The 72,089-nt window shown below is 38.5% G+C and overlaps 3 protein-coding genes and 2 pseudogenes across 3 annotated transcripts; all 5 read right to left on the bottom strand.

Moving 5' to 3' along the window:
* Positions 1-18,999: 18,999 nt before the first annotated feature.
* On the bottom strand, positions 19,000-19,930 carry LOC129554140 (olfactory receptor 4A47-like; annotated as a pseudogene).
* A 12,852-nt stretch (positions 19,931-32,782) lies between these two features.
* LOC148775705 (olfactory receptor 4A47-like) lies at positions 32,783-33,712 on the bottom strand. The gene has a single exon (XM_088843543.1). The coding sequence runs from the start codon at positions 33,710-33,712 to the stop codon at positions 32,783-32,785; it is 930 nt and encodes a 309-aa protein (XP_088699669.1).
* Positions 33,713-39,657: 5,945 nt separating this feature from the next.
* LOC148775704 (olfactory receptor 4A47-like) lies at positions 39,658-41,225 on the bottom strand (annotated as a pseudogene).
* Positions 41,226-50,880: 9,655 nt separating this feature from the next.
* LOC129553719 (olfactory receptor 4A47-like) lies at positions 50,881-51,810 on the bottom strand. The gene has a single exon (XM_055422457.2). It carries the CDS (start codon positions 51,808-51,810, stop codon positions 50,881-50,883), a length of 930 nt encoding a protein of 309 aa, XP_055278432.2.
* A 14,496-nt stretch (positions 51,811-66,306) lies between these two features.
* On the bottom strand, positions 66,307-67,254 carry LOC148775703 (olfactory receptor 4A47-like). Its single transcript, XM_088843541.1, has one exon. It carries the CDS (start codon positions 67,252-67,254, stop codon positions 66,307-66,309), a length of 948 nt encoding a protein of 315 aa, XP_088699667.1.
* Between the last annotated feature and the right edge of the window lie 4,835 nt (positions 67,255-72,089).

Below are 72,089 nucleotides of genomic sequence, written 5' to 3'. Positions count from 1 at the left end.
TTGGCCACCTCATGCGACCAGTTGACTCACTGGAAAAGACTCTGATGCTGGGAAAGGTTGGGGGCGGGAGGAGAAGGGGACGACGGAGAATGAGATGGCTGGATGGCATCACCGACTCTGTGGACATGAGTTTGAGTGAACTCCGGGAGTTGCTGATGGACAGGGAGGCCTGGCGTGCTGTGATTCATGGGGTCGCAGAGAGTCAGACACGACTGAGCGACTGAACTGAACTGAACTGAACTCCTTGGAAGACAAGTTATGACCAACCTAGGCAGCATATTAAAAATCACAGACATTACTTTGCCAACAAATTCTGTCTAGTCAAAGCTATGGTTTTTCCAGTGGTCATGTATGGATGTGAGAGTTGGACTGTGAAGAAAGCTGAGCGCTGAAGAATTGATGCTTTTGAACTGTGGTGTTGGAGAAGACTCTTGAGAGTCCCTTGGACTGCAAGGATATCCAACCAGTCCATCCTAAAGGAGATCAGTCCTGAATATTCATTGGAAGGAATGATGTTAAAGCTGAAACTCCAATACTTTGGCCACCTGATGTGAAGAAATAACTCATTGGAAATGACCCTGATTCTAGGAAAGATTGAAGTCGGGAGGAGAAGGGGACGACAGAGGATGAGATGGTTGATGGCATTACCGAATCAATGGACATGAGTTTGAGTAAGCTCTGGGAGTTGGTGATGGTCAGGGAAATCTAGCATACTGTAGTGCATGGGATCATGACTGAGCAACTGAACTGGACTAAACTGATATTCCTTCTATTTCCAACTTGCTGAGAGTTGTTTATGAATAGCTGTTTAGTTTTTATATGATCATGATTAAACCAAGGAGAAATTAAGAAAATAATTTCACTTCACTTCAGTTCAGTTAAGTCGCTCAGTCCTGTCTAATAATTGCAACTGGAAGGGATGAAATATTCATTGATCGTTACCCCTAACAGCAAGAAGTGATAATCACTTAGCAATTGGCATTCATTTTTCTGAAAGTTTGAAACTATGACTTACAAAATTTCGTGGCAATATCTTTCAAAACTTTAGATTAACTAATCTGATCATGTTAACATGACAGAATGAGAATTGCTAAATAGCCAAATGATATTTTTCTTTTTCAAATTAGTAAAAAGAGCAGTGGCCACAGGACTGGAAAAGGTCAGTTTTCATTCTAATCCCAAAGAAAGGCAATGCCAAAGAATGCTCAAACTACCGCACAATTGCACTCATCTCAGTTCAGTTCAGATCAGTCGCTCAGTCGTGTCCAGCTCTTTGCGACCCCATGAATCACAGCACACCAGGCCTCCCTGTCCATCACCAACTCCCGGAGTTCACTCAAACTCACATCCATCGAGTCGGTGATGCCATCCAGCATCTCATCCTCTGTCGTCCCCTTCTCCTCCTGTCTCCAACCCCACCCAGCATCAGGGTCTTTTCCAATAGGTCAACTCTTCATAGCAGGTGGCCAAAGTATTGGAGTTTCATCTTGAGCATCAGTCCCTCCAATGAACACCCAGGACTGATCTCCTTTAGGATGCACTGGTTGGATCTCCTGGCAGTCCAAGGGACTCTCAAGAGTCGTCTCCAGCACCACAGTTCAAAAGCATCAATTCTTCGGTGCTCAGCTTTCTTCACAGTCCAACTCTCACATCCATACATGACCACGGGAAAAACCATAGCCTTGACTAGACTGACCTTTGTTGGCAAAGTAATATCTCTGCTTTTCAATATGCTGTCTAGGTTGGTCATAACTTTCCTTCCGAGGAGTAAGCGTCTTTTAATTTCATGGCTGCAATCACCATCTGCAGTGATTTTGGAGCCCAAAATATAAAGTCTGTCACCGTTTCCACTGTTTCCCCATCTATTTCCCGTGAAGTGATGGGACTTGATGCTTAAAGCTGGAGAATCCATGGATGGAGGAGCCTGGTGGGCTACAATCCATGGAGTCAGCAAAATGGGGGACACGACTGAGCAAATTCATTTTCACTTTCACTTTCACTTTAAGCCGACTTTTTCACTCTATTCTTTCACTTTCATCAAGAGGCTTTTGAGTTCCTCTTCACTTTCTGCCATAAGGGTGGTGTCATCTGCATATCTGAGGTTATTAATATTTCTCCCAGCAGTCTTGATTCCAGCATGTGCTTCTTCCAGCCCAGCATTCCTCATGATGTACTCTGCATAGAAGTTAAATAAGCAGGGTGACGATATACAACCTTGACGTACTCCTTTTCCTATTTGGAACCAGTATGTTATTCCATGTCCAGTTCTAACTGCTGCTTACTGACCAGCATAAAGGTTTCTCAAGAGGCAGGTCAGGTGGTCTGGTATTCCCATCTCTTTGAATTTTCCCCAGTTTATTGTGATCCACACGGTCAAAGGGTTTGGCATAGTCAATAAAGCAAAAATAGATGTTTTTCTGGAACTCTCTTGCTTTTTTGATGATCCAGCGGATGTTGGCAATTTGATCTCTGGTTCCTCTGCCTTACCTAAAAAGCTTGAACATCTGGAAGTTCATGGTTCACATATTGCTGAAGCCTGGCTTGGAGAATTTTGAGCATGACTTTAATAGCGTGTGAGATGAGTGGTGAAGCCTGGCTTGGAGAATTTGAGCATTCTTTAGATTTTATTTTTTTGGGCTCCAAAACCACTGCAGATGCTGATTGCAGACATGAAATTAAAAGACGCTTACTCCTTGGAAGGAAAGTTATGACCAACCTTGATAGTATATTAAAAAGCAGAGACATTACTTTGCCAACCAAGGTCCGTCTAGTCAAGGCTATGGTTTTTCCCATGGTCATGTATGGATGTGAAAGTTGGACTATGAAAAAGGCTGATCACTGAAGAATTGATGCTTTTGAACTGTGGTGCTGGAGAAGACTCTTGAGAGTCCCTCGGACTGCAAGGAGATCCAACCAGTCCATTCTAGAGGAGATCAATCCTGGGTGTTCATTGGAGGGACTGATGCTAAAGCTGAAACTCCAATAATTTGGCCATCTCATGCAAAGAGTTGATTCACTGGAAAAGACTCTGATGCTGGGAAAGGTTGGGGGCGGGAGGAGAAGGGGACGACAGAGAATGAGATGGCTGGATGGCATCACCGACTCGATGGACATGAGTTTGAGTGAACTCCGGGAGTTGGTGATGGACAGGGAGACCTGGCGTGCTGTGATTCATGGGGTCGCAAAGAGTTGGACACGACTGAGCGACTGAACTGAACTGAGATGAGTGCAATTGTGCGGTAGTTTGAGCATTCTATGGCATTGCCTTTCTTTGGGATTAGAATGAAAACTGACCTTTTCCAGTCCTGTGGCCACTGCTCTTTTTACTAATTTGAAAAAGAAAAATATCATTTGGCTATTTAGCAATTCTCATTCTGTCATGTTAACATGATCAGATTAGTTAATCTAAAGTTTTGAAAGATATTGCCACGAAATTTTGTAAGTCATAGTTTCAAACTTTCAGAAAAATGAATGCCAATTGCTAAGTGATTATCACTTCTTGCTGTTAGGGGTAACGATCAATGAATATTTCATCCTTTCCAGTTGCAATTATTATTGAGTCTTGGAACTGGAATGTGTCCAAGACTGATTCTTATTTAATTAATTCACTTGGATTTTCCCCAAAGTTTTTAAAGATCATATATATGTAGAGATATTAATAGGCCAAGTCACATAATTCATGTCAGAAATGTCCTACATGGGGAAAAAATGGTCCAACATTCTAAAAAACAATTTAGAATCATTATGAGACTAAAGTCCATCAGAATAATATATAAACCCAGTCATTTTGCTTCAGTGAACTTATTTGTCGTGTATTCCCCACCTGCTATAGAATGAATTTCTTAAATTTAGCATATAATTTAAACACCTTAAATTTTGGTTAGATATATGAAAGTTATATCAAAAAACAGAATTAAATGCCTTAAAATCTAATAATTAATAGCTAATTATATATCCAATTATTAATTTTTTAAAGGTTAAGGCACCTCTTTTATGCCAGAAATTGTGCTATAAGTAAGTATACAGCAATTAGCAAAACATGGGGGAAAATCATGTAAAAATCTTTTTGCACGGATCTTATTTTCTTATATTGGAGTCAGAATATAAAGAAGAATACATTTAATACAGTACATGTGTTCTTATTTATACCTTGTAATATAAGAACTAGAGTTCAGTTCAGTTCAGTTGCTCAGTCATGTCTGACTCTTTTTGACCCCATGAACTGCAGCACGCCAGGCCTCCCTGTCTATCACCAACTCCCGAAGTCCGCCCAAACCCATGTTCATTGAGTCTGTGATGCCATCCAACCATCTCATCCTCTGTCGTCCCCTTCTCCTCCTGCCCTCAGTCTTTTCCAACATCAGGGTCTTTTCAAATGAATCAGCTCTTCACATTAGGTGGCCAAAGTATTGGAGTCTCAGCTTCAGCATCAGTCCTTCCAATGAACACCCAGAACTTATCTCCTTTAGGATGGACTGGTTGAATCTCCTTGCAGTCCAAGGGACTCTCAAGAGTCTTCTCCAATACCACAGTTCAAAAGCGTCAATTCTTCAGCACTCAGCTTTCTTCACAGTCCAACTCTCACAACCATACATGACTACTGGAAAAACCATAGCTTTGACTAGATGGACATTCGTTGGCAAAGTAATGTCTCTGCTTTTTAATACGCTGTCTAGTTTGGTCATAATTTTCCTTCCAAAGAATAAGCGTCTTTTAATTTCATGGCTGCAGTCACCATCTGCAGTGATTCTGGAGCCCAGAAAAATTAAGTCAGCCACTGTTTCCACTGTTTCCCCACCTATTTGCCATGAAGTGATGGGACCAGATGCCACAATCTTAGTTTTCTGAATGTTGAACTTTAAGCCAACTTTTTCACTCCTCTCTTTCATTTTCATCAAGAGGCTCTTTAGTTCTTCTTCACTTTCTGCCATAAGGGTGGTGTCATCTGCATATCTGAAGTTATTGATATTTCTCCCAGCAATCTTGATTCCAGCTTGTCCTTCCTCCAGCCCAGCATTTTTCATGATGTACTCTTCATATAAGTTAAAATAACTATTTAACTCTGCATATAAGTTAAAAAGAATTAGAGTACTGTGACAAAAAATAAGAGCAAGAATTTGACTGATGGTGCAACTGAAACTCCAATACTCGGGCCACCTGCTGCGAACTTATTGGAAAAGACCCTGATACTCGGAAAGATTGAAGGTGGGAAGAGAAGGGGAAGACAGAGGGTGAGATTGTTGGATGGCATCACCAACGCAATGGACATAAGTTGGCGTAAGCTCTGGGAATTGGTGGTGGACGGGGAGGACTGTTGTGCTGCAGTCCATGGGGTCGCAAGGAGTTGGACATGACTGAGTGACAAATCAAACTGAAGTCCTTTCTTAGAAGATGATATTTAATCTGTGATTTAAAGGAGAGGAAGTTGCTGCCATTAGAAAAAGTGTTACAGAAGAGAAAGCTAAATAAAAATATCTCACTTCAAAGGTGACAGTAGCTTTACATAGAAAGCACTGAATTTTTCACAGGAATTTTTATGGCAGTACTATGTTAAAAAAAAGCCTTCTCTGCATGAGCTCTCTTGTCCTCTTTCCAGTATTAAGGGGAAGTTTTAATCTTTCAATGTTGAGTATGATGTTAGCTGTGGATCTGTCATACATGGATTTTATTATGTCAAGGTACATTCATTCTATTTCAAAGTTATTGAGAGTTTTTTTGTGAAATGTTGAAATTTCATATGATCACGAACAAATCAAGGAGAAATTAAGAAAATAATTCCACTTACAACAGCACCAGAAAGAATAAAATAATTAAGAATAAACATAACCATGGAACAATAGTCTTATAAACTGAAAACTGCAAAGCATTAGCCAGAGATATTACAGAACACGCACATATATGGGAAGATATTTATAAGCTATAACATTTAATAATATTAAGATGTTAATGCTACCTACAGTGATCTATAGGTTTATTACAAGAGCTATAAAATTCCAAGCCTATATTTCACTGAAACAGGATAATTCATGACAAAATTCAAAAGAATCTCAAGACTCCAAATTGTCAAAACAATTTTGAAAAATAAGAAACGTGGAGGTCTCATACTTCCAGATTGTAAAACATACTACAAAGCTGTAGTAATCACAGCACTAGTGTTAGAATAAATATGGACAACAGATTAATGGAATAAAACACAGAGTCTAGAAATAAACCTTTGCATATGTCTTTAGATATCAACAAGGGTGCCAAAAGCATTTTATTGGAAAAGGATATTATATGACATTAAGTGACAAAAGCAGTCACAAAAACCTAAATACTGTATGATACCACTTGACTGAGACACTTAGAAAGCCAAATCATAAACAGAAAGTAGAATGGTGTTTGCCTGGGGCTCAGTGACTGAAAATGGACAATTTTGTTTGGTGGTTACAGAATTTCAGTCTGAGAAGATGGAAAAGTTCTGGATACAGACGTGGTAGTGTTTGCATAACATTGTGAATTAACTTAATGCTGCTTTAATACAGTTAAAATTGTATACTTTATTATGTATATTTGACCATAATTTTAAAAATAAATTTAAGAACTAAGGTGAATTCATTAATAGATTTATGACATAAGCATAAACTATATAGCACTATAGTCCAAAATATATGCAAATATCATAGGATTAGGATTGTTCTTGTTCAGTCTCTAAGTCGAGTCCAACTCTTTGTGACCCCAAGGAGAGCAGCATGACAGTCTTCCCTGTCTTTCAGTATCTCCTGGAGTTTGCTCTAACTCATGTCTATTGAGTCAGTGATGCCATCCAATCATCTCATCCTCTACTGCCCTCTTCTACTCTTTCCCTCAATCTTTCTCAGCATCAAGGTCTTTTTCAATGAGTTGGCTCTTTGCATGAAGTGGCCAAAGTATTGAGCTTCAGCTTCAACATCCGTCTTTCCAATGAATATTCAGAGTTGATTTCCTTTAGGATTGGCTGGTTAGATCTCCTTGCAGTCCGAGGGGCACTCGGGAGTTTTCTCCAACACCACAATTCAAAAGCATCAATTCTTCAACACTCAGTCTTCTCACAACAGTCCAAGACTACTGGAGAATCCATAGTTTTCACTATACAGACCTTTGTCAGCAAAGCAATGTCTCTGCCTTTAAATAAATTGTCTAGGTTTGTCATTGTCTCTCTTTCAAGGAGTTCAGTTCAGTTCAGTCGCTCAGTCGTGTCTGACTCTTTACGACCCCATGAATCACAGCACGCCAGGCCTCCCTGTCCATCACCAACTCCCGGAGTTCACTCAAACTCATGTCCATCGAGTCAGTGATGCCATCCAGCCATCTCATTCTCTGTCGTCCCCTTCTCCTCCCACCCCCAATCCTTCCCAGCATCAGAGTCTTTTCCAGTGAGTCAGCTCTTCGCATGAGGTGGCCAAAGTATTGGAGTTTCAGATTTAACATCAGTCCCTCCAATGAACACCCAGGATCGATCTCCTTTAGAATGGACTGGTTGAATCTCCTTGCAGTCCAAGGAACTCTCAAGAGTCTTCTCCAGCACCACAGTTCAAAAGCATCAATTCTTCGGCAATCAGCTTTCTTCACAGTCCAACTCTCACATCCATACATGACCACTGGAAAAACCATAGCCTTGACTAGACGGACTTTGTTGACAAAGCAATGTCTCTGCTTTTTAATATACTATCTAGGCTGGTCATAACTTTCCTTCCAAGGAGTAGGAGTCTTTTAATTTTATGGATGCAGTCACAGTCCTCAGTAATTGTGAAGCCCAAGAAAATTAAGGAAAATCAGTGGTAAAGAACCCGCCTGCCAACACAGGAGACAGAATAAATGCAGTTTCAATCCCTGGGTTAGGAAGATCCCCTGGAGGAAGTCATGGCAATCTTGCCTGGAGAATCCTATGGACAGAGGAGTCTGGTAGGTTACAGTCCATGGGGTAACAAAGGGTCGTACACAAGTGAAGAAAATTAACATGCACGCAAGAAAATTAAATCTGCCACTGTTTTCACATTCCCCCCTAATTGCCAAGAAGTGATTGGATTTTGTTATCCTATTTTTCTGAATGTTGAGTTTTAAGCCAGCTTTTTCACTCTTATCTTTCACCCCCATCAAGAGGCTCTTTAATTCCTTTTTACTTTCTGCCATTAAGGTGGTGTCATCTGCATATCTGAGATTGTTATTTCTGCTGGCAATCTTGACTCCAGCTTGTGAGTCATCTAGCTCAGCATTTAGCATCATGTACTCTGCATAGTGAAGGAGGAGAGTGAAAGAGCCAGCTTAAGATTAAATATTAAGAGAAACTAAGATCTGGCCCCATTACTGCATGGCAAATGGGGAGAAGTTGGAAAGTAGTGACAGATTTCCTCTTCTTGGGCTCCAAACTCACTGCAGGTGGTGACTTCTGCCATGGTGACAGCAGATGATTGCTTCTTGGCAGGAAAGTGATGATAAACCTATTCAGTGTGTTGAAAAGCAGAGACATTACTCTGCCAACAAAGGTCTGGGTAGTCAAGTCTATGGTCTTCCCAGTGGTCACATATGGTTGTGAAAGCTGTACAGTAAAGAAGGCAGAACGCCAAAGAATTGATGCTTTCAAACTGTGGTGCTGGAGAAGACTTCTGAAAGTCTGTTGGACAGCAAGAAGATCACCAGTCAGTCTTAAGGGAGATCAACCTTGAATATTCACTGGAAGGACTAATGTTGAAGCTGAAGCTCCAGAATTTTGGTCATCTGATGCAAACAGATGACTCATTGCAAAAGTCTCTGATGCTGGGAAAGACAGAGGGCAGAAGAAGAAAAGGACATCAGAGGATGAGATGGCTGGATGGCATCACTGATGCAATACACATGAGCTTGGGCAAACTCCAAAAGAATGTGAGCAACAGGGAGGCTTAGTATGCTGCAGTCCACAAAGTCACAAAGACTCGGACATGACTGGGTGACTGAAAGCAGCAACATTGCATAGAAGTTAAAAAGCAGGGTGACAATATATAGTCTTGACACACTTCTTTCCCAATTTGGAGCCAGTCCACTGTTCCGTGTTCAATTCTAACTGCTGCTTCTTGACCTGCAAACAGATTTCTCAGAAGGCAAGTAAGGTGGTCTGGTATTCCCATCTCTTTAAGAATTTTCCACAGTTTGTTGTGATCTACACAGTCAAAGGCTATAGTGTAGTCAATGAAGCAGATGTTTTCCTGAATTTCTTGCCTTTTCTACGATGGAATGGATGGAGGCAATTTGATCACTAGTTCTTCAGCCTTTTCTAAATCCATGTTGTACTTCTGAAATTTCTTGTTTCACATACTGCTGAAGCCTAGCTTGAAGGATTTTGAGCATTATCTTGCTAGAATGTGAAGTGAGCACAATCGTAAAGTAGTTTGAGCATTCTTTGGCATTGTCCTTCTTTGGGACTGAAATGAAAACTGACCTTTTCTAGTTCTGAGGCCATTGCTGAGTTTTCCAAATTTGCTGGCTTATTGAATACAGCACTTTAATACCATCATTTTTTAGGATTTGAAGTAGCTCAACTGGAATTTTATCACCTCCCCCAGCTCTGTTTGTAATAATTCTTCCTAAGGGCCACTTGACTTCATACTCCCGATATCTGATTCTAGGTGAGTGACAAGACCATCATGGTTATCTGGGTCATGGAAATTTTTTTCTTTTTTTGGTATATTTTTGCCACCTCTTCTTATATCATCTGCTTCTATTAGGTCCATACCGTTTATGTCCTTTACTGTTCCTGTCTATGCATGCAATGTTCCCTTGGTATCTCGGATTTTCTAGAAGAAATATCTAGTCTCTTCTACTCCATTGTCTTCATCTATTTCTTTGCATTGTTCACTTAAGAAGGCTTTCTTACCTCTCTTCGCTGTTCTCTAGAACTCTGCATTCAGGTGGTACATCTTTCCCTTTCTCCTTTGCCTTTCACTTCTCTTCTTCTCTCAGCTATTTGTAAGGCCTCCTAAGACAACCATTTTGCTTGTTGCATTTCTTTTTGGGGGGCATGGTTTTGGTCACCACCTCATGGACAGTGTTACAAAACTCTGTCCATAATACTTCAGGCACTCTGTCTATCAGATCTGATCCCTTGAATCTTTTTGCCACCTCCACTGTATAATCATAAGTGATTTGACTTAGATCAAACCTGAACGCTCTAGTGGTATTCCCTACTTTCTTTAATTTATGTATGAACTTTACAATAAGGATCTCATGATCTGAGCCACAGTCAGATCCTGCTCCTGTTTTGCTGACTATATAGAGTGTTTCCATCGTTGCCTGAAAAGAATATAATCAATCTGATTTTGGTATTGACCATCTGGTGATGTCCATATTAGAGCCATCTCTTGTGCTGTTGAAGAGGGTGTTTGCTATTACCAGTTGGTTCTCTTGGAAAAACTCTGTTGGTCTTTGCCCTGCTCCATTTTTTACTCAAAGATCAAACTTTCCTATTACTCCAGGTGACTCTTGACTTCCTACTTTTGCATTCCAATCCCCTATAATGAAAAAAGAAATCTTTTTTTTTTTTTTTATTTTGGTGTTAATTCCAGAAGTTTTTGTAGGTCTTCTTAGAGCCATTCAACCTCAACTTCTTCAGCATTAGTTGCTGGGGCATAGGTTTGGATTACTGTGATGTTGAATGGTTTGCCTTGGAAACGAACTGAGATCATTCTGTCTTTTTTGAGATTGCACTCAAATAGTTCATTACAGACTCTTTTGATGACTATGAGAGCTACTCCGTTTCTTCTAAGGAATTTTTGCCAAAATTAGTAGATACAATCATCATATTAATTAAATTTGCCCATTCCCATCCATTTAGTCCACTGATTCCTAAAACGTCAGTGTTCACTCTTGTCATCTCCTGATTGACCATGCCCAATTTGCCTTGATTCATGGACCTAACACTCCAGGTGTTTAAGAATCAGATACATCTTGGTAGTTTGTTTAAGAGTAAATATGTCAATCCAATGACAGAACTAGTCAATTAAAACCTCTATTTTTTAATTTTTATTTTATATTGAAGTATAGTGATTAACAATGTGTTAGTTTCAACTGTTCAGCTGTACTGAATTGTACACAGTATAGGCATGTATCTATTCTTTTTCAAATTCTTTTCCCATTAATTTATTACACAATATTGAGTAGAGTTCCCTGTGCTATACCATAGGCCTTGTTGATTATTTTCAATATACTAGTGTTGTCAGTCTAAATATTTATGTAAACAGTTCAACAAATATTGAGTACCTACCATGGGCCAGGAATCGTTCTAAGTGCTCAGAATGCACGAAAAAACAAAGCAAATCAAAAGGAAAAAAAAAAGAAAGAAAGAAAAAAGGAGGGCAGGAGAAAGAAGGAAATAAAACCCTAACTCTTCATTTTGGAGTTTCAAAACTAGATTTTAAATGCACATTTACTAAACATCTTTGAACGACTTTGTTCTCTTCTGGACTACTCAGATTGCCTGGCTATGCAAGGGGACTAGAGGCTTTATAATGTGAAACTTTCCTCTCTGCAAAGCAGTGTCAATATATACCACACAGTTTATAGATCACAAATTGTACCTCACCTCCACCTTCCAAAAGAGTCACCAAAGTTACTGATGAACCCTAAGTGGGAAGAGCTTACTCTCAGAGTTACAGGGAATATCCATGTATGTGGAAATGTCACAACATAAATAAAAATTGTAATGAGTAACAATAAATACATTTGCATTTCAAAAATTAAAAACAAAATCTCTAGAACTATATAATAACCACTGCTCTCTTTTTGTTATTGTTGTTTTAATATTTGTTAACTAGGTTCTCTTTGCTTGTCTGTTTGGTTGTTGGTGTTTGTTTGTTTTGGATGTGCCATGTGGATTGTGGTAAGGTAATGTTCAAAATCCTTCAAGCTAGGCTTCAACAGTATGTGAACTGAGAACTTTCAGATGTAAAATCTGTGTTTAGAAAAGACTGAGAAACCAGAGATCAAACTGCCAACATCAGTTGGGTCATAGGAAAAGCAAGAGAATTTCAGAAAAACATCTTATTCTGCCTCATTGAGGATAATATTTGCTGTGGGTTTATCATATATGGCTTTTATTAAGTCGAGATATTTTCCTTCTATGCCGGCTTTCTGGAGACTTTTTGTAAAAGGTCTTCTCTGCAACTACTAAGATAATCATATGGGTTTTTTTTTAATTTATTTATTTTAATTGGAGGCTAATTACTTTACATTATTGTATTGGTTTTGCCATACATTGACATGAATCTGCCCTGGGTGTACATGTGTTCCCCATCTTGAACCCCCCTCCCACCTCCCTCCCCATCCCATCCCTCTGATTCATCCCAGTACACCAGCCCCGAGCATCCTGTATCATGCATTGAACCTGGACTGTTTTTTATCTTTCAATGTGTTAATGTGGTGTATCACATTGATTGTCTTGTGAATATTGAAGAATCCTTGCATCCCTAGGATAAAGCCCACTCAGTCATGATGTATGATCTTTTTAATATGTTGTTGGATTCTGTTTGCTAGAATTTTGTTGAGGATTTTATAAGTTTTAGCCACAGCAATCAGAGAAGCAAAAGAAATAAAAGGAATCCAGATTGGAAAAGAAGAAGTAAAACTCTCACTGTTTGCAGATGACATGGTCCTCTACATAGTAAACCCTAAAGACATCAGCAGAAAACTACTAGAGCTAATCAACGAATATAGTAAAGTCGCAGGATATAAAATTAAACCACAGAAATCCCTTGCATTCCTGTATGCTAACAATGAGAGCACAGAAAGAGAAATTAAGGAAACAATCCCACTTACCATTGTGACAAAAAGAATAAAATACTTAAGAAAACCAGTTTCTTTCTACCTAAAGAAATGAAAGACCTATATATAGAAAACTGTAAAACACTGATGAAAGAAATCAAAGATGAAGCAAATAGGTGGAGAAATATACCATGTCATGGATCAGAAGAATCAATATAGTGAAAATGAGCAAACTACCCAAAGCAATCTATAGATTCAATGCAATCCTTATCAAGCTACCAATGGTATTTTCACAGAACTAGAACCACTAATTTCACAATTTGTATGGAAATACAAAAAATAAATAAGAACTCAAATAGTCAAAGCAATCTTGATAAAGAAGAATGGAACTGGAGGAATCAACCTGTCTTACTTCAGAATATACTACAAAGCTAAGTCATCAAGACAGTATGGTACTGGCACAAAGACAGAAATATAGATCAATGGAACAAAATAGAAAGCCCGGAGACAAATACATGCACCTATGGATACCTTATCTTTGACAAAGGAGACAAAAATATACAATGGAGAAAAGACAATCTCCTTAACAAGTGGTCCTGGGGAAACTGGTCAACCACCTATAAAAGAATGAAACAAGAACACTCCCTAACACCATACACAAAAATAAACTTAAAATGGATTAAAGATCTAAATGTTAGACCAGAAACTATAAAACTCCTAGAGGAAAACATAGGTAAAACACTCTCTGACATAAATCACAGCAGGATCCTCTATGACTCACCTTCCAGAGTAATGGAAATAAAGGCAAAAATAAAACAAATGGGACCTAATTAAAATTAAAAGCTTCTCACAATGATGGAGACTATAAGCAGGTGAAAAGAGCCTTCAGAGTGGGAGAAAGTAATAGCAAATGAAGCTACGGACAAAGAATTAATCTCAAAAATATACAAACAGCTCATGCATCTCAATACCAGGTTAATAAACGACCTAACCAAAATTGAACCAAAGAACTAAACAGACATTTCTCCAAAGAAGACATACAGATGGCTAACAAACACATGAAAAGATTCTCAGAATTACTCATTATCAGAGAAAAGCAAATCAAAACCACAATGAGTTACAAGTTCATGCCGGTCAGAATGGCTGCTATCCAAAAGTCTACAAGCAATAAATGCTGGAGAGGGTGTGGAGAAAAGGGAACCCTCTTACACTGTTGGTGTGAATGCAAACTAGTACAGCCACTATGGTGAACAGTGTGGAGTTTCCTTAAAAATCTGGAAAAAGAACTGCCATACGACCCAGCAATCCCACTGCTGGGCATTCACACCAAGGAAACCAGAATTGAAAGAGACACGTGTACTCCAGTGTTCATTGCAGCACTGTTTACAATAGCTAGGTCATGGAAGCAACCTAGATGTCTATCTGCAGATGAATGGATAAGAAAGCTGTGGTACATATACACAATGGAGTATTACTCAGCTATTAAAGAAAAATGCATTTGAGTCAGTTCTAATGAGGTGCATGAAACTGGAGCCTATTATACAGAGTGAAGTAAGTCAGAAAGAAAAACACCAATACAGTATATTAGCGCATATATATGGAATTTAGAAAGATGGTAATGACAACCCTATATGTGAGACAGCAAAAGAGACACAGATATAAAGAACAGACTTTTGGACTCTGTGGGAGAAGGTGAAGTGGGATGATTTAAGAGAAGAGCACTGAAGCATGTATATTACCATATGTAAAACATAGGACCAGTCCAAGTTCCATGCATGAAACAGGGCACTAAAGCTGGAGAACTGGGACAACCCAGAGGGATGGGCTGGGGAGGGAGGTGGGAGGGGCGTTTGGGATGGGAGACACACGTACACCTGTGGCTGATTTATGTCAATGTATGGCAAAAAACACCACAATATATTCTAAAGTATTAGCCTCCAATTAAATAAATAAATTAAAAAAAAAAGATTCTTGTTCCTTGGAAGAAAAACAATGACCAACCTAGACAGCCTATTAAAAATAAGAGACATTATTTTGCCTACAAAGTCCATACAGACACAGCAGTGGTTTTTCCAGTAGTCTTGTACGGATGTGAGAGCTGGACAATAAAATAGACTGAGCACCAACAAGTTGATGCCTTCCAACTATGGTGCTGGAAAAGATTCTTTAGAGACCCTTCTACTGTGAGGAAACCAAACTAGTCAATCCTAAAGTAAATCAACCCGCAATATTCACTGGAAGGACTGCTCCTGAAGCTGAAGCTTCAATTCTTTGGCCAGCTGATGTGAAGAGCTGAAACGACCCAAATTGGAAAGGGTCCTTGGACAAGACCCTAATTCTGGGAGAGATTGAAGGAGGATGAAAAAGGATAACAGAGGATGAGATGGTTGGAGGGTATCACCGACTCAATGGACTTGGATTTGAGCAAACTCCGGGAGATGGTGAAGGACAGGGAAGCCTGTTGTGTGGCAGTGCATGGGATCACAAAGGATCAGACAAGACTGAGTGACTGAAAAACAGCAATGTGGACTGTGGAATCCCAGTTCCTTTACCAGGGACTGAACCCTGGCCCTTGGCAATGGAACCACAAATTCCCTACCACTGAACTGCCAGGGTATTCTCAAACCCTAATTCTGATAGCAAATTAAAGTTTAACTAACAACTGGCAATATATAAATATAAATACAGTTTTATAATGGTAAATAATTCTCTACCTGGAATTTGCCTCTGAGTGCCTAAATTTCAAAATAAACATACTATTAATAAGTAGTATTCAGTTGGCCCCAAACCATAAAATTATATTTTCTCTTCTACATTTAAAAGACAAAGTCATTTTATATTGTTATGTTTATTTTCCATACTCACTTTGTTTTTTCCAGAACTTCCTCATAGCATTTTTTTGCCTCTAAATTTCTGAGTGTGTAAGCTTGAGAGATTTAGCAGGGGGGTTTTTGAAGAATAAAATCTATCCATGGTTTGCTTACTGCAAATAAGCAAATAAACAGGGTACAAAGATTGAGAGGCCCACAGTGATGTGAGAGACATGGATGGAGAGGAATTGCCATCTCTCCTCCAACCTATAAATCTTTTGGGAGCACAAGATGACCACATAGGAGACCATTAAGGGAAAATATTTCACAGGCAAAAGAACCCACTGCTGGTAGCAACAGAGATCAAGGCTGTGACTGTGCATGCAAACAAGTTTCCACAAAGGGTTTATGTCACACACGAACGGTCTGTGACACTGGAGCCACGGATAGGCACCCACACTATGAAGAGAATCTCAGTGGCAGCAAGTACACCCCTCTAGCTCTTGTCACTTCAAAGAGGGAGCCTCATCACTGTCACTCATGATGGTTTCATCGTACAAGGTTTAGCAAATGGCCACATAGCGCTCACTGGCAACCAGTATGGGCAGAATGATCTCAGCACCAATAGATTCTCAGCAAACATTTGAGACCTGAACTTGCTGAAAGAGAAGATTTTTTTTTTTTTGACAGAAAATGTCAGCTAGCATTTTAGGTGTCAAGCTAAAGAACAACAGCTATCTACAAGGTATCAGAAATAGAGGCAGGAAACTCAAGCTCTGCCCAAGCTTACAACAGGTGATTTGTTGACTGAAGACACTTATAGTGACTGGATAATAGTATTTTAAACTCTTCCTAAAGTAGCCTTCTTAAAATGAATCTTATTGAAAATAATACCTGAATTGTTTTGTGACTAGCCTCTTTTAAATATATTTAACTTAATTTTCATTTTAAACTATATTATTTATCTGATTTATGTTCAAATTATTGTTTATTTTTTAATAGTTTTAAAATAGTAATAAATCTATCATGTTTCTGAAAAACAATGGGAATAAAGAATTATCAGTCTCCTCACAGATCAAAATGTGTTACATACCATAGCAATTATATGTCAACCTGTACATGAATAAAGAGATCATTGAAACAGAAGATTGTCTTGAATTGGATCCAAATACAATGGGATATAATACTTTTCAAATTAATGACAAAAAGATAACTATGAGACTATTTTTAAAAACCTAAAATTATAATGAAAACACTAAAATTTCAGTCCCTTTTCAACTCTTATACCAAAATAAATTCAAGATGAATCAAGCTTTTTAATATAAGATATAAAGAGGCTTTAAAAATTAAATACTGAAAAAGAATTGAGGAATATTTTGCACAAGTGGAATGGGGAAAAAAATTTCCAAGTAGGATAGAAAAAAACAAAACAAAAAAAAAAAGAATATAAAATGTAAAAAAACTATTGTGTGCAAGAAGCATTCTACATAGTTCAAAAAGTTAAAAACATATAACCATAAAATATTAACTACATACAGAGTGGTAAAAATTATCATTTCTTTAGTATATAAATATCTCATAAAAATCAGTATGAAAAAAAGAAAGAATTGAATGAATTGGGTAAAAGATATATTTTTTTCACAAAAAAATCAAATTAAATATGTGGAAAGATGGCCAAACTAAATTATATCAAAACAGTTGTTGCTAAAGTAACTTGAATCAGATGTCATATTTATCAGGTACTGGTCATTGAGATGTGGACAAAAGTATCTTCACAGATAGTGGATAAGACTGTAACTATTAGAAGAACCTCAAGAAAGGTAGTTTGGCTACAACTATCAATATCAACATTTTAAATGCACATACTACCTGACCATTGATTCAAATATTATAGCAATGATTCTATACCAATGAACTCATATTTACCCATTTTGATGCTGGGAAAGGTTGGGGGCGGGAGGAGAAGGGGACGACCGAGAATGAGATGGCTGGATGGCATCACCGACTCTGTGGACATGAGTTTGAGTGAACTCCGGGAGTTGGTGATGGACAGGGAGGCCTGGCGTGCTGTGATTCATGGGGTCGCGGAGTCGGACATGACTGAGCAACTGAACTGAACTGAACTGAAGACCATGTATTTTGGGATAATTTTTGTCATAAAAAGATTTAGCAAGCAACTGGAGATGAATGTGCACATTAATTCTAGTAAAAATGTATAAGGAATATTGCCCACGATAAGAAAAATTAAGATTATATATAAGGACTGGGCTTCCTAGGTGGCAGAGTGGTCAGGAATCTACCTGTGAATTCAGGAGATGTAAGAGAAGGGAGTTTGTCCCTGGGTCAGGAAAATACCCTGGAGGAGGAAATGGCAGCCCACTCCAGTAATCTTGCCTGTAAAACACACACAATATATGGGCTGGAATGGAAATATTTTCAAGATTTTGCATAGTAAAAGGGAGTGTTACATACATACATAGAAACAAATATATGTATGTTAAATACAGTTGCATGTGCCAAGATTATTAGCAGATGAAAAGAAACAAATGTAAGGTCAACCTCTAGCATCACTGACTCAAAGGACATAATCTGAGCAAACTCTAGGAGAGAGTGAAGGGTAGGGAGTCTGGCATGCTGCCGTCCATGGGGTAGCAAAGAGTCGGACACAACTTAGTGACTGAACAGCAACTGAGAATGAGGGCTGCGAAATGCTGAGAGAAATAGGAAATTTATTTGAAACTTCATCCCATATTGTTTGGGTTTCATTCATTGTTTACTAACACATGTTAAGTCACTTCAGTCAGGTCGACTCTTTGCAACCCATGAACTGTAGCCCACAAAAGTCCACTGACAATGGTGATTCCTCAAGCAAAATACCAGAGTGGGTAGCCATGCACTTCTCCAGGGGATCCTCCTGACCCTGGTCTCCTCCATTGGTAGATGGATTCTTTACCACTAGCACCAATGGAAAATCTTGATTATTAATATCTTAGTTCAATATTTTTTTAATTTATTTAATCGGAGGCTAATTACATTATTGTATTGGTTTTGCCATACGTTGGCGTGAATCTGCCCCAGAGGTTCATGTGTTCCCCATCTTGAACCCCCCTCCCACCTCCCTCCCCATCCCATATTTCTTACAAACAAAAACATATTAAATTAAATATTGTGTGTATAATTTTCTCACTATAAGTTTCATCACCATATATTATTAATTATCACTATATAAGCATTATGCCTTTCTAGGTACAGTGATAAACAAGGAGTTATAGACCTTCCATTATACTAGGGGGGAAACTGTTATTAATAGCACAGTTCTATAATTGCATTATTTTAAAATAATTAATATATATTCATTGGAGAAAGTGAATCCAGAATCAAATTTTAAAATGACTTCAGCATTCTAGGGAAAATGACCCTGATGTCAAATGTCTCGCACTTATTTAATATGAGATAAAAGTGTTTCTTCTCCAGATCTTCTTCATAGCATTAGTTAACTCAGAATTTCTTAGACTGTAGATTAATGGGTTCAACATGGGAGTTATGACTGTATAGAACACACTCACAGATTTGTCAATTGGAAAAGTCTTAGCCGGTCTTGCATTTATGAAAATGCAGGGAACAAAGAAGCAGACAACCACAGTGATGTGGGAACCACAGGTCTGGAGGGCTTTCCGCCTCCCTTCCTGACTCAGGTTCTTCAGAGAGTGCAGGATGACTCCATAGGAGACGAGTAAGAGCAGAAAACCAAGAGTGCAGATCAGTCCTCCATTGGCCACAACTAAGAGACCAATGAGATAGGTGTCAGTACAGACGAGTTTCAGTAAAGGGAACATGTCACATATAAAGTGATCAATGACATTGGGGCCACAGAATGGGAGCCCATAAACAGTGCTAAGTTGAATGATTGAGTGCAGAAAACCTCCAACCCAGGACAGCACCAGCAACACAACACACACCCTCTGCCTCATGATCACCAAATAATGCAGGGGCTTACAGATGGCCACATAGCGGTCATAGGCCATCACCAGCAGAAGTACAATCTCGGATCCACCAAAAAAGTGCTCTGTAAATAGCTGGGTCATGCAAGATTTAAAGGATACAACTTTTTCCCCGAAGAACAAGTCTGAAATCAATCTAGGTGTAATACAAGAAGAGTAAGTTACATCCATAAATGATAAGCTAGCCAGAAAAAAGTACATCGGTGAGTCCAGGGTCTTACTGACAGCTATAGTCACAGCAATGAGCAGGTTTCCCACCACAGTCAAGATGTAGAAGAAGAAGAACAAAACAAAAAGGACTTTCTGCTCCTTTGGATTCTGTGTGAGGCCCAAGAGGATGAAATAAGTGCCATTGTTCCTTGTTTCCATGTAGTCTAAGTTCTATGTTCACTTGTTAGAAGCAGTGTACCTACAAAACAAGGGGAAAACTTTTAAATGAATTAAATTTTCATCTTCTGTTATATATTCAACTAAAGAATGTGTGTGGAGAGTCTCTTCATGCCCAATGTGTCATTGATATTGTATCTCCACGTTGAATCAGGTAGAGTTACTTGCCCTCATATTATAATACAGGACCAGGGATCAGATAATTCCAGACCTATATAATAAGTTATAAGGAAATTCACAGACGGTGAGTCACAGTGCAGTTATATATCAATCGTAATTGAATCAGAGAAGACTTTCCAGAGGAATTAATGCTTTAGCTGAATTTTTAAGGGAAACAACAAGAAAGGCCTGGAAGGGAAATCAGTGACGTCACAAAACTGTAAAAGTGAGGTTCATGATAATTTACATAATCAAAGTGAGTAGATCAAATCACGGAAATGTTTCTGTCCTGGATTGTCCCAGACCTCACTGATACTTCTGAGGTCTTTAAGTGGATATTTCCCCGCTCCTGACCAATAAACACTGCAACAGTCTAATTGTGTGCCTCCACACCTCATGTTTCACTTAATTTTCAAATACGTATATGCAGCACTTCTAAATGTGGACAAGCAACTGAATGGCAATTTACTATTTACAAACCTAACTTTTTTATTTTCCACAATGTGTAGCACTTCCTGTACAAAATTTAAAGTGTTGCCTTTTATCTTGCTAAATGATATAATTTTCATGTTATTGTTCAGACAAAAAATTTCGGTGCTCTGCACTTATGTTTTACTCTCATAAAAATTAAATAAATCCTATTGACTCTACTTCCAAAATATATCACAAATTGGAATATTCCCGTCTATTTTTTTCTGTTATGCTTTTTTTCTTTTAAGTTCTTCTTAGTCCACTGTGATAGCCTCCTTCCTAGTCTCTCCTTGTTTATTCTGCCTCCAAAAACTGGTTTTCCTGAAGCAGCCCAAATTGTCCTTTTCAGTCTTATTCTGATTATATCACTCTGCTGCTCAAAAGGCTTACGATATATTCCAATCATGCAGTCATAGTTTAATGTATCACATTTAATATTTATAGTAACATATACTATAATCCCTGTTTCATAACTAAAAAATACTAAGGTTCAGAACATCTATTTCATTTTCCCAAAGTCACGCCTTTAAGTGCTATACCTAGAATTGAATCTAAGTTTGATTTCTTTCAAAGTAAGTTAATTTCTTTCATAATAAAGAACGTCACTCAATTGTTAACCTGTTTTCCAGTATTTTCCATTAGTCTTACCTTGCAGAGGTTTGTTCACAATCTGAAGAATGAGTTTTAACACAATTTAAGTGCTATAATTCTTTCATCCAGTGTGACAGTAGAGGGCAAAAGGGTGCCTTATTATTTGAGAATATAAATATGTACAGTCATTTGACTGTCCATTTTCTAAATGGATTCTTCTCATTATTCAAAGGGTCATTCTTATATGCAGTATAGATTATTTGACAGGAATTCCTTGGTGTACACAGAAAAAAAACAAAGCTTAATCACATTAGAAAATTTATCAAAATGGCCAACAAATTCTATATAAACATAGGAAGATAGCATCTAGTCATTTCCCAGGGAAATTTTTCACAAGTAACCTCTTTCCTAATAACATTAAAAAGAAAAATAGCACCTGATTGTTTAACCCTTCTCACTCTGTCACGTTGACATGGCCAGACTATTTCAAATTGAAGTTTTGAAAAACATTTCTATGATTTTTGAAGTCTAAGAAAGGACCTCCTGAAAAATTGATGTCAGTTACTAAGTGGATAGCATTTTCTTCCTATTAAGAATGAAGGTCATGGAATAGTTCATCCCTTCCAGTTGCAATTATTATTGAATCTTAGAGTTGGAATATGTCCAAGACTGATTCTTGCTTAATTAATTCAGTGGGATCTTCCCCAAAGTTCTTAAAGAACATCTGTGTGTAAAGATATTAATAAGCCAAATCACATAGTTCAGGTCAGAAAAAAATAGTACTTTAGAATCTCTATAAGACTGCTGCCAATCAAGAAAAAAATATCAACCCTGTCATTTTGCTCCAGTGAACTTGTCATGTATTTTCCCACCTGAAAGAGCAAGATTTTCTTTCCTTTGATTAAATATTCAGCTTAATCACCATAAAATTTGGTTAGAAATATGAAAATTATATCAAGAGACACAATTCAGTATATTAAAATTGTAGATATAATAGCTAATAGTTTAAACAATTAGCAATTTTTTTAGCAAGTAGAGCACCTCTGTTATGCCAACAACTTTGTTATGAATAATTAACAAAACTGGGGCAAAGTCATGTAAAAGTTTTTTCTTGTGCTCCTTTATTATTTTCTCAGAATAGTCAGACAATAAAGAAGGAGACATTCAGTAGTTGTAGTTGTATTCATGTCTTGTAATATAAGAAACAAGCCCTGTGACAGAAATAAGAGGAAGTTCTACTGTGGATAATGTAATCAGAGAAGTTCTTTCTTAAAACGTGATGTTTAAACTCAGATTAAAAAGATAGGATGTGACTACCATTAGAAGTACAGCTACAGAAAGTAAAACTAAGCAAAAATTAATAAATAAAATTATCTCACTTCAGAGAACAGGAACTGCGCTTAGAAAAAAGCTGAACAACATGGAAATTTCCATCACCATCTGTAAAATAGATAGCCAGTGGGAATTTGCTATCTGGCTCAGGAAACTCAAACAGGGGCTCTGTATCAACCTAGAGGGGTGGGATGGGGAGGCAGAAGGGAGGTTCAAGAGCGAGGGGATGTATGTGTACCTGTGGCTGATTCATGTTGAGGTTTGACAGAAAACAGCAAAGTTCTGTAAAGCAATTATCTTTCAATAAAACATAATTTTTTTAAAAGAAAAGGACTTGCGAAAGTGTGCCCACTTGTCTTCTTTCAGGTTTTAATGTGGAAGTTTCAAAGCTTTAGTGTTGAGGATGATGTCAGCAGTGGATCAGTCACATGTGCACTTTATTAAGTCCAGGTACATTCCTTCTATTTTAAACTTGCTGAGAGTTTTTTGTGAAATGTTGTTGAATTTTTATATGGTCATGAACAAACCAAGCAGAAATTAAGAAAATAGTTCCACTTACAAGAGCACCAAAAAGAAGAAAATAATTAAGAGAAAACTTAACAAATGAGACAAAAGCATTTTAAACTGAACATCACAAAACTTTACTCAGAGATATTATAGAACACACACATATATGAGAAAACATTTATGAACTAGAATATTTAATGGTGTTAAGATATTAATATTGCTTCAAGTGATCTACAGATTCAGTACACACCCTATCCAAACTACAAAAATGTTTTTTGCAGAAGTAAAAATATTCATGATAAAATTCATATGGAATATCAAGGACTTCAAATTTGACAAAACAGTTTTGAAAAGGAAGAAAGAAGCTTTTGATTTTAATTAGGTCCCATCTGTTTATTTTTGCTTTTATTTCCAATATTCTGGGAGGTGGGTCTTGGAGGATCCTGCTGTGATTTATGTCAGAGAGTGTTTTGCCTACGTTCTCCTCTAGGAGTTTTATAGTTTCTGGTCTTACATTTAGCTCTCTAATCCATTTTGAGTTTATTTTGGTGTATGGTGTTAGGAAGTGTTCTAGTTTCATTCTTTTAAAAGTGGCTGACCAGTTTTCCCAGCACCACTTGTTAAAGAGACTGTCTTTTCTCCATTTGATATTCTTGCCTCCTTTGTCAAAGATGAGGTGTCCATAGATGCGTGGATTTATCTCTGGGCTTTCTATTTTGTTCCATTGATCTATATTTCTGTCTTTATGCCAGTACCATACTGTCTTGATGACTGTGGCTTTGTAGTAGAGCTTGAAGTCTGGTAGGTTAATTCCCCCAGTTCCATTTTTCTTCCTCAAGATTGCTTTGGCTATTCGAGGTTTTTTGTATTTCCATACAAATTGTGAGATTATTTGTTCTAGTTCTGTGAAAAATATCGTTGGTAGCTTGATAGGGATTGCATTGAATGTATAAATTACTTTGGGTAGTATATTCATTTTTACAATATTTATTCTTCCAATCCACGAACACGGTATATTTCTCCATCTATTAGTGTCCTCTTTTATTACTTTCACTAGTGTTTTATAGTTTTCTATGTACAAGTTTTTTGTTTCCTTAGGTAGATATATTCCTAAGTATTTAATTCTTTTCGTTGCAACAGTGAATGGAATAGTTTCCTTAATTTCTCTTTCTATTTTCTCATTATTAGTGTATAAGATTGCAAGTGATTTCTGTGTGTTGATTTTATATCATGCAACTTGACTGTATTCATTGATTAGCTCTAGTAGTTTTCTGGTAGTCTTTAGGGTTTTCTGTGTAGAGGATCATGTCATCAGCGAACAGTGAAAGTTTTACTTCTTCTTTTCCAATTTGGATTCCTTTTATGTCTTTTTCTGCTCTGATTGCTGTGGCCAAAACTTCCAGAACTATGTTGAATAGTAGTGGTGAGAGTGGGCACCCTTGTCTTGTTCCTGACTTTAGGGGAAATGCTTTCAGTTTTTCACCATTGAGGATAATGTTTGCTGTGGGTTTGTCATATATAGCTTTTATTATGTTGAGATACATCCCTTCTATTCCCACTTTCTGGAGGGTTTTTATCATAATTGGATGTTTAATTTTGTCAAAGGCTTTCTCTGCATCTATTGAGATAATCATATGATTTTTATTTTTCAGTTTGTTAATGTGGTGTATTACGTTGATTGATTTGCGGATATTGAAGAATCCTTGCATTCCTGGGATAAAGCCCACTTGGTCATGATGTATGATCTTCTTAATGTGTTGTTGGATTCTGATTGCTAGAATTTTGTTAAGGATTTTTGCATCTATGTTCATCAATGATATTGGCCTGTAGTTTTCTTTTTTTGTGGGATCTTCTGCACAGCAAAGGAAACTATAAGCAAGGTGAAAAGACAGCCTTCAGAATGGGAGAAAATAATAGCAAATGAAGCAACTGATAAAGGATTAATCTCCAAAATATACAAACAGCTCCTGCAGCTCAATTCCAGAAAAATAAATGACCAAATCAAAAAATGGGCCAAAGAACTAAACAGACATTTCTCCAAAGAAGACATAAAGATGGCTAACAAACACATGAGAAAATGATCAACATCTCTCATAATCAGAGAAATGTAAATCAAAACCACAATGAGATACCATTTCACACCAGTCAGAATGGCTGCTATCCAAAAGTCTACATGCAATAAATGCTGGAGAGGGTGTGGAGAGAAGGGACCCCTCTTACACTGTTGGTGGGAATGCAAACTAGTACAGCCACTATGGAGAACAGTGTGGAGATTCCTCAAAAAACTGGAAATAGAACTGCCATATGACCCAGCAATCACACTCCTGGGCGTACACACCAAGGAAACCAGAATTGAAAGAGAAACATGTACTCCAATGTTCATTGCAGCACTGTTTATAATAGCCAGGACATGGAAGCAACCTAGATGTCCATCTGCAGACGAATGGATAAGAAAGCTTTGGTACATATACACAATGGAATATTACTCAGCCATTAAAAAGAATGCATATGAACCAGTTCTAATGAGGTGGATGAAACTAGAGCCTGTTATTCAGAGTGAAGTAAGCCAGAAAGAAAAACACCAATACAATATACTAACGTATATATATGGAATTTAGAAAGATGCAAATGATAACCCTATATACGAGACAGCAAAAGAGACACAGATATATAGAACAGTCTTTGGACTCTGTGGGAGAGGGTGAGGGTGGGATGGTTTGGGAGAATGGCATTGAAACATGTATATTATCATATGTGAAACAAATCGCTAGTTCAGGGTCGATGCATGTTACAGGATGCTCGGGGCTGGTGTGCGGGGATGACCCAGAGGGAGGATAAGGGGAGGAGGGAGGTGGGAGGGGGGTTCGGGAGGGGGAACTCATGTACACCCGGGGTGGAATCATGTCAATGTATGACAAAACCAACCAATATAATATTGCAAAATAATTAGCCTCCAATAAAAACAAAAATTTTTTAAAAAATGAAAAGGAAGAAAGTTGGAGGTCTCACACTTCCTGATTGTAAAACATACTACAAAGCTACAGTAATCACAGCACTAGTATTGGAATAAAGATGGACAACAGACTAATGGAGTAAACTGAGTCTAGAAAGAAACCTTTGTATATGTCCCAGATAATTTTCAACAAGACTGCCAAGAGCATTTTATGAAATAAAAAAGGATATAATATGGCATTAAGTGAAAAAAGACAGTCACAAAAAACAAATACTGTATGATTCCACTTGACTGAGACACTTAAAGAGTCAGATCATGGACAAAATGTAGAATAGTGGTTGCCCACAGGTCAGTGAGGGAAAATGGAGAATTTTGTTTAATGGTTTTAGAATTTCAGCTTGAGAAGTAGGGGAAGTTCTGGATATAGACAGTGGTCATATTTGCATAACTTAATGCCCTTTAAAATGATTAAATTTATGAATTTTGTCATGTATACTCGGCCATAATTTTTTAAGTGAATATAAGATCTAAGGTGACCTCATTAATTGATTTATGATATGAATACAGAGTATAGCTTGCTAGCCCAAAGTATAGGCAAATATCATTGGCTTCAGATACCTCTGGAGAATTTAAGAGGTAAATAAGTCAATCCAATGACAAAACTACTAAATTAAAATCTCTATTTTTAAATTTTCATTTTATTTTTTTATTTTTTATTTTTTATGCTTGTGTGCTGAGGTTTCAGTCGCATCTGACTCTTTGTAAAACTGTGGACAGTAGCCCGCCAGACTCCTCTGTCCATGGGATGTTCCTGACAAGAATACTGGAGTGCAGTGCCATGGCCTCCTCCATGGGATCTTCCCCATGCAAGGATCCAGCCCGCATCTCCTGTAGTCCCTGCATTACAGGCAGATTTCCCACAGAGCCACTGGGGAAGCCCATATTAGAGTACAGTGATTAACAATGTGCTAGTTTCAGATCTACAGAAAAGTGACTGAGTTATGCACATATATGTATCTACATTTTTTTTCCATTTCTTTTCCCATTTAGTTTATTACAAAATATTGAGCAGCGTTCCCTGTGCTACAGTAGGACTTGTTATCATCTATGTTAAATATGTGGTGATTTAGTCTTAAGTCGTGTCCAACTCTTGAGATACCATGGACTGCAGCCCGCTAGGCTCCTCTGTCCATGGGATTTTCCTGGCAAGAATACTGGAGAGGGGTGCCATGCCCTCCTCCACAAGATCTTCCTGACCCAGGGATCCAGCCCATATCTCCATTAGCTCTTGCTTTGCAGGCGGATTCTTTACCTCAGAGCCACCGGGAAAGCCCATATTCAGTTCAGTTCAGTTCAGTCGCTCAGTCGTGTCCGACTCTCCGCGACCCCATGAATCACAGCACACCAGGCCTCCCTGTCCATCACCAACTCCCGGAGTTCACTCAAACTCATGTCCACAGAGTCGGTGATGCCATCCAGCCACCTCATTCTCGGTCGTCCCCTTCTCCTCCTGCCCCCAACCTTTCCCAGCATCAGAGTCTTTTCCAGTGAGTCAACTGGTCGCGTGAGGTGGCCAAAGTATTGCAGTTTCAGCTTTAGCATCAGTCCTTCCAATGAACACCCAGGATTGATCTCCTTTAGAATGGACTGGTTGGATCTCCTTGCAGTCCAAGGGACTCTCGAGAGTCTTCTCCAGCACCACAGTTCAAAAGCATCAGAGTGTAGTGATTAGCAATGTCTACATTGCTACAATTGTCTCCATTGCTAAAAAATGACTACAGCGAAGCAACTGAGTTATACATATACATGTATCTACTATTTTTCAAATTCTCTTCCCATTTAGTTTATTACAAAATATTGAGTAGAGTTCCCTGTGCTATAAAATAGGCCTTGCTGTAATCTATTTTAAATATAGTAGTGTGTATTCATTGGAGAAGGAAATGGCAACCCACTCCAGTATTCTTGCCTGGAGAATCCCAGGGACGGGGGAGCCTGGTGGGCTGCCGTCTATGGGGTTGCAGAGTCAGACACGACTGAAGCGACTTAGCAGCGGCAGTAGCAGTGTGTATTTGGGGCTTCTCTGGTGGTTCACTGGTAAAGAATCCACCTGTAATGCAGAAGACACCAGACACCGGGATTCCGTCCCTGGGTTAAGAAGATCCCTGGAGGAGGGCATGGCCACCCTCAAGTCTAAGTATATTTGTGAGAAACAGTGGGAATGAGACACTGCTAGTCTCCTCACAGATCAAAATGTGTTACATATTACGCCAATTATGTGTCAGCCTGCACATGAAAGAAGAGATTAGTGAAACAGAAGAGGGTCTTGAATTGGATCCAAATAAAATGGGATTTCAGGAAACAAAAATCAGGATTTCAAGTTAATGGCAAAAAGATAGTTATGCAACTATTTTTAAAAACCAATGGTGCTGGGAAAACTGGTCAGCCACTTGTAAAAGAATGAAACTAGAACACTTCCTAACACCATACACAAAAATAAACTCAAAATGGATTAGAGAGCTAAATGTAAGACCAGAAATTATAAAACTCAGAGGAGAACATAGGTAAAATACTCTCCGACATAAATCACAGCAGGATCCTCCATGACCCACCTCCCAGAATATTGGAAATAAAAGCAAAAATAAATAAATGGGACCTAATTAAAATTAAAAGCTTCTGCACAGCAAAGGAAACTATAAGCAAGGTGAAAAGGCAGCCTTCAGAATGGGAGAAAATAATAGCAACTGAAACAACTGACAAAGAATTAATCTCCAAAATATACAAGCAGCTCCTGCAGCTCAATTCCAGAAAAATAAATGACCCAATCAAAAAAATGGGCCAAAGAACTAAACAGACATTTCTCCAAAGAAGACATAAAGATGGCTAACAAACACATGAGAAAATGCTCAACATCCCTCATAAGCAGAGAAATGTAAATCAAAACCACAATGAGATACCATTTCACGCCAAGGAAACCAGAATTGAAAGAGAAACATGTACTCCAATGTTCATCGCAGTACTGTTTGTAATAGTCAGGACATGGAAGCAACCTAGATGTCCATCAGCAGACGAATGGATAAGAAAGCTTTGGTACATATACACAATGGAGTATTCAATTCAGTTCAGTTCAGTCGCTCAGTTATGTCCGACTCTTTGCGACCCCATGAATCACAGCACGCCAGGCCTCCCTGTCCATCACCAACTCCCGGAGTTCACTCAAACTCATGTCCATCGAGTCGGTGATGCCATCCAGCCATCTCATTCTCTGTCGTCCCCGTCTCCTCCCACCCCCAATCCCTCCTAGCATCAGACTCTTTTCCAGTGAGTCAACTCGTCGCATATTACTCAGCCATTAAAAAGAATGCATTTGAATCAGTTCTAATGAGGTGGATGAAACTGGAGACTATTATACAGAGTGAAGTAAGCCAGAAAGAAAAACACCAATACAGTATACTACTAACGCATATATATGGAATTTAGAAAGATGGAAATGGTAACCCTGTATACGAGACAGCAAAAGAGACACAGGTGTATAGAACAGTCTTTGGGACTCTGTGGAGAGGGCAAGGGTGGGATGATTTGGGAAAATGGCATTGAAACATGTATATTATCATATGTGAAACGAATTACCAGTCCAGGTTTGATGCATGTTACAGGATGCTCGGAACTGGTGCACGGGGATGACCCAGAGGGAGGATAAGGGGAGGAGGGAGGTGAGAGGGAGGTTCAGGAAGGGGAACTCATGTACACCCGGGGCGATTCATGTCAATGTATGGCAAAACCAACCAATATAATATTGTAAAATAATTAGCCTCCAATAAAAAACAAATACATAAATTTGTATAACCAAAAAAAAACATAAAATATAGAGAAACCACTAAAATTTCAATTCCTATTTAATTCCTATAGCAAAATAAATTCAAGATTAATCAAAAGTTTTAATATAAGATATAAAAATGCTTTAAAAGATAAACACTGGAAAAGAATTGAAGACTATTTAACACAAATGGAATGGGAAAACATCTTTCTAAGCAAGATACACAAATGAAAAAAATTGAATATAAAATGTAAAAAAAAATTTACATGCAAAAATCATTCTACATAGTTTAAAAAGCTAAAAACTTGTAACCAGGAAATGGAGAAGGAAATGGCAACCCACTCCAGTATTCTTGCCTGGAAAATCCCATGGACAGAGAAGCCTGGTGGGCTACAGTCCATATGGTAGCAAAAGAGTCGGACACAATTTAGCAACTAAACAACAACAAGAAATCTAATTTTTAAACTTAATTTGATGGCATATATTGTGTGTATTTTTAGTCATCCCTTTTGAACTAACATTATATCATGCACTTTTTCTTATGTCTTCAAATTTTCTTTGAAAACACGATTTTTGATAGCTGCATGATAACCCATCTTATGAATAGATTGTATTCACTTACTTGTCAAATATTTTTGGTTGTTTAGGTTTTTGCTTTTTCACTACAGTGAGTGGTACTATAGTCCACAGTGTTCTTATTCTATTTGTTTAGCAGCTGGTGGCTCAGATGGTAAAGAATGCACCTGCAATGCAGGAGACCTTGGTTCAGTCCCTGGGGTGGGAAGATCCCCTGGAGAAGGGTACGGATACCCACCTCATTATTCTGGCCTGGAGAATTCCATGGACAGAGGAGCATGGCAGGCTGTAGTTCTTGGGGTCACAACAAGTAGGACACAGCTGAGACACTTTCACACAACCAGAAAATATAAACTACTCATGCAGTGGTAAAAGTAATCTTTTCTTAGTATATAAATATCTCATAAAAATCAGTATGGAAAAGATTGACTATTGAATTAAATAGGTAAAATTTGAATGAATATATACATACATTTATATTTATATACATATAAACTCACAGAAAATAAATACGAATCAAATTAAATATGTGGAAAGATGATCGAATTCAATTATATCAAAAGGGTTGTGGTTAAAGAATAAGAGTGACTTTAATCAGATGTCATAAATATTTATTAGGTACTGGTGACTGAGATGTGGACAAAAGAATTCTCATAGAGTGGACAGGACTATAGCAACTGAACCTCAAGTATGGTAATTTGGCAATAGCTATCAATATCAACATTTAAATGCATGTATTACCTGACCATTCATTCAAATATCATAGGAACAATGCTATCCCTATAAAATTATATTTGCATATACATAAAACATATATTAATTAGAATATTAATTGCCATAGAAAAGTTTAGCAACCACATTAATAGAAATGTACATATTAATTTTACTATAAATTTATAAGAACTGTGCACCATAAGAAAAATTATGTATATATATATAACTGGGCTTCCCAGTTGGCCCAGTGGTAAAGAATCTGCCTTCCAGTACAGGAGACTCAGAAGACACGAGCTCGATCCTGGGTCAGGAAGGTCTCCTGGGGTATGAAATGGCAACCCACTCCAGTATTCTTGCCTGGGAAATTCCACGGACAGAGGGGACTGGCAGGCTATAGTCCATAGGACCTCAAAGAGCCGGAAACTACAAGTGACTAATCATGCATGTACAAAATACATGGACTTGCATGGAAATATCTTCAAGATGTTGAATAGTAAAAGCAAGTGTTACATATATAGAAAGAAGCAAATATATGTATGTTAATTACACTTGCATTTGTAAAGATTATTACCAGATGAAAAGAAACAAATTCAGGTCCAACAGTTAGAGCTGGAGATGCTGAGGAAAAAATAGGAAATTCATGTGACACTGCATACCGTATTGTTTGGTTCCATTTATGCTGTTTATTGATATCTGTTTTACTCCAAATCTTCTTGTAAATAGGAAAGTATTAAGTTAAAGATTTTGTGCATAATGCCACAGAAGTGTAGTTAAAAAAAAGGCAATATATATATAAATAGCTATTTTAAATTTTATAAATGAAAAAGTTCATCTAAATGATAAGAATCTAAATAAAAATCATCCTGTCCTGAAAAAGAGTTGTTATTATTGTTCAATCGCTAAGTCCACCTCTTTGCTACTCCATGAACTGCAATATCTTTTTTGCTCTTTTTTCATGAAAAAGAGTAAAAAATATACATCCATAAATTGGTTGGGTTTCCCAGGTGGCTCTAGTGGTAAAGAGCCCAGCAGCCAATGCAGGAGATATAAGAGATGCCAGTTCAATCCCTGGGTCAGGAAGATCACATGGAGGAGGGCATGGCAGCCCACTCCAGTATTCTTGCCTGGAGAATCCCATGGACAGAGGAGCCTGGTGAGCTACAGTCCCTAGGGTCACAGAGATGCAGACATGACGGAAGCGACTTAGCATACACAAATTAGTTAAAAATCAGTGCAATAATTTTCTCATGAATTCATTATACATTATTTTTTTAATATATAGGCTTTATACCATTCTGGGTACAGTTATAAACAAGTAATTATAGACCTTACATTCTAGTAAGGAGGAAAACTGTTATTAATAGCACAGATGTATAATTGCAATCTTTAATTATGATTATCATAAACTTGTTCAAGATAAAGAAATCAGAATCAAATTGTAAAATGGCTTCCCTGGTGGCTAATATTGTAAAGAATCTGCCTGCAATGGGGAAGACCTGGGTTCAATCGCTGGGTTGAGAAGATCACATGCAGGAGAGCATGGCAGTTCACTCCAGTATCCTTGTCTGGAGAATCCCCATGGACAGAGGAGCCTGGCAGGCTACAGTCCACGCAGTTGCAAACAGCTAGACATGACTGAGTGACTAAGCCCAAAATGACTTCCACATTCAAAGGAAATGTCCCCTGATGTCAGATCCTTTCATAGTAATTAATGCACTTAGTTAAAATGAGATACGATGTTCCTTCTCCAGAGCTTCTTCATAGCATTAGTTAACTCAGAGTTTCTTAGACTGTAGATTAATGGGTTCAGCATGGGACTTATAACTGTATAAAACACGCTCAAAGATTTGTCAATGGGGAAGGTCTTAGCAGGTCTCCCATTTACAAATATAGAGGGAACAAAGAAGCAGACAACCACAGTGATGTGGGAACCACAGGTCTGGAGGGCTTTCCGCCTCCCTTCCTGACTCAGGTTCTTCAGAGAGTTGAGGATGACTCCATAGGAGACGAGTAAGATCAGAAACGCAATAGTGCAGATCAGTCCTCCATTGGCCAACACTAAGATGCCAATGACATAGGTGTCAGTACAGACGAGTTTCAGTAAAGGGAACATGTCACATATAAAGTGATCAATGACATTGGGGCCACAGAATGGGAGCCCATAAACAGTGCTAAGTTGAATAATTGAGTGTAGAAAACCTCCAACCCAGGACAGCACCAGAAACACAACACACACCCTCTGCCTCATGATCACCAAATAATGCAGGCGCTTACAGATGGCCACATAGCGGTCATAGGCCATCACCAGCAGAAGGATGATCTCTGATCCACCAAAAAAGTGCTCTGTAAACAACTGGGTCATGCAAGATTCAAATGATATGATTTTTTCCCCTAAGAACAAGTCTGAAATCATTCTAGGGGTAATACAAGAAGAGTAAGTGACATCCATAAATGATAAGCTAGCAAGAAAAAAGTACATCGGTGAGTCCAGGGTCTTACTGACAGCTACAGTCACAATAATGACCAGGTTGCCCATCAGGGTCAAAATGTAGAAGAAAAGGAACATAGCAGAAAGTACACTCTGCTCCTTTGGATTTTGTGTGAGGCCCAGGAGGACAAAGTAAGTTACGTTGCTCCTTAGTTCCATCCAGTCTGGACAGAAGCTGAGTTCAGGTATTAGAAGCAGCTGGTCTAAAAGACAATGAAAAAAAAAAAACACACTTAAGCTGGGGGGGGGGGACACTTAAAGGGGAAAACACTTAAATGTACAATTGTTTATTTACACATTCACTTGAAGAATGCATATATAACCTCTATTTGTGTCTAATATGTCATGGACATTTTGATTACAAGTGGAGTAAGGCATCGTTTCTTTCCCTCAGTAATATGGTACATAACAAGGGATCAGGCAATTCCGTACCCAAGTTATATATGCCATTAATATTTGACTTCCCTGGTGCTCAGATGGTAAAGAATCTACTCGCAGTGCAGGAGACCTAGGTTTGATCCCAGGATTGTTAACATCCACTGGAGGAGGAAATGGCAACGCACTCCATTATCTTGCCTGGAAAATTCCATGGAGAGAGGAGCCTGGCAAATTATAGTCCAATCAGTCACAAAGACTCAGACATGACTGAGCAACTTTTTTTTTTTTTTAATGAATATCACACAGTGTTTAGGATCATAGGTGCCTCAGATGGTAAAAGTGTCTGCCTACAATGAGAGAGACCTGGGTTTGACCCCTGGGTTGGGAAGATCCCCTGGAGAAGGAAATAGTAACACAATCCAGTACTCTTGCCTGGAAAACTCCATGGACGGAGGAGCCTTGTAGGCTACAGTCCAGGGGGTCACAAAGAGTCGGACATGACTGAAACTTCACTTTCACTTTCCTTCACTTTAGGAGTATATCAAACTATAATCAAAGAAGGCTTCCTGGAGGAAACAATGCTTTGGTTGAGTTTTTAAAAAAATTGAAAACATAAAATAGATGGGAGAGAATTCTATGAAAAAGTGAAATATTTAAAGAGTCAGAAAATATAATAAATGAGACCCACTTAAGGTAATTTACAGTATAGGTAGATCAAACTGTGAACAGAAGGTCCTTGTACTGAATTGTCTCAAACCCCACTGACACCTCTTAGGTCTTTAGGTGGATATTTCCCTTTTCCTGACCAGTAAATCCTGCAACAGACTAATTTTGAGTCAGCCCCTGTTTCTCCCCTAATTTTCAAACATGTGTATGCAATAAGGTTGCATATTGTCACCTTGATTATTTAACTTATATGCAGAGTACATCATGAGAAACACCAGACTGGATGAAGCACAAGCTGGAATCAAGATTGCTGGGAGAAATGTCAATGACCTCAGATATGCAGATGACACCACCCTTAAAGCAGAAAGTGAAGAAGAATTATAGAGCTTCCTGATGAAAATGAAAGAGTAGACTGAAAAAGTTGGCTTAAAACTCAACATTCAGAAAACTTAGATCATGGCCTCTGGTCCCATAACTTCATGGCAAATAGATGGGTAAAGAGTGGAAACAATGACAAACTTTATTTTGGGGGCTCCAAAATCACTGTAGATGGTGACTGCTGCCATGAAATTAAAAGACATTTGTTCTTTGGAAGAAAAGTTGTGACCAACCTAGACAGCATATTAAAAAGTAGAGACATAAATTTGCCAACAAACTGATTCGTCTAGTCAAAAGTATGGTTTTTCCTCTAGTCATGTATGGATGTGAGAGTTGGACTATAAATAAAGGTGAGCACTGAAGAATTGACGCTTTTGAACTGTGGTGTTGGAGAAGACTCTTGAGAGTCCCTTGGACAGCATGGAGATCCAACCAGTCCATCCTAAAGGAAATCAGTCCTGAATATTCACTGGAAAGACTGATGCTGAAGCTGAAACTCCAATACTTTGGCCCCCTGATGTGAAGAACTGACTCATTGGAAAAGACCCTGATGCTGGGAAAGACTGAATGTGGGAGGAGAAGGGGATGACAGAGGATGAGATGGTTGGTTGGTATCACCAACTGAATGGACATCAGTTTGAATAAACTCCGGGATTTGGTGATGGACAGGGAGGCCTGGCGTGTTGCAGTCCATGGGATCACAGTGTGGGACATGACTGAGCGACTGAACTGCTATGTAACATCTCTAATTTTGGCATAGTTTAATGGCAATGTAGTACTTATAAAGCTAACTTTTAAAACTTCTACTATAAATATAAGCATTCCTTAATCAAAATTTAAACAGGCGCTCCTTATTTATTAAATCCTATTATTTTCCATGTTATTGTTCAGCCAAAAATTCAATGCTCTTCACTCATTGATACTCTCATAAAAATTTAATAATTCCTATTTATTCTATTTTCAAAATATATCACAAGTTTGATCATACCCTACTTGTTAATTTCTTCCTGGTCTACTGCAGTAGCCTCCTGCCAAATCTCTCCATGTTTATTCTGGCCTTCAAAAACTGATTCTCCTGAAGCAGCCCAAATTGTCCTTTTAAATTTTATTCTGATGACATCATCTTGCTCCTGAAAAGTCTTAACCGTATATTCCAATCACGGACTCATAGTTTAATGTATCACATTTAATGTTTAGAGTAATAAGAACTGGAATTTCCATTTTATAATGGAAGAAACTAATTCTCAGAATATGTCATTCATTTTCCACAAATCACATATTTTTTAAGGGTTACATCTAGAACTGAATCTAAGTTTGATTGATTTCAAAGTAATATAATTTCTTTTACAATAAAGAACATCCCACACTTGTGAATCTGATTCCCATGATTTACCATTAGTCTTACCTTTAGAGGCTTCTTCAGAATCTGAACGATGCCTTTAAGTTACTAGTAAACACTAAGAATTATTTTTCATCGAGTTTGACAACAGAGGGCAAAAGTTGCCTTATTATTTGAGCATAAATTTGATTTCATTCGGCTGTCTGTCCATTTTCTTCATGGAGTCTCATGATTATTCAAGTCATTTTTATGTGCAGTGTAGATTATTTGAAAGGACTTCCAGGGTGCATACAGAAAAACAAAAGTGTATCAGATTAGAAACTTATCAAAATGACCAAGAAATCCTATGTATACATAGAAGGTATCAAGTAGCCATTTCCCAGGAAAATTTTCCACAAGTACTTCTTTCCACCAACTTGAAAAAGAAAAGTAGCATTTGGCTGTTTCACCCTTCTAATTCTGTCATGCTAGCATGGCCAGATCAGTTGACCTAAGATTTTGAAAGATGTTCCTGTGATTTTTTTTAAGTCATATTTTAAGTCTAAGAAAAGGCCTCAGGAAAAAATTGATGCCAGTTACTAAGTGGATAGCATCTACTTACCCTTAGGGGTGAAGATCATGGGATATTTCATCCCTTCCAGCTGCAATTATCATTGAGTCTTGGAACTGGAATATGTCCAAGACTGACTCATATTTAATTAATTCACTGGGATTTTCCCCAAAGTTTTTAAAGATCATCTATATGCAAAGATTTTAATAGGACAAGTCACATAATTCATGTCAGAAATGTCCAACATGGGAAAAAAACTTCATGAGAAAAAAGAATCATCATTAATCACCCAGATTAATATAAAAACCCAGTCATTTTACTCCAGTGAACAGATATGTTATGTACTACCCCATCTGCCACAGCACGATTGTCTATCCTTTTATTTAAGATGCAATTTAATCACCTTAAATTTTGGTTAGATATATGAAAGTTACATCAGAAAACACAGTTAAATGCCTTAAATAAAATATGTAGTACCTAATTTTAAAATCTGGAAGAAGCACAACAGTCAGAACTGTACATAGAACAACTGACTGGTTCCAAATAGGAAAGGGAGTGCGTCAAGGCTGTATATTGTCACCTTGCTTATTTAACTTATATGCAGAGTACATCATGAGGAACACAAGCTGGAATCAAGATTTCTGGGAGAAATATCAATAATCTCAGATATGCAGATGACACTACCCTTATGGCAGAAAGTGAAGAGGAACTCAAAAGCCTCTTGTTGAAAGTGAAAGAAGAGAGTGAAAAGGTTGACTTGAAGCTCAACATTCAGAAAACAAAGATCATGGCATCTGGTCCCATCACTTCATGGGAAATAGATGGAAAAACAATGGAAACAGTGTCAGACTTTATTTTTTTGGGCTCCAAAATCACTGTGGATGCTGATTGCAGCCATGAAATTAAAAGACGCTTACTCCTTGGAAGGAAAGTTATGACCAACCTAGATAACATATTAAAAAGCAGAGACACTACTTTGCCAACAAAGATCCATCTAGTCAAGGCTACGGTTTTTCCCGTGGTCATGTATGGATGTGAGAGTTGGACTGTGAAGAAAGCTGAGCGCCAAAGAATTGATGCTTTTGAACTGTGGTGTTGGAGAAGACTCTTGAGAGTCCCTTGTACCGCCAGGAGATCCAACCAGTCCATTCTAAGGAAGATCAATGCTGGGTGTTCATTGGAAGGACTGATGCTAAAGCTGAAGCTGCAATACTTTGGCCACCTCATGCGACAAGTTGACTCACTGGAAAAGACTCTGATGCTGGGAAAGGTTGGGGGCGGGAGGAGAAGGGGACGACGGAAAGTGAGATGGCTGGATGGCATCACCGACTCTGTGGACATGAGTTTGAGTGAACTCCGGGAGTTGGTGATGGACAGGGAGGCCTGGCGTGCTGTGATTCATGGGGTCGCGGAGAGTCGGACACGAATGAGCGACTGAACTGAACTGAACTGAACTGAATTTTAAAATCACCATCGTGATTATCTGGTTTGTTAAGATCTTTTTTGTACAGATCTTGTGTGCATTCTTGCCACATTTTCTTAATATCTTCTGCTTCTGTTAGGTCCATAACATTTCTGTCCTTTATTGTGCCCATGTTTCAAGAAATATTCCCTTGGTATTTCTAATTTTTTTGAGGAGATCTCTAGTCTCTCTCATATTATTATTTTCCTTTATTTCTTCACATTGATCACTTAGGAAGGCTTTCTTATACAAAAATATTTTTTCAAGACATTGCATAGTAAAAGCAAGGATTATATATAAAGAAAGTAACAAATATCCATATGTTAAACACATTTGCATTTGCAAAGATTATTGCCAAATCAAAATTAAGAAACAAAATTAGAGTTTACATTTATGAAGACAAGAAAATTCTGACAGAAAAATAAGAAATATGGAAATTTATTTGAGACCTAATCCTATATTGTTTGGGCTTCCCTGATAGCTCAGTTGGTAAAGAATCCACCTGCAATGCAGGAGACCCCTGTTCAATTCCTGGGTCGGGCAGATCCACTGGAGAAGGGATAGGCTACCCACTCCAGTATTCTTGGGCTACCCTTCTGTCTCAGCTGGTAAAGAATCTGCCTGCAATGCAGGAGACCTGGGTTCATTTCCTGGGTAGGGAAAACCCGCTAGAGAAGGGAAAGGCTACCCACTCCAGTATTCTGGCCTGGAGAATTCCATGGATTATACAGTCCATGGTGTTGCAGAATCAGTCATGACTGAGCAAATTTCACTTTCTTTCAATCTTATATTGTTTGGTTTTCATATATGCTGTTAATTAATCCCTATTTTACTTCAAATTTTCTTGTAAGCAGCAAAATATTTCAGTTAAAAATTTTGGGCATAATGTGATGGAAATATAGCAAAGAAGACAATCTATATAAAATTACAATTTTTAAGTTATATAAATAAGCAAGTGCACTTAAATGATAAGAATCTAAAGAGAAATTCCTCTGTGTCTGAACAAGAGTAAAAAAGATAAAACCATAAATGATCAAAAATCAGTGTAACTATACAATAGTAACCTTGCAAGTTAATTATATATTATTAACATCTTGCTGCATAGGCATTAAATCTTGCTAGCTACAGTGATAAATAGGTATTTATAGGCTTTATACGCTAATAGAGAGGAAAACTGTTTTAATAGCACAGTTGTATAATTATCTTTAATTATAATTATAGTAAAGTTTTTGCAAAAATAGAGAAATCAGCATCAAATTTTAAAATGACTTCTGCATTGTAAGGTAATGGACCCTGATGTCGAAAGACTCGCTTCATGGTGGATGATGTACTTATTTAATATGAGATACGATGTTTCTTCTCCAGAGCTTCTTCATCAGTTCAGTTCAGTTCAGTCACTCAGTTGTGTCTGACTCTTTGCGACCCCATGAATCACAGCACACCAGGCCTCCCTGTCCATCACCAACTCCCGGAGTTCACCCAAACAAATGTCCATCAAGTCGGTGATGCCATCCAGCCATCTCATTCTCTGTCGTCCCCTTCTCCTCCTGCCCCCAATCTTCCCCAGCATCAGAGTCTTTTCCAGTGAGTCAACTCTTCGCATGAGGTGGCCAAAGTATTGGAGCTTCAGCTTTAGATCAGTCCTTCCAATGAACACCCAGGATTAATCTCTTTTAGAAGGGACTGGTTGGATCTCCTTACAGTCCAAGGGACTCTCAAGAGTCTTCTCCAGCACCAAAGTTCAAAACCATAAATTCTTCAGTGATCAGCTTTCTTCACAGTCCAACTCTCACATCCATACATGACCATGGGAAAAACCATAGCCTTGACTAGACGGACCTTTGTTGGCGAAGTAATGTCTCTGCTTTTTAATATGTTATCTAGGTTGGTCATAACTTTCCTTCCAAGGAGTAAGCATCTTTTAATTTCATGGCTGCAATCAGCATCCACAGTGATTTTGGAGCCCAAAAAATAAAGTCTGACACTGTTTCCCATCTATTTCCCATGAAGTAATGGGACCAGATGCCATGATCTTTGTTATAGCATAGATTAATGGGTTCAGAATGGGGGTTATGACTGTATAGAACACACTCAATAATTTGTCAATGGGGAAGGTCTTAGCAGGTCTCGCATTTACAAATATAGAGGGAAGAAAGAAGCAGACAACCACAGTGATGTGGGAACCACAGGTCTGGAGGGCTTTCCACCTCCCTTCCTGACTCAGGTTCTTCAGAGAGTGCAGGATGACTCCATAGGAGACAAGCAAGAGCAGAAACACAATAGTGCAGATCAGTCCTCCATTGGCCACAACTAAGAGACCAATGAGATAGGTGTCGGTAGAGACAAGTTTCAGTAAAGGGAACATGTCACATATAAAGTGATCAATGACATTGGGGCCACAGAATGGGAGCCCATAAACAGTGCTAAGTTGAATAATTGAGTGCAGAAAACCTCCAACCCAGGACACCAGCAGCAGCACAACCCACACCTTCTGCCTCATGATCACCAAATAATGCACGGGCTTACAGATGGCCACATAGCGGTCATAGGCCATCACCAGCAGAAGGAAGACCCCTGATACAGCAAAAATGTGCTCTGTAAACAGCTGGGTCATGCAAGATTCAAAGGTTATGATTTTTTCCCCAAAGAACAAGTATGAAATCAACCTGGGGGTAATAGAAGAGGAATAAGTGATATCCACAAATGATAATCTAGTAAGAAAAAAGTACATCGGTGAGTTCAGGATCTTACTGACAGCTATAGTCACAATAATAACCAGATTTCCCACCACAGTCAAAATATAGAAGAGCAAGAACATAACAGGAAGGACTTTCTGCTCCTTTGGATTCTGTGTGAAGTCTAGGAGGACAAAGTAAGTTACATTGTTCCTTGGTTCCATTTCATCTGTACAGAAGTTGACTTCACATCTGAGAAGTAGTTTACCTACAAAACAAAGGGGAAAACACTTAAAGACAGAAAAGACTTAAATGTTTAATTTTTTATTTATCCATTCATTAGAAGATATGCATGTTTCCATGGAAGCAACCTAGATGTCCATCTGCAGAATGGAGTATTATTCAGCAATTAAGAATACATTTGAATCAGTTCTAATGAGGTGGATGAAACTGGAACCTATTATACAGGGTGAAGTAAGCCAGAAAGAAAAATACCAATACAGTATACTAATGCATATATATGGAAGAAATATGGTAACGATAACCCTATACATGAGACAGCAAAAGAGACACAGATGTATAGAACAGTCTTTTAGACTCGGTGGGAGAGGTGAGGGTGGGATGGTTTGGGAGAATGGCATTGAAACATGTATATTATCATATGTGAAATGAATCGCCAGTCCAGGTTTGATGCATGATGCAGGATGCTTGGGGCTGGTGTACTGGGATGAACCAGAGGGATGGGATGGGAATGGAGGTAGGAGGGGGTTTCAAGAAGGGGACACATGTACACCCAGGGTGGATTCAAGTCAATGTATGACAAAACCAATACAATAATGTAAAGTAAATAAATAAACAAACTGAAATACCAAAAAAAAAATGAACCATATAAAATATGAAAGTATATATCATGGTTATCCTAAAAACTAAAAAAGAAGTTGCAGTTTTATTCACTGCTTAAAAGACAATAAGTAGGGTATAGTGACAGAAAATAAGAGGGAAAATTCTACTGGGAAAGTAATCCAAGACGAGCTTTCTTAAAGGTGATGCTCAAGCTGAGTTTGAAAGTGTAGGAAGTGACTTCCATCATAGACACCATTACAGAAATTATACAATGATCTTATTTATGAAATGGAGCCTGGAAAATTCCATGGACAGAGGAGTGTGGAGGGCTGCAGGCCATGGGACACAACTCAACACACACACACTCACAACATACCCATGGACTCAGAGAATAAACTTATGCTTGTTAGGGTGGAAGAACTTGGGGGAGAGATAATTAGAGATTTTGGAGTTGGCATGTACACACTGCAACATTTCAATTAAATAATCAACAAGGTCCTACTGTATAGCACAGAACTCTGAACAGTGTTATATGGCAACCTGGGTGAAAGGGGAGTTTTGTGGAGAATGGATGCTTGTATATATAGGCTGAGTTCTTTCTTTGCTATCCACGTGAAACTATCACAACATTGCTTATTGGATACCGTCCTCCAATATAAAAATAAAAGTTTGGGTAAAAATAAGCCCTGTTACAGCAATTGAAAGCATATAAAAATTAATAAAATTATTTCACTTCAGAGATGTCAGAAGATACACTTGAGCAGATGCGAGAGACGCCGGTCCCAGTGGTGCAGACGCGAGAGACCTGGCTGGCGCAACTGACCACACACAGAAGTGTGGCGGAGAGGAGCTACCCCACGTCCAAGGTAAGGTACAGCGGCTCCGCTTTGCTGGAGCAGCTGTGAAGAGATATTCTACGACCAAGGTAAGAGAAACCCAAATAAGACAGTAGGTATTGCGAGGGAGCATCAGAGGGCAGACACACTGAAATCATAATCACAGAAAACTAGTTCATCTGATCATATGGACCACAGCCCTGTCTAACTCAATGAAACTAAGCCATGCTACGTGGGGCCACCCAAGACAGACAGGTAATGGTGGAGCGGTCTGGCAGAACGTAGTCCACTGGAGAAGGAAATGGCAAACCACTTCAGTATACTTGTCTTGAGAACCCCATGAACAGTATCAAAAGGCAAAATAATAGGATACTGAATGAGAAATTCCCCAGGTCGGTAGGTGCCCAGTATGCTACTGGAGATCAGTGGAGAAATAACTCCAGAAAGAATGAAGGGATGGAGCCAAAACAAAAACAATACCCAGCTGTGGATGTGACTGGTGATAGAAGCAAGGTCTGATGCTGTAAAGAGCAATATTGCATAGGGACCTGGAATGTTAGGTCCATGAATCAAGGCAAATTGGAAGTGGTCAAACAGGGGATGGCAAGAGTGAACGTAGACATTCTAGGAATCAGTGAACTAAAATGGACTGGAATGTGTGAATTTAACTCAGATGACCATTATATCTACTACTGTGGGCAGGAATCCCTTAGAAGAAATGGAGTAGCCATCATGGTCAACAAAAGAGTCCGAAATGCAGTACTGGGATGCAATCTTAAAAATGACAGAATGATTTCTGTTCGTTTCCAAGGCAAACCATTCAATATTACAGTAATCTAAGCCTACGCTCCAACCAGTAATGCTTAAGAAGCCAAAGTTGAACTTTGAAGACCTACAAGACCTTTTAGAACTAACACCCAAAAAAGATGTCCTTTTCATTCTAGGGGACTGGAATGCAAAAGTAGGAAGTCAAGAAACACCTGGAGTAACAGGAAAACTTGGCCTTGGAGCATGAAATGAAGCAGGGCAAAGGCTAATAGAGTATTGCCAAGAGAATGCACTGGTCATAGCAAACACCCTCTTCCAACAACACAAGAGAAGATTCTACACATGGACATCACCAGATGGTCAACACCGAAATCAGATTGATTATATTCTTTGCAGCCAAAGATGGAGAAGCTCTATACAGTTAGCAAAAAGAAGAAAAGGAGCTGACTGTGGCTCAGATCATGAACTCCTTATTGACAAATTCAGACTTAAATTGAAGAAAGTAGGGAAAACCACTAGACCATTCAGATATGACCTGAATCAAATCCCTTATGATTATACAGTGGAAGTAAGAAATAGATTTAAGGGACTAGATTTGATAGAGTGCCTGATGAACTATGGACAGAGGTTCGTGACATCATACAGGAGACAGGGACCAAGACCATCCCCATGGAAAAGAAAGGCAAAAAAGCAAAATGGCTGTCTGAGGAGGCCTTACAAATATCTGGGAAAAGAAGAGAAGCGAAAAGCAAAGGAGAAAAGGAAAGATATAAGCATCTGAATGCAGAGTTCCAAAGAATAGCAAGGAGAGATAAGAAAGCCTTCCTCAGTGATCAATGCAAAGAAATAGTGGAAAACAACAGAATAGGAAAGACAAGAGATCACTTCAAGAAAATTAGAGATTCCAAGGGAACATTTCATGCAAAGATGGGCTCGATAAATGACAGAAATGGTATGGACCTAACAGAAGAAGAAGATATTAAGAAGAGGTGGCAAGAATACACAGAAGAACTGTACAAAAAAGATCTTCACGACCAAGATAGACACGATAACGTGATCACTGACCTAGAGCCAGACATCTTGGAATGTGAAGTCAAGTGGGCCTCGGAAAGCATCACTATGAACAAAGCTAGTGGTAGTGATGGAATTCCAGTTGAGCTATTTCAAATCTTGAAAGATGATCTTGTGAAAGTGCTGCACTCAATATGCCAGCAAATTTGGAAAACTCAGCAGCGGCCACAGGACTGGAAAAGGTCAGTCTTCATTCCAATCCCAAAGAAAGGCAATGCCAAAGGATGCTCAAACTACCGCACAATTGCACTCATCTCACAAGCTAGTAAAGTCATGCTCAAAATTCTCCAAGCGAGGCTTCAGCAATATGTGAACCGTGAACTTCCAGATGTTCAAGCAGGTTTTAGAAAAGGCAGAGGCACCAGAAATCAAATTGCCAACATCCGCTGGATCATGGAGAAAGCCAGAGAGTTCCAGAAAAATATCTATTTCTGCTTCATTGACTATGCCAAAGCCTTTGACTGTGTGGATCACAATAAACTGTGGAAAATTCTGAAAGACATGGGAATACCAGACCACCTGACCTGCCTCTTGAGAAATCTATATGCAGGTCAGGAAGCAACAGTTAGAAATGGACATGGGACAACAGACTAGTTTCAAAAAGGGAAAGGAGTACATCAAGGCTGTATATTGTCACCTTGCTTAGTTAACTTATATGCAGAGTACATCATGAGAACGCTGGACTGCAGTAAGCACAATCTGGAATCAAGATTGCTGGGAGAAATATCAATAACCTCAGATATGCAGATGACACTACCCTTATGGCAGAAAGTGAAGAACTAAAGAGCCTCTTGATGAAAGTGAAAGAGGAGAGTGAAAAGTTGGCTTGAAGCTCAACATTCAGAAAACGAAGATCATGGCATCTGGCCCCATCACTTATTGGGAAATAGATGGGGAAATAGTGGAAACAGTGTCAGACTTTATTTTTGGGGGCTCCAAAATCACTGCGGATGCTGATCTCAACCATGAAATTAAAGGACGCTTGCTCCTTAGAAGGAAGGTTATGACCAACCTAGATAGCATATTAAAAGGCAGAGACATTACTTTGCCAACAAAGGTCCGTCTAGTCAAGGCTATGGTTTTTCCAGTGGTCATGTATGGATGTGAGAGTTGGACTGTGAAGAAAGCTGATCACCGAAGAATTGATGCTTTTGAACTGTGGTGCTGGAGAAGACTCTTGAGAGTCCCTTTGACTGCAAGGAGATCCAACCAGTCCATTCTAAAGGAATGGGTGTTCATTGGAAGGACTGATGCTAAAGCTGAAACTGCAATTCTTTGGCCACCTCATGCGTCGAGTTGACTCATTGGAAAAGACTCTGATGCTGGGAGGGATTGGGGGTGGGAGGAGAAGGGGACGACAGAGGATGAGATGGCTGGATGGCATCACCACCTCAATGGACATGAGTTTGGGTGATCTCCGGGAATTGGTGATGGACAGGGAGGCCTGGTGTGCTGTGATTCATGGGGTCGCAAAGAGTCGGACACGACTGAACGACTGAACAGAATGGAATGGAATACTTACACAACTTTAAAATTTTCACAGGAATTTTTATGGCAGTACTATGTTAAAAAGGACTTGTGCCCTCGTGTCTTTTTCCAGATTTTATTGTGGCAGCTTTTAACCTTCCCATGGTGAGGATGATGTTAGCAGTGCATCTGTCATATAAGGACTTAACTATGTCGAGGTACATTCTTTCTATTTCCAATTTGTTGAGAGTTTTTTTATGAAATGATGTTGAATTTCTAAAAGTTCATGAAAAACTCAAGAATAAATTAAGAAAATAATTGCATTTACAAGAGCACCAAATAGAATAAAATATTTAGGAATAAACTTAACCAAGGAGACAGTCTTGTAAACTGAAAAGTGCAAAATGTATCCTAGTGACATTATCAAATACATACATGGAAAGATATTTATGATCTGGGATATTTAACAGTATTAAGATATAAATAATAACTCAACATATTAGTAAGATGTTAATAATACCTTCAGATTCAGTGCAATCCTTATCAAAATCCCAGAATAGTCTTTATAGAAGCAGAAATATTCATACAGAATCTCAAGGACTTTAAATTGCCGAAACAATTTTGAAAGGAAGTGGAAACTTGGAGATCTCACGCTACCTGATCTTAAAACATATAACACAAAGTTATGGGAATCCCAGCACGACCATTGAAATAAAGGTGGACAGCATACTAATGGAATACTATAGATGGTCTAGAAATAAAGCTTTATATACATCCTAGATAATTTTCAGCAAGAGTGTCAAGAGTGTTCAATGGAGAAAGGATAGTATATTGATGCAAAGCGAAAAAGGAAGTCACACAGAAAATCTAATCTTGTATGACTACATTTGATTGAGGCACTTAGCCAGTCAAGTTTATAGAAAGAAAACAGAATGGTAGTTGGATGGTGCTCGGTAAATGGAAATGGGAAATTTTGTTTAATGGTTGTGAAATTACAGTTTGACAAGTTGAAAACATTTTAGAGATGATGACCATAATGTTGGCACAACAATATGAATTAAGGCAATGACACTTTAAAATGGTTAAAACTGTATATTTTGTTACGTATATTTGACCACAATTTTTAAAAGAAATTGAAGAACTCAGGTGACCTCATTAATTGGTTTATGATATGAACATGAACTATAGCACGATAGCCCAAAGTGTCTGCAGATATCACTGGCTTCAGATAACCTGGGTTTAAGAGGTAAATATGTCAATCTAATGACAAAACAACTAAATTAAAATCTCTATTTTTTAATAATTTTAATTTTTAATATATTTATTTACTTCAATTGGAGGCTAATTCTTTTGCAATATTGTGATAGCCTCTGCTGCATACTTGTGTCCCCTCCCTTCTGTGCTCCCCACCCTCGCCCCCCATCCACCCCTCCAGGTTGGCACAGAGCACTGGCTTGGGTTCCCTGTGTCATTAATCAAACTCCCTCTGGTTATCTCTTTTACATATGGTAAGGTATGTGTTTCAGTGCTATTCTCTCAAATCATCCCACTCTCTCCTTCCACTGAGTCCAAACATCTGTTCTTTATGACTGTCTCCTTTGCTGCCCTTCACATAGGATCATCAGTACTCTCTTTCATATACTTTAATATGCAATATATTTTTCTGACTTACTTCACTCTTATAATAAGCTCTAGGTTAATCCACCTCATTAGAACTGACTTAAATGTGTTCCTTTTTATAACTGAGTAATTATTCCATTGGGCATATATACTACAACTTTCTTATCCATTCTCTGCCAATGAACATCTAGGAATCCAATGACATAACTACTAAATTAAAATTTCTATTTTGTAACATTCAATATTTATTTTATATTGGATTATAGCTGACTAAAAATATTAGCTTCATGTGTACAGCAGAGTGAGTGAGTTGTCCATATACATGGACCTATTATTTTTCAAATTATTTTCCCATTTAGGTTACTACAGGATGTTGAATAGAGTTTCTTGTGCTATATATTAAGTATTCAGGATTCATCAATAAACAAAGAAGACCTGAAAGAAAAAAGTTTGGAGTCTGAAAATCAGATTTTAGGTGCAAAATAGCCAACATTTGTGAAGTATTTTGTGCTCCTCCAGAGTAGCTCAGATTGCCTGGTTATTCATGGGAAGAGGGCATTTTATAATGTGAAACTTCCTTCCCTACAAAGCAGTGGGAATATACACCCAGATTACACATGACAGATTGGACTTCGACTCCACCCTGCAGAGACACCAAAGGGACTGATGAAACACTGGGTGAGATGGGTTTACCCTCAGAGTGGCAGGAAATAAATTACGCTACGTGGAAGTGTGGTGACTTAAATAGAAACTGTAATGAGTCATAGTAAAATGAACGCTTGCATTTCAAAAAAATTTTGAACTGTATTATAGCAAACTCTTTTTTCCAATATTCCATGCCTAGGTTTTTGTCTGTCTGTTTGTTTTGGTGTGGCTTTTTTATGTGTGTGGCTGTGTGGTGTACCTTGTGGGATTCTAGTTCTTCTACCAGGGGCTGAACACAGGCCCTTGGCAATGAAAGTGCACAGTCCCAGCCTCTGGACTGGCAGGGAATTTCCAAATTCTAACTAATTCTGACAGTAAATAAAAGTTAACTACCAACTGGGTAATACATAAAACTAAATATAATTTTATAATGGTAAATAACTCTCTATCTGGAACTTGCCTCTGTGTGCCTCTATGTAAAAATCAACATGCTTTTGTTAAGTAGTGTACAGTTGTCAATCATAAAATTGTATTTTCTCATATAGATCAATGGAACAAAATAGAAAGCCCAGAGATAAATCCACACACCTATGGGCACCTTATCTTTGACAAAGGAGGCAAGAATATACAATAGAGAAAAGACAATTGCTTTAACAAGTGGTGCTGGGAAAACTGATCAACGACTTATAAAAGAATGAAACTAGAACACTTTCTAACACCACACAAAAAATGAACTCAAAATGGATTAAAGATTTAAATGTAAGACCATAAACTATAAAACTCCTAGAGGAAAACGTAGGCAAAACACTCTCTGACATAAATCACAGCAGGATCCTCTATGACCCACCTCAAAGAGTAATGGAAATAAAGGCAAAAATAAACAAATGGGACCTAATTAAACTAAAAAGCTTTTGCACAATGAAGGAAAATATAAGCAAGGTGAAAAGACACACTTCAGAATGGGAAAAAATAATAGCAAACGAAGCAACTGACAAAGAATTAATCTCAAAAATATACAAGCAGTTCATGCAGCTCCATACCAGAAAAATAAATGACCCTGTCAAAAAATGGGCTGAAAACTAAGCAGACATACAGATGGCTAAGAAACACATGAAAAGATGTTCAGCACGGCTCAAGTCAGAGAAATGCAAATCAAAACCACAACGAGGTACCATCTCATGCCGGTCAGAATTCAGTTCAGTTCAGTTCAGTTCATTCGCTCAGTCGTGTCCAACTCTTTGCAACCCCATGAATCGCAGCACACCAGGCCTCCCTGTCCATCACCAACTCCCGGAGTTTACCCAAACTCATGTCCATCAAATCGGTGATGCCATCCAGTCATTGCATCCTCTGTCGTCCCCTTCTCCTCCTGCCCCCAATCCCTCCCAGCATCAGAGTCTTTTCCAGTGAGTCAACTCTTCGCATGAGGTGGCCAAAGTATTGGAGTTTCAGCTTCAACATCAGTCCTTCCAATGAACACCCAGGACTGATCTCCTTTAGGATGGACTGGTTGGATCTCCTTGCAGTCCAAAGGACTCTCAAGAGTCTTCCCCAACACCACAGTTCAAAAGCATCACTTCTTCAGCTCTCAGCTTTCTTTATAGTCCAACCCTCAAGTCCATTCATGACCACTGGAAAAAACATAGCCTTGACTAGACGGACTTTTGTTGGCATAGCAATGTCTCTGCTTTTTAATATGCTATCTAGGTTTCAAATGCTATCTAGGTTTAATATGCTATCTAGGTTTAATATGCTATCTAAAATCTACAAACAACAAATGCTGGAGAGGGTGTGGAGAAAAGGGAACCCTCTTACACTGTTGGTGAGAATGCAAGCTAGTACAGCCACTATGGAGAACAGTGTGGAGATTCCTTAACAAAACTGGAAATAGAACTGCCATATAACCCAGCAATCCCACTGCTGGGCATACACACTGAGGAAATCAGAATTGAAAGAGACACATGTACACCAATATTCATCACAGCATTATTTACAACAGCTAGGACATAGAAGCAACTTAGATGTCCATTGGCAGAAAAATGGATAAGAAAGCTGTGGTACATATACACAATGGAATATTACTCAGCCATTAAAAAGAATGCATTTGAATCAATTCTAATGAGGTGGATGAAACTGGAGCTTATGATACAGAGTGAATAATTAAGTACTTTAAATTGTAAAAATTAAAAAGTTTAGTTAAATTCAGTTCAGTTCAGTCAGTCATGTCCAACTCTTTACAAGAAGCTAAATAAAAATTATTTTGTCTCTGAAAAAGAGTAAAAAAGTTAAATGTATAAATTGAATAAAAATCAGTGTTACTATATAATAGTTTTCCCACTTAATCATTATTTACTATTAACTCCTTACAATACAGGCATGACACATTTCTCAATACAGTGATAAAGAAGCAATTGTGGACCTTACATTCTAGTATGGAGGAAACTGCTATTAATAGCATAGCTGTATAAGTGTAATCTTTACTTGCAATTATCATAAACTCTTTGAAGACAGAGAACTTTTTCTTTTTAAATAAAAAATTTTAAATCAGAATCAAATTTTAAAATGACTTCTGCATTCTAAGGAAATGGAACCTGATGTGAAATGACTCCCTTCATGGTCGATGATACACTTATTTAATATGAGATATGATGTCTCTTCTCCAGAGCTTCTTCATTGCATTAGTCAAATCAGAATTTCTTAGACTGTAGATAAATGGGTTCAGCATGGGGGTTATGACTGTATAAAACACACTTACAGATTTGTCAATGGGGAATGTTTTAGCGGGTCTTGCATACATGAAAATGCAGGGAACAAAGAAGCAGACAACCACAGTGATGTGGGAACCACAGGTCTGGAGGGCTTTCCGCCTCCCTTCCTGACTCAGGTTCTTCAGAGAGTGCAAGATGACTCCATAGGAGATGAGTAAGAGCAAAAACACTACAGTGCAGATCAGTCCTCCGTTGGCCAACACTAAGATGCCAATGGCATAGGTGTCAGTACAGACGAGTTCCAATAAGGGGTACATGTCACACATATAGTGATCAATGACATTCGGGCCACAGAATGGGAGCCAATAAATAGTGCTAAGTTGAATAATTGAGTGCAGAAAACCTCCAGCCCAGGACAGCACCAGGAGCACAACACACACCCTCTGCCTCATGATGACCAAATAATGCAGGGGCTTACAGATGGCCACATAGCGGTCATAGGCCATCACCAGCAGAAGGAAGACCCCTGATCCAGCAAAAAAGTGCTCTGTAAAGAGCTGGGCCATACAAGATTCAAAGGATGTGTTTTTTTGCCCATATAACAACTCTGAAATCAATCTGGGAGTTATAGAAGTGGAGTAAGTGACATCCATAAATGATAAGCTAGCAAGAAAAAAGTACATCGGTGAGTTCAGGGTCTTACTGACAGCTGTAGTCACTATAATAAGAAGATTGCCCACCAGAGTCAAAAGGTAGATGAACAGGAACAAAACAAAAAGAACTTTCTGCTCCTTTGGATTCTGTGTGAGACCCAGAAGAACAAAGTAGGTTACATTTTTTGTTGATTCCATGTAATCTGGACAGGAGCTGACTTCACATATCAAAGCAGTTTACCTAAAAAAAAAAACAAGGGGGGAAACACTTAAAAGGAAGAAAGTGCTCAAATGTATAAGAATAATTTTTTATTTATCCATTCATTGGAACAACACGTATAGAACATCCATTTGTGTCTAACGTGTCATAGACATTTTGATTACCAAATTGAATAAGGCATAGTTTTTTGTTTTCTGTCTTTTGTTTTTGTTTGTTTGTTTGTTTTAACCCCATTGACATGACACAGAATGAAATAGCAAGCAATTCCAGACACATGTATTCAGTTCAGTTCAGTCACTCAGTCGTGTCCGACTCTTTGTGACCCCATGAACAGCAGCTCTCCAGGCCTCCCTGTCCATCACCAACTCCCGGAGTTCACTCAAACTCATGTCCATCGAGTTGGTGATGCCATCCAGCCATCTCATTCTCTGTCATCCCCTTCTCCTCCTGCCCCCAATCCCTCCCAGCACCAGAGTCTTTTCCAGTGAGTCAGCCCTTCTCATGAGGTGGCCGACACATGTATTAAGTCCCATTAAATTCACGCAGTGCTGGAGACTCAGAATACAGGAATGTATCAAATGGGTATCACAGAAGACTTTCAATAGGAAACAGTACTTGAGCTGAGTGTATGAAGTAATTGAAAGTATAAAGAAACAGGAAGAGAAAGCCATGAAAAGGTGCAGCATTTATAGACACAAAGTATAATATATTAGACACACTTAAGGTAATGCACATAGTCAATATGGGTAGATGAATGTGTGAATAGAAGGTCCTTGTCCTGAATTGTCTCTAACTTCACTGACACTTCTTAAGTCTTTAGGTGCGTATTTCCCTTTTCTCACCAATAAGTTAGACTGCAGCAGTCTAATTTTGCATCTCCAACCCCTATCTTCCCCCTAAATTTCAAACGTTTATTTGCAACATCTCTAATTTTGAAATCAAATCGAATAGTAATTTACTATTTGTAAAACTAACTTCTGAATTTTCCACAAGAAGCCTGAGCATTTTCTAAACAAAATTTAAAGAGGCATTCCTTATTTATCTCATTAAATACTATAATTTTCCATGTTATTGTTCAGAAACAAAATTTTAGTGTTCTTTACCCATTTGTTACTCTCATAAAATTTGAATAACTCCTACTAACTCTACTTTCAAAATATATCACAGATTTGATCATTCCCTACTTAATTTCTTCCAGGTCCACCGTAATAGCCTCCTACTAAGTCTCTCCACATTTATATTGCCCTCAAAAGCTGGTTCTCCTGAAGCAGCCCAAACTGTCCCTTTTAATCTTATTCTGATAACATCACTCAAGTAGAGTGAGAAGTACTCCAAACTCCTATAGTATATTCTAATCAAACACTCATAGTTTAATGTAATACATTTAATATTTACAGTAGCAAGAGCTGTAATCCTTGTTTCAGAAGTGAAGAAATTAAGGCTCAGAATATCTAATTCATTTTCTCAAGTACACATTTTTAAGTCATACACCTAGAATTGAATCTAAGTTTGATTTACTCTAAGTAATTTACTCTCTTATATAACAAAGAAAGTCTCACAACTGTGACCCTGGGTCCCAGTATTTAATATCACTCTTACCTTCTGGACTCTTATTCAGAACCTGAAGAATGACTTGAAGTTACTCATAAACACTTGGAATTATTTTTCATCCAGTTTGACAACAGAGGGCAAAAGGCCGCCTTATTAGTTGAGCATATAATTTATTTGACTGTCTGTCCATTTGCTTCATGGAGTCTTCTGATTATTCAGATCATTTTTATGTGCAGTGTAGATTATTTGAAAGGAATTCCATGGTGCACACACTGATAAACAAGTTTATTGCATTAGTGCATTAGGAAATATATCAAAATGACAAGCAAATCCTGCACATACATAGAAGAAATTAACTAGTTATTTGGCAGGGACATTTTTCACAAGTAACTTCTTTCCTACTAACTTCAAAAAGAAAAATAGCATTTGACTATTCAGTTCTTTTCACTCTGTCATATTAACATGACCAGACTCATTGACTAAAATTTTGAAAGACATTCCCATGATACTTTTAAAATCATGCTATAAGTCTAAGAAAGGACCTCCTGAAATTGTTATGCCAGGTACTAAGTGAATGGCATCTTCTTCCTATTAGGGGTGAAGATCACAGGCTATTTCATCCCTTCCAGCTGCAATTATCACTGGGTCTTGGAATGTGTCCAAGGTTGATTCTTGTTAATTAATTCATTGGGATTTTCCACAAAGGTTTTAAGGAACATCTATAGAGGCTTTCCAGATGGCTCAGTGGTGAAGAATTCACTTGACAGGGCATAAGATGCAGGTTTGATCTCTTGGTTGGGATGATCCCCTGGAGAAGGAAATAGCAACCCATTCCAGTATCCTTGCCTGGGAAATCTTATGGACAGAGGAGCCTGGCAAGCTACAGTCCATGGGGTGGCAAAAGAATCAAACATGACCTAGGAACTAAACAGCAACAGAAATTATGTGAAGATATTACTAGAGAAAATCACATAATATCAGAAAGATATAACATCCAAAAAAAAGTAGCTTTAGAATCGTTATGAGGCTGCAGCCAATGAGGATAAAATACAGATTCACTCATTTTGATCAACTGGACTTATTAATATATTCTCCCCTGCCATGGGAAGAACATCTTTCCTTTCATTCAATACTAGATTTAATCACCTTAAAATTTGGTTAAATAAATTAAATTATACTAAAAACAAAATTAAACGTTTTAAAGTTTTAGATGTAACAACTAATGATTTATCCAATTAATTGTTTTTAACAGTTAAGGCACATCTCTTATGCCAGCAACTGTGCTATGAGCTAGGAAACAGCACTTAATAAAACCAGAGGGAAAATCACGTGAAAAAAATTTTTTCCTGCATGGATATTATAATAGGTCAGACAATAAAGAAGGAGATATTTAATAAAGCAGGTATAGTCTTATTCAGGGTTAATAAGGTAATAAATAGAATAATGTGACAGAAAAGAAGAGGGAGAATTCTACTGTGGATAATATAATTGGAGAAGACCCTTAAAAAGTTATCATTAAACTGTGATTGAAAGGTAGGAAGTGGATCCGATACCAAACTGCAAGCAGGCTTCCTTGAAAGCAAGACTTCTTGGGTTTCTGGCGGGTCAACATCCGCCTCAGAAGGTGCGCCGGTTGTACACGCAGAAAACCGAGCAGCAGGGACTGGGGAGGCGATAACTCACAGTGACCCCGCTCGCCAGACACATGGTCACCTGAGCTGCTCAGACCGGGGAAGGGCACCAAATGCAGGCCCAACCAAATCTGTGCCTTTGTGGAGTACCTGCTTACCTGAACCGGAGCGGCTTAGACCTGGGAGGTACATGCAACCCAGCGCCGGCCTCAGACAATTCCCGGAAGAGCAACCTAGAGCCTGTGCAGTGTAGACTGGGACAGCACACACGCTGTGAGTGGGGGAAAACCCAGTGTGGCCAAGACACTGTGAGCACTCCCCACAGATGCCAGAGATATTTGTCTGCAGCGTTCCTCCCTTCCCAGAACAGGACTGAACAACTGAGCCTTAAAAAGTGTCCACCACTGCCCCCTAGTGTCAGGGAGGAAATTAGACACTGAAGAGACTAGCAAACAGAAGCTAAAACAGAGGGAACCACCTTGGAAATGACAGATAGAGACTTCTAGAGGCTACTCCAAGAATAAGACCAAAAACCAGAGGCAAGAGGCTTAAGCCCGAATCCTGAGAACACCAGAGAGCTCCTGACTCCAGGGAACATTAGTCGATAGGAGCTCATCAAATGCCTCCATGCCTACACTGAAATCAAGCACCACCCAAGGGTCAACAAGTTCCAGAGCAAGATATACCACGAAAATTCTCCAGTAACACAGGAAACTAGACCTGAGCTTCAATATACAGGCTGACCAAAGTCACTCCAAACCAACTGACATCTCATAACTCATTACTGGACACTTCACTGTACTCCAGAGAGAAGAAATCCAGCTCCACCCACCAGAACACCGACACAAGCTTCCCTAATCAGGGAAGCTTGACAATCCACCCGTCCAACCTCACCCACAGTGAGGAAACTCCACAATAAAGAGAACTCCATAAACTGCCAGAAGACTGAAAGGCCACCCCAAACACAGCAATATAAGCAAGATGAAGAGGCAGAGAAATACCCAGCAAATAAAGGAACAGAATAAATTCCCACCACCCAAACAAAAGAGGAAGAGATTGGGAACCTACCTGATAAAGAATTCTGACTAATGATAGTGAAAATGAACCAAAATCTTGAAAACAAATTGGAGTTACATATAAATAACCTGGAGAGAAGGGTTGAGAATATGCAAGAAAGGTTTAACAAGGAGCCAGAAGAAATAAAAAAGAGTCAATATACAATGAATAATGCAATAGATGAGATCAAAAACACTCTGGAGGGAACCAATAGTAGAATAACGGAGGCAGAAGATAGAATAAGTGAGTTAGAAAACAGAATGGTAGAATTAAATGAAACAGAGAGGAAAAAAGAAAAACAAATTAAAAGAAATGAGGACAATCTCAGAGACCTCTGGGACAATGATAAATGCCCCAACATGTGAATCATAGGAGTCCCAGAAGAAGAAGACAAGAAGAAAGACCATGAGAAAATACTTGAGGAGATAAAAGTTGAAAACTTCCCTAAAATGGGGAAGGAAATAATCACCCAAGTCCAAGAATCCCAGAGAGTCCCCAACAGGATAAACCCAAGGCGAAATACTCCTAGACACATATTAATCAAATTAACAAAGATCAAAAACAAAGAACAAATATTAAAAGCAGCAAGGGAAAAACAGCAAATAACACACAAGGGGATTCCCATAAGGATAACAGCTGATCTTTCAACAGAAACTCTTCAGGCCAGGAGGGAATGGCAAGACATACTTAAAGTGATGAAAGAAAATAACCTACAGCCCAGATTACTGTACCCAGCAAGGATCTCATTCAAATATGAAGGAGAAATCAAAAGCTTTACAGACAAGCAAAAGCTGAGAGAATTCAGCATCACCAAACCAGCTCTCCAACAAATGCTAAAGAACCTTCTCTAGACAGGAAACACAGAAAGAGTGTATAAATTCGAACCCAAAACAGTAAAATAAATGGCAATGGGATCATAGTTATCAATAATTACCTTAAATGTAAATGGATTGAATGCCCCAACCAAAAGACAAAGTCTGGCTGAATGGATACAAAAACAAGACCCCATATACGTTGTCTACAAGAGACCCACCTCAAAACGAGGGACACATACAGATTCAAAGTGAAGGGCTGGAAAAAGATATTCCACGCAAATAGAGACCAAAAGAAAGCAGGAGTAGCAATACTCATATCAGATAAAATAGACTTTAAGACAAAGGCTGTGAAAAGAGACAAAGAAGGACACTACATAATGAGCAAAGGATCAATCCAAGAAGAAGATATAACAATTATAAATATTTATGCACCCAACATAGGAGCACCGCAATATGTAAGACAAATGCTAACAAGTATGAAAGGGGAAATTAATAACACAATAATAGTGGGAGACTTTAATACCCCACTCACACCTATAGATAGATCAACTAAACAGAAAATTAACAAGGAAACACAAACGTTACATGATACAATAGACCAGTTAGACCTAATAGATATCTATAGGACTTTTCACCCCAAAACAATGAATTTCACCTTCTCAAGCGCACACAGAATCTTCTCCAGGATAGATCACATCCTGAGCCATAAATCTAGCCTTGGTAAATTCAAAAATTTGAAATCATTCCAAGCATCTTTTCCGACCACAATGCAGTAAGACTAGATCCTAATTACAGGAGAAAAACAATTAAAAATTCCAACATATGGAGGCTGAACAACACGCTGCTGAATAACCAACAAATCATAGAAGAAATCAAAATATGCATAGAAATGAATGAAAATGAAAACACAACAAACCAAAACCTCTGGGACACTGTAAAAGCAGTGCAAAGGGGAAGGTTCATAGCAATACAGGCATACCTCAAGAAACAAGAAAAAAGTCAACTAAATAACATAACTCTACACCTAAAGCAACTAGAAAAGGAAGAAATTAAGAACCCTAGGGTCAGTAGAAGGAAAGAAATCTTAAAAATTAGGGCAGAAATAAATGCAAAAGAAACAAAAGGGACCATAGCAAAATCAACAAATTCAAAAGCTGGTTCTTTCAAAGGGTAAATAAAATTGACAAACCACTAGCCAGACTCATCAAGAAACAAAGGGAAAAAAACCAAATCAATAAAATTAGAAATGAAAAGGGAGATATCACAACAGACAACACAGAAATACAAAGGATCATAAGAGACTACTATCAGCAATTATATGCCAGTAAAATGGACAACTTGGAAGAAATGGACAATTCCTTAGAAAAGTACAACTTTCCAAACTAAACCAGGAAGAAATAAAAAATCTTAACAGACCCATCACAAGCACAGAAATTGAAACTGTAATCAGAAATTTTCCAGCAAACAAAAGCCCAGGTCCAGATGGCTTCACAGCTGAATTCTACCAAAAATTTAGAGAAGAGCTAACACCTATCCTACTCAAACACTTCCAGAAAATTGCAGGGGAAGGTAAACTTCCAAAGTCATTCTACGAGGCCACCATCACCCTAATACCACAACCTGACAAAGATGCCACAAAAAAAGAGAACTATAGGCCAATATCACTGATGAACATAGATGCAAAAATCCTTAACAAAATTCTAGCAATCAGAATTCATCAACACAATAAAAACATCATATATCATGACCAAGTGGACTTTATCCCAGGGATGTAAGGATTCTTCAATATCCCCAAATCAATAAATATAATACACCACATTAACAAAGTGAAAAATAAAAACCATAAGATTATCTCAATAGATGCAGAGAAAGCCTTTGACAAAATTCAACATCCGTCTATGATAAAAACCCTCCAGAAAGTGGGAATAGAAGGAACATTCCTCAACATAATAAAAGCTATATATGACAAACCCACAGCAAACATTATCCTCAATGGTGAAAATTTGAAAGCATTTCCCCTAAAGTCAGGAACAAGACAAGGGTGCCCACACTCACCACTACTATTCAACAGAGTTTTGGAAGTTTTGGCCACAGCAATCAGAGCAGAAAAAGACATAAAAGGAATCCAGATTGGAAAAGAAGTATAACTCTCACCGTTTGCAGATGACATGATCCTTTACACAGAAAACCCTAAAGACTCTACCAGAAAATTACTAGAGCTAATCAATGAATATAGTAAAGTTGCAGGATATAAAACCAACACCCAGAAATCCCTTGCATTCCTATACACTAATAATGAGAAAATAGAAAGAGAAATTAAGGAAACAAATCCATTCACCATTGCAACAAAAAGGATAAAATACTTAGGAATATATCTACCTAAAGAAACAAAAGAAAGACAATGCCAAAGAATGCTCAAACTACCGCACAATTGCACTCATCTCACACGCTAGTAAAGTCATGCTCAACATTCTCCAAGCTAGGCTTCAACAATATGTGAATCGTGAACTCCCAGATGTTCAAGCTGGTTTTAGAAAAGGCAGAGGAACCAGAGATCAAATTGGCAACATCCGCTGGATCATGGAGAAAGCAAGAGAGTTCCAGAAAAACATCTATTTCTGCTTCATTGACTATGCCAAAGCCTTTGACTGTGTGGATCACAATAAACTGTGGAAAATTCTGAAAGAGATGGGAATACCAAACCATCTGACCTGCCTCTTGAGAAACCTGTATGCAGGTCAGGAAGCAACAGTCAGAACTGGACATGGAACGACAGACTGGTTCCAAATAGGAAAAGGAGTACGTCAAGGTTGTATATTGTCACCCTGCTTATTTAACTTCTATGCAGAGTACATCATGAGGAACGCTGGGCTGGAAGAAGCACAAGCTGGAATCAAGATTGCTGGGAGAAATATCAATAACCTCAGATATGCAGATGACACCACCCTTATGGCAGAAAGTGAAGAGGAACTCAAAAGCCTCTTGATGAAAGTGAAAGAGGAGAGTGAAAAGGTTGGCTCAACATTCAGAAAACGAAGATCATGGCATCTGGTCCAATCACTTCATGGCAAATAGATGGGGAAACAGTGGAAACAGTGTCAGACTTTATTTTTTGGGGCTCCAAAATCACTGCAGATGCTGATTGCAGCCATGAAATTAAAAGACGCTTACTCCTTGGAAGGAAAGTTATGACCAGCCTAGATAGCATATTAAAAAGCAGAGACATTACTTTGCCAACCAAGATCTGTCTAGTCAAGGCTATGGTTTTTCCCGTGGTTATGTATGGATGTGAGAGTTGGACTGTGAAGAAAGCTGATTGCCAAAGAATTGATTCTTTTGAACTGTGGTGTTGGAGAAGACTCTTGAGAGTCCGTTGGACTGCAAGGAGATCCAACCAGTCCATTCTAAAGGAGATCACTCCTGGCTGTTCATTGGAAGGACTTATGCTAAAGCAGAAACTGCAATACTTTGGCCACCTCATGCGATGAGTTGACTCACTGGAAAACAGTCTGATGCTGGGAAGGATTGGGGATAGGAGGAGACGGGGATGACAGAGAATGAGATGGCTGGATGGCATCACCGACTCGATGGACATGAGTTTGAGTGAACTCCGGGATTTGGTGATGGACAGGGAGGCCTGGAGTGCTGTGGTTCATGGGGTCGCAAAGAGTCGAACACTACTGAGCGACTAAACTGAACTGAACTGAAAGAAACAAAAGACCTGTATATAGAAAACTATAAAACATTGGTGAAAGAAATCAGAGAGGACACTAATAGATGGAGAAATATACCGTGTTCATGGATTGGAAGAATAAATATTGTGAAAATGAATATATTACCCAAAGTATTTTATAGGTTCAATGCAATCCCTATCAAGCTACCAACAGTATTTTTCACAGAGCTAGAATAAGTAATTTCACAATTTGTATGGAAATACAAAAAACCTTGAATAGCCAAAACAGTCTTGAGAAAGAAGAAGGGAACTGGTGGAATCAACCTGCCAGACTTCAGGCTCTACTACAAAGCCACAGTCATCAAGACAGTATGTGACTGGCATAAAGACAGATATATAGATCAATGGAACAAAATAGAAAGCCCAGAGATAAACCCATGCACCTATGAACACCTTATCTTTGACAAAAGAGGCAAGAATATTCAATAGAGAAAAGACAATCTCTTTAACAAGTGGTGCTGGGAAAACTGGTCAACCACTTGTAAAAGAATGAAACTAGAACACTCCCTAACACCATACACAAAAATAAACTCAAAATGGATTAAAGATCTAAATGTAAGACCAGTATGTATAAAACTCCTAGAGGACAACATAGGTAAAACATTTTCCAACATAAATCACAGCAGGATCCTCCATGACCCACCTCCCAGAATATTGGAAATAAAAGCAAAAATAAACAAATGGGACTAATTAAAATTAAAAGCTTCTGCACAGAAAAGGAAACTATAAACAAGGTGAAAAGGCAGTCTTCAGAATGGGAGAAAATAATAGCAAATGAAGCAACTGATAAAGGATTAATCTCAAAAATATGCAAGCAACTCCTGCAGCTCAATTCCAGAAAAATAAATGACCCAATCAAAAAATGGGCCAAAGAACTAAACAGACATTTCTCCAAAGACATACTGATGGCTAACAAACACATGAAAAGATGCTCAACATCACTCATAATCAGGGAAATACAAATCAAAACCACAATGAGGTACCATTTCACACCGGTCAGAATGGCTGCTATCCAAACGTCTACAAGCAATAAATGCTGGAGAGGGTGTGGAGAGAAGGGAACCCTCTTACACTGTTGGTGGGAATGCAAACTAGTACAGCCACTATGGAGAACAGTGTGGAGATTCCTTCAAAAACTGAAAATAGAACTGCCATACGACCCAGCAATCCCACTGCTGGGCATACACACCGAGGAAACCAGAATTGAAAGAGACATGTGTACCCAATGTTCTTCGCAGCACTGTTTATAATAGCCAGGACATGGAAGCAACTCAGATGTCTGTCGGCAGACGAATGGATGAGAAAGTTGTGGTACATACTCACAATGGAGTATTACTCAGCAATGAAAAAGAATGCATTTGCATCAGTTCTAATGAGGTGGATGACTCTGGAGCCTATTATACAGAGTGAAGTAAGCCAGAAAGAAAAACACCAATACAGTACACTAACGCATATATATGGAATTTAGAAATATGATAACCATAATCCTGTATACAAGAAAGCAAAAGAGACACAGATGTATAGAACAGTCTTTGGGACTCTGTGGGAGAGAGCGAGGGTGGGATGATTTGGGAGAATGGCATTGAAACATGTATATTATATGTGAAACTAATCACCAGTCCAGGTTCAATGCATGATACAGGATGCTCAGGGCTGGTGCACTGGGATGACCCAGAGGGAGGATAAGGGGAGGAGGGAGGTGAGAGGGGGGTTCAAGAAGAGGGACACATGTACACCCTGGGCAGATTCAAGCCAATGTATGGCAAAACCAATATAATAATGTAAAGTAATTAGCCTCCAAGAAAAAAGATAATAATAAATTAAAAAATAATAAAAACAAAACAAAAAAAAAAGAATAGAAAATGAATAACATCAGAAGCACTGTTACAGAAATTCCAATGAACAAAGCAGAGCAGATTCAGAGGCTCAGAGAACAAACGTATGGTTGTCAGTGGAGAACAATGTGGGAGGGATAGGAAGGCTGAGATCTGCGTGTTCAAACCACTTCTCTTAAAGCAGATAACCAACAAGGTCCCCCTGCTCAGTACAGGAAGCTCTATGCAGTGTCATGTGGCAGCCTGAATGGGAAAGGAGTTTGGGGAGAATGGATACGTGTATCCGTGACTGGGTCCCTTTGCTGTCCACCTGAAATTATCACAACATTGTTCATGGCAGTGCCTTCATTTTCAGTCATTTCAGCCATGTCCAGGTCCTTAAGAACCGTGGACTATAGTCCACCAGGTTCCTCTGTCCATGGCATTATCCAGGCAAGAATACTAGAGTGGGTTGCCACATCGTCAAGGAATCTTCCTAACCCAGGAATTGAACCCTTGTCTTCTGAGTATCCTGCATTGCAGGTGGATTCTTTACCACTGAGCCACTGGTGACACTCATTAATTGGCTGTACACCAATAAAAAATATAAAGGTTTTAAATAAAGAAGCAGTATTACAGAAAGTGAAACTAAATTTTAAACAGTGAGATAATAAAATTATCTTACTCTCAGAGTTGGCAGGAGCTGTACTTAGAAAACTCTAAAATTTTCACAAGAATTTTTATGGCAATACTATGTTAAAAAGGGCCTTTGAGAGCTTGCCCTCTTCATCCATATTTTAATGGGGAAGTTTCCAGTCTTTCAAAGTTGAGGATGATGTTAACTGTGATCTGTAAATATATGAACCTTATTATGTCAAGGAACACTCCTTCTATTTCCAATTTGTTGAGATTTTGTGTGAAATGGTGTTAAATATGTATACCATCATGAACAACCCAGGAGAGATAAAGAAAATAATTCCACCTATAAGCACATCATAAAGAATAAAATAGTGAAGAAAAAACATAACCAAACAGACAAAAATCTTATAAACTAAAAACTGCAAAATGTTACTCAGAGAACACACACCCATATATGGAAAGAAATTTATGAATTGAGTTATTTAATAACATTAAGATGTTAATGTAACTGTAAATGACCTACTGATTCAGTGCAATCCTTATCAAAACCCCAAAAATGTTTTTGGCAGAAATAGAAAAATTCATGCCAAGACTCATATGGAATCTCAAGGACTCCAATTTTTTCCAAAACAATCTTGACAAGGAGAGAGAAAGTGGTCAGGCTAATATTTCCTGATTCTACATTACACAAAACAATGGTAGTCACAGCACCAGTTTTGGAATAAAGACAGACAACAAACTAATAGAATTAAGAGAGTCTGGAAATAAACCTTTTATGGTGCTTAGATAATTTTCGACAAGGGTGCCAACGGCATTTAATGGGGAAAGGATATTACACTGAGTGAAAAAAGTCAATCAAAAAAAAATGAATGATTCCGCTTTACATGAGGCACTTAAAATAGTCAAGTTCACAGAAAGTAGAATGGTGATTGCCTGGGGCTCACTGAGTGGAGATGGGAGATTTTATTTAATAGCTGTGGAATTTCAGTTTGGGAAGCTGGAAATGTTCTGCCGATGATAGACCATGGTATTGTTTGCATAACAGGATGCATTAATGCCACTTTAATATGGTTAAAATAAAAAATTTTGTTATGTATATTTGACCACAATTTTTAAAATAAGTTTAAGAACTAAGGTAATAGGAGCTTTCACGGTGGCTCGGTGGTAAAGAATCTTTCTGCACTGCAGGAGATGCAGGAGACACGGGTTCAATTTCTGGGTTGGGAAGATCCCCTGGAGGAGGGCATGGCAACCCACTCCAGTATTCTTGCCTGGAGAATCACGGACAGAAGAGTCTGGTGGGCAACTGTCCACAGGATTGCAAAGAGTCGGACTAGACTGAAGAAACTTGACATGAACAGACACCACTTTTGAAGAGCCTGGAGCAAAAAGCAGAGAGAACAGAGAAACGTAGGGTACTGTGCCTGCCCCCTGCACACAGTACCACCTAAGGAGTTGTTTGTCCTTGCTACCCCCTGCTGCAGCGGGGACCTCAAGAAAGCCTGGCCTGAATTTCTTGTCTGATCTCTAATCAATTTCTATTGATTAAGGAGGTCAAGAACCCTGGGCAGTAAAAAGGATACCAGTCCAGAACCCTCTGGGACCTGAAAGCACTCAGACAACACAAGTTCTGGGGCCCTGGGCCCCCTCAGCCAGAGACCCTGGGACTTGGCTCCACCACCAGTGGGCTAGCCCTAGCCCAAGGTCTTGGTCTCACCCACCAGTGGGCAAGCATCAGCCCCAGGACCCACTGGGCCAAGGCCCCACCTACCAGACCGTGGCCCTGATGCCAGCCCAGTCAACCGCAGCCCACTCACCAGCAGGCCAGCACCACCCGGGACACCCTGGCCTGGCCATTCTACCAACCAGCAAAATGACACCAGCTCCAGGACACCTTGCTTTGTGACTAGCCAGAAAGATATCAGTTATGTGTATAATAGCAAAAAGTGTCATTTATTTATTAGACAATTATTTCATAAAAACCAGCATGGAAAGGATCAACAATTAAATGAATAGATAAAAGAGATTAACAGACAATTCTAGGGGGAAAAATACAAATTATATCAAACAAGTGAAAAGGTGTCCAAACCCAATTATATCAAAAGGATTTGTGGTAAATTATAAGACCAAATTTAAAATAAATTTAATCTGATTATCACATGCCATCAGTTATATATCAGGACTGATTTTGAGAATGTGGACAAAAATATTCCCACAGACTGTGGACAGGAATGTAGTTGTTTGTACAACTTCAAAGATGGCAATAGCTATGACCATCAATATTTTAAATGCATGTATTTACCTGAGTATATATTCAAACACAACACATGTATCAACAATTTCACTTCCAGGAGCTCATACGTGCACACATCCAAAAATATATTTTTATTGCAAAATTACTTTTCATAGAAAAAGTTTAGGAACAACATGGAAAAGAATGGAAACATTAATTTCAGTATGCCTCTATAAAGGAGTATGATGTAGTACGAGAAAAATTAAGGATTAGATCTAAATGGACTGCTAGGAAAATACTTCGCAGATGTTACTAAAAAAGCAAAGTTTACCTACACAGAAAAAAAACTACATGTATTTAAATACACTTGCTTTTACATAGGTTATTACCAGATGGATCTTAAGAAATAGAGTGCCCCTGCAGAAATGGACTAGAAAATATATTGAGAGATAAATGGGAAATGTATTCTACACTTTCTCCCATTTTGTATGATGTGCATTTTTACTATTTATTATTATCTATTTCACTTCAATTGTTTAAAAAATTTAGGCTTACATGAAAAGTTTTGTGTATAATGCAACTGAAGTTTTATAAAGAACAGAGTATATAGCATTAAATACTTTAAATAGCATAATAAAAAGAATAACTTAAAAGACAAGATCTAAAAATAAATACTGTCTGGAAAAAATTTAAAAAGAAAAATGTATAAATTGGTTAAAAATTGGTGTAACTATATAAAATTTCCTCACTAATCTGTTATATGATATTGGCTCCTTCAATATAAGCCTTACATCTTTCTAGGTACAGTGATAACAAAACATTACAAACCTTACATTCTACCATGGAGAGGAACTATTCATGTTATTAACATCACAGCTGCATAGTTATAGTATAACTTTTTATATTATAATTATAAATTCTTTGAAGGAAAAGAAATCCACATCAGATTTGAGAAAGCTACCGAATTGCAAGGAAGTGGTCTCTGATGTCAAAAGACCCTCTTCATGGTGGATGATGCTCTTTTTTACCATAAAATGCCATGTTCCTTCTCCAAAGCTTATTCATGGCATTTGTCATCTCTGAGTTTCTCAGAGTATAGATTAATGGATTCAGCATGGGGGTTATGACTGTATAAAACACACTCAATGATTTGTCAATGGGGAAGGTCTTAGCAGGTCTCACATACATGAAAACGCAGGGAACAAAGAAGCAGACAACCACAGTGATGTGGGAGCCACAGGTCTGGAGGGCTTTCCGCCTCCCTTCCTGACTCAGGTTCTTCAGAGAGTGCAAGATGACTCCATAGGAGACGAGCAAGAGCAGAAACACAACAGTGCAGATCAGTCCTCCATTTGCCGCGACTAAGAGGCCGATGATATAAGTGTCAGTACAGACCAGCTTCAATAGAGGGTACATGTCACAGAAAAAATGATCAATGACATTGGGGCCACAGAATGGGAGCCCAAAAATAGTGCTAAGCTGAATAATTGAGTGCAGAAAACCTCCAGCCCAGGACAGCACCAGCAGCACAACACACACCCATTGCCTCATGATGACCAAATAATGCAGGGGCTTACAAATGGCCACATAGCGGTCATAGGCCATCGCCAGCAGAAGGAAGACCTCGGATCCACCAAAGAAGTGCTCTGTAAAGAGCTGGGTCATACAGGACTGGAAGGATATGGTATTTTTCCCTAAGAACAAGCTTGAAATCAGTTTGGGAGAAATAGACGAGGAATAAATGACATCCATAAATGATAAACTAGCAAGAAAGAAGTACATCGGCGAGTTCAGGGTCTTACTAAACGTTACAGTCACCACAATAAGCGCGTTGCCCAACATGGTCAAAATGTAGAAGAACAAGAACATAACAAAAAGGACTTTCTGCTCCTTTGGATTCTGTGTGAGGCCCAGGAGGACAAAATGAGTCACATTGCTTCTTGGTTCCATCTATTCCCTACAGGTGCTGGCTTCAGATTTGAGGAACAGTTTACCTACAAATCAAATCAAAAAATTAAAACACCTTTACATGGATCATAAGCTTAACATACTTTATTCACTCAATGTGCTAAACCTGACATTAGGATCATAAAGTCAAATAATGTTTCCCTATTCTCAGTGATTAGATGTATAATGAGGGGTCAGACCATACCAACTAATTTTATAAGTGTTCACTATAAATACATTCATGGAGAAGGGTTCACATTTCCAGAATGTCTATAGTCAACTCTGGATCTGGGAAGGTTTCTCAAAATGCTTCAGCTGAGTTTTATAGGAAAAGTGAGATAATAAGAGTGGATAAATAGGGAATTCCATGAAAAGATGAACCAGGTATAAAATCACAAAAGTGAAATATTTAAGAATCACTTAAGGTAACTTACACATTCAATATGTGTAATTGACGCATGATATAGGATGCTTGGGGCTGGTGCACGGGGATGACCTGGAGGGAGGATATGGGGAAGAGGGAGGTGGGAGGGGGATTCAAGAAAGGGAACACATGTACACCCGGGGCAGATTCATGTCAATGTATGGCAAAACCAACCAATATATTAATGTAAAGTAATTTGCCTCCAATAAAAAAAAAAAATTGGGAACACATGTACACCCGGGGAGGATTCATGTCAATGTATGGCAAAACCAATATGATATTGTAAAGTAATTAGCTTCCTATTAAAATAAATACATTAAAAAAAATAAACCAAAGTAGGGAGAAGAAATTTAGGAATAAATGTGTGTATGCAACTATCTAATTGACATATCCAAACAGATATAAATTTAGTATTTATTAAAATAAATTTTAATCGTATTTATTAAATTTATTAAATACATTTTCAATATTCCACAATTAACCTATTCCTTCCTAAATGTTCTCCATCTCATTATGTGGTAGAGAATAGTTAAATAAAAGGAAATATTAAGATTGTAAGAATATCTATCATTTTTATGCCAAACTATATGTTAGATGTTATCTCTGTGCCTGGACTTCTCAGATAGCTCAGTGGTAAAGAATCTCCCTCCAAGCAGGAGACAGGGGTTCAACTCCTGGGTTGGGAAGATCCCTTGGAGAAGGAAAGGGCAACCCACCCCAATATTCTTGTCTGGGAAATTCAACGGACAGGGGAGCCTGGTGGGCTACAGTCCATGGGGTGGCAAAGATTTGGATATGACTTAGGGATAAATAAATCTCCATGTTTACACTGATGCTTTGTATCTCCATATGTGTATGAATAAGTGCATGTACTCTGTGCACTTATAAAATCACATTTAACGAATAAAATTTAGTCTTCACAGTAAGAAATAGTTAACTTCATTTTTTAAAGAAACAGGCTTATAATATTTAATTTTCTCAAAATCATACATTTTTCAGTGAGAGAAATTGAATTTTAAACTAGTTCATTTCAAAAATCTTATGATTCTAGGAAAAGGTTTTCAACTTTTCAATTCTTATAAATCCAAGTTTGCAATTTCCTACATAGTAAATAAATTTATACAACTGAAAAATCTGGCATCTACTGTTAACTGTTACAAATTTACCTTTTGGATTCCTGTTCACAGCCAGCAAGTAGCCTTTTCTACTATCCCATAAAGACATAGAAACGTCTTCAATCCAGTGTGAACACCAAGGACAAAAATCTGCATTATTCCTAAAAATATATTTGATTTCACATGACTATGTCAGCCCATTTTCTTCACAGAATCTTCTAAATATTTCAGAAAAATGTTATTACTCACACTGTAGACATGTTTTAAAAGAATTCCCCCAAAATTCCATATTACAAACAGGAAAACTACTTTTTCCAGCTTAAGGTAATTAAAACAGCAGACAAATCTATGTCATCTAAGTTAACAACTATTCGTTGTTAAGGAAAACTATTTGTTCAAAATACTATTCAACTATTTGTTGAAAAGGAAATTGCTCTAGTAACTAAACTGTTTTCCAGTAACTTCAATAAAGAAAATACACTACGCAGCTTTTTTCCCTACCTCTTTCTATCGTGTTAATATAGCAAAAGAAACTGTGCTGAGATTTTGAGAGCTCATTACTGAAATAGTTATTGCAACTCCTAAAAAAGGTATAACAGTTCTAAAGAGGGTAGCGTCATCTCCCTGACAGAGGCAAAGATCATGGGCTCTTATACCTTCTAATCAGATATATCAAGTCATGAATTTGGAGTGTGTCCAAGACTGCTGCTGCTGCTGCTGCTGCTGCTGCTGCTGCTGCTGCTGCTGCTAAGTCGCTTCAGCAGTGTCCGACTCTGTGCAACCCCATAGACAGCAGCCCACCAGGCTCCCCAGTCCATGGGATATTCCAGGCAAGCATACTGGAGTGGGTTTCCGTTGTCTTCTCCTATCTAAGACTGACTCTTGCTTAATTATATTCCCTGTGATTTTCCACCAAATCTTAACAGAACATCTCTATGTAAAGATACTGTTAGACCAATGACATAATTGGGGTCAGGAAGATGTAACAGGGAGAAAAACAGCTTTAGAACCATTATGGAACTTTTGCCAGTAGAGAATAAAATATTAGCCCTGTCATTCGCTGCAAGACAAATGAATTTATCACTTATTTTCCCATTTATCCATAAGAAGATTTTCTTTCTTTTTATCTAATTCTTAATGTTTTCTGCCTGTAGGTGTGGGGCTGGGTATGATAAAATTTTATCTCCAGTTTAGATGCAATAACATTATTTATCCAATCTATTTTTTTAAGTTTTATTGAGGCTTACTTTGTGGCAGGCTTTATACTGTGAGCCAGAGAATAAAGCATCAGTAAAGAGGGGGAAAAAATCAGGATAAAAGTGCTGCTGCATTCACCTTGTATATAATACAGCCAGTCATTTAAAAATTGAACAACGTCCCAGGTGGTGCTAGTGGTAAAGAACCCACCGGCCAGTGCAGGAGACTTAAGAGACCTGGATTCAATCCCTGAGTAGGGAAGACCCCCTGGAGAAGGAAATGGCAACCCACTCCATTTATTCTTGCCTGGAGAATCTGACGGCTAGAGGAGCCTCATGGGCTACATCCATAGGGTCACAAACAGTCAGACACGACTGAAGTGACTTTGCACACACCCAATAAGGTAATGATAATCTGTGATCCAGGCAATTAAAACAAAACACAGGGAACTGTGACAGAAAGTATGAGGGAGAGTGTCCAGTGGACAACAATAAAATGTCTTTAGAAAGGGTAATAATTCTAGCTGAAACCCAACCGATGAAAAGCAATTGCAATGAGAACAGTGTTCCATGTCCTAAGCGCCGATGTTGGAGTAACCTAGAGAGTTGAAGACACTGAAATGTCATTGTGCCTGAGTGAAAGAGGAAAAGGAGAGGGCAGAGCAGACTGACATTGAAGAGGCAGACAGCACAAGAAGCCTGAAGAGCAGCACAGATCTTGGTTAGGAACTTGGATTTAGCTTAGCTTAATGTTTCTTTAAAATTAGAGGGAGTTTCCCTCGTGGCTCAGACAGTAAAAATCTGCCTGCAATGCAAGAGACCTGGGTCTGATCCCTGGGTCAGAAAGATGCCCTGGAGAAGAGAATAGCTACCCAGTCCAGTGTTATTGCCTGAAGAATTCCATGGACTGATAAGTCTGGAGAGCTCCAGTCCATGGGGTCGCAAAGAGTCAGACATGACTGAGTGACTAAGCACACAGGCAAAGTAAGATTAGCAATTTTTTCGTTAAGGAAAGCATCCATCTCATAAACACCTGGAAAATTAAGGAGGTAGAGCCTCTTGAGAAGCTACCAAATGCTATGCTACAGTACGATAGTGCCAGGATATACACATAAAGAACTGCTCTACCCATTTGTGCTTCTGAAGCAAAAACTAAAGTGTTCATCGCCCAGTGGTGTCTGACTCTGTAACCCCATGGAACCCACCAGGCTTCTCTGTCTATGGGGTTTCCCAGGCAAGATTACTGGAGTCAGTAGCCATTCCCTTCTCCAGGAGATCTTCCCCACCCATGGATCAAACCCGCGTCCCTTATGTCTCCTGCATTGGCAGGCAGGTTCTTTACCAGTAGCGCCACCTGGGAAGCCCAAACAAGTTACTACAATGGACATGAGTCTGAGCAAGCTCCAGGAAATGGTGAAGGACAGGGAAGCTTGGTGTGCTACAGTCCATGAGGCTCAAAGAGTCAGCCACGACTGACAACAAAGCAGGAATTCAGTAAAAATAAATAAATAAATAACTATAGTAGTCAAAATTATTTTCTCTAGATTCCTTGTGGTCCTCTGTTTCTGCTTTTCTTTCTGCCTATAAGGTAGAGACATAAACGTTTGAATTTTTCTAGAAAAGAACAACTGTCTATGAGATAAATGAAGCCCATTTTCTATCCCCAACTGTAGTGAACACTGGGAGTGTGTGATTACCCAAAACTCTCTTCAGGGCAACATGCATAAGTCGTTAGTTTCCAAAGTATAAACCCATTTTCCCTGCCTAAAATCCAAAGAGCTACATTCCCCTGTCCTCCTGCAAACTGGATGAAAATATTTGACTTAGAATCTGACAAACAGCAGCATTTGTGCAAGGCTTTGGGTGGATACTAGTCACCTGAGCAATTCTGAGAATCATATTGATTCTGAAGTCAAGGAAGTGGTGGCACTTTTGTCGTTTAGCCAGTGATAGCACGATTGGCATCAATAGGATGGCATCTCCCTACGCATCCCTGTCCAGTCCAGATGTGCTTCTGCAAGTTGTTAATTTTCACACAGATTAGAATCTATGGTCCAAGTCCTTCTAGAGATCTTTAAGCCATTTATTTGCATATCAGTTCAG

The sequence above is a fragment of the Moschus berezovskii genome, chromosome 14, assembly GCF_049115385.1.
Source record: "Moschus berezovskii isolate FMDL1 chromosome 14, NW_MosBer_1.0, whole genome shotgun sequence".
Taxonomy (NCBI): Eukaryota; Metazoa; Chordata; class Mammalia; order Artiodactyla; family Moschidae; genus Moschus; species Moschus berezovskii.
The sequence above is the reverse complement of the archived record's forward strand: the minus strand, read 5'-3'. Positions and strand labels throughout refer to the sequence as shown.

Bases quoted from the DNA above. Each gene is read 5' to 3' on its own strand.
- LOC148775705 (XM_088843543.1), bottom strand. From the start codon at position 33,712: ATGGAACTAAGGAGCAACGTAACTTACTTTGTCCTCCTGGGCCTCACA.
- LOC129553719 (XM_055422457.2), bottom strand. From the start codon at position 51,810: ATGGAATCAACAAAAAATGTAACCTACTTTGTTCTTCTGGGTCTCACA.
- LOC148775703 (XM_088843541.1), bottom strand. From the start codon at position 67,254: ATGGAACCAAGAAGCAATGTGACTCATTTTGTCCTCCTGGGCCTCACA.